The sequence below is a fragment of the Lissotriton helveticus genome, chromosome 6 (assembly GCF_964261635.1).
Source record: "Lissotriton helveticus chromosome 6, aLisHel1.1, whole genome shotgun sequence".
NCBI classification, from domain to species: domain Eukaryota; kingdom Metazoa; phylum Chordata; class Amphibia; order Caudata; family Salamandridae; genus Lissotriton; species Lissotriton helveticus.
Genome location: NC_136067.1, coordinates 1,769,470,931 through 1,769,543,019, shown reverse-complemented (window position 1 = coordinate 1,769,543,019; position 72,089 = coordinate 1,769,470,931).

The following is a 72,089-nucleotide window of genomic DNA, read 5'->3' as shown; positions in this document are numbered from 1 at the left end:
GATATACTTAAAAGGGCTTTCGGCCACCTCCCTTTGGAATCGGTCTGTGGTTGAGTCATTCACGTAATGCTTAAGCCCTCTACTGTATAACACAAGCATTTACAATGCAACGGTCTCGCCTTTTCAAAAGTTAGAGCTATTGGCATTGTAAATGACAACATTTTAATTTATGTGTTGGTTTTGAAAACAGATAAATAAATGGCATTGTCATTTACAATGCCAATAGCTTAATCTCTCGCAAATGCGAGACCTATTGCATTTGCAATGCAATATTCATTAACTTGCATTGGAGTGAAACAAGTTTCAAGAGGGGAAAAGGTAAAATCACACCATTTTCTAAACACAATTGGGAGCGCTTGCATGTAAAACATACCAAGCTCTATGCTGCAGCCTACATGCAATCAGTGCAGACAGCCCATCCGATAGCCAGAGCAATGGAGCTCATGTGGAGAGCACCGTGGAGCTCTTAGTAGGGGGTACCACAGAGATCACTCACGTAAGCAAGTGCCCAGGAGCACCTTATATTGACACAGTGCCTTGAGACCATCTGTTTTGGGTCTGAAGCTGTCAGAGCTCAGTGCCACTGTACACCACACTCTTTCCGTCAGCTTCCTGCTCAATCTCACGCTCACCAGCACTGTGCCCCCCACCAAGCCCCACTCACTGGAGCTCTTGGGCGTCCCTCGACGACTGGAAATGCGGGGCTCGCACCGCGGCGGTGGGAGCCCTGCCTCTGGGATTCCTGAAAGCTTCGTACGCGCTGTGGCTGCCTGCGGGACTCCCTCCTATGGAGCCTCCAATGCTCCAAGTAATAGACGCACGCGGGCACGAGCAGGCAGTCCGGGGCTCTCTTGAGCATCCCTGATCTGCCTTTGCCCTTTGGGGTTCCTTCCAAGGCAGAACACACAAAACTAACTAGCTGTTGGTTTCAATCAATTTTCTGGTCCTTATTTGGAGTACGGTGTTGGTGGTCTGGTGTTTTGGGCCTTGCCTGCTGCCGGATTTCATGGTGATATGACATTTCAACAGCTTATGTGTATTGTTGCTTAATTAATTCTGTTTATTCTTCTCCGGGGTAAATTAAACATCTGCGATTCCCTCCAGCATGCACACAGCTAATCAGATGATATATCAACAAGAAAAAGTTTGCAGTTTGCAAATAAAATAAATGGGGCTCTTGTGATAGGTTCTGATCCGGGTAAAAATCTAGATCCCTTATTACAGTAAAAAGGAGCCATGCGTTTCTGTTAGTTGAATAGCTACAGAGCCTGATGACGAACTATCTGTTTTGCTCCTGCCCAGATTGCTGCGGTGTTATTAAAGGGCGTGTGTCTGTCTGGCACACTCAGTCAGCCCTGTAATACTCAGGGCCCTACTTGTAATGGGAAACAAATCTCAGGTTATTGCCTGTCAGGCATGAATAGAGTATCCATGTCTGCTTTGCACATTGCATTATGGGAGTTGTAGTGCTGCGTGCATAATAAAAAGCGAAAACGACTTCTTATAGAAGGCCCGCATTAAAGCCTGGACCGGAAATCTAACTGCATGTTAAAAGTGGGAGAACATTGCAATTGTGTTCATATAGTAGTTACTACCCCTGACGAGGCGTTGAAGTGCTTTGCACTGGGCTGAAGGATGAGAATTATGTCTTGCTCAAACAGGTTTCAGAAAATACCAGGTACACATCATGGGGTCAAGCGACACATACATTGTCTCATCAAGCCCCGGCCACTTTATCGTGTCAAGCAGGGGCATATGTGAATGTCTAGTGGCTGATGACAGAAGAAGACTCGATAATTGAACAAATCCAACAGTACAGAGAATATTGCAGGGTCTTGTGCAACCATCACATTTTTCTAAACTATGACTTGTGAGTAATTTCTCAAATTACAAATGTACATGAAAAAAAATCAGAATGTAACTCTCACTGGCATTGTGCAACAATAACACTACATGTGCCAGGAGAACAGAGGAAGCGATCGCAGGCGCTTGGAGCGAGTGCAGCCTTCAGGGAAATGGTCAACGTAAACTGATTCTGCAATCACTACGATGTTTACAATCCACTGAAGTGTAGTGCAGGGTTGGGGGGAAAAACACACTTCACTGGTCTTTGAGCATTTTTGCTGCGCTTTCCGTACAGTAAGGATAAAGAAAGTTTTTTTTTTAACACTAGATCTGCCTGAGGCGGAACTACCAATCTTTCCTTCCACCTTGATAGTAATACGCTAATTGCCAGTGTTCTCTGCTTTTTTGAACGCTGGAATTTTACGGTAACTGGTATCTTTCCTGGTGCTCGATTCTGTGTCCTTCTGAGTAGAAAGCTGTCTACACATGGGGTGAACAACTCAGTTCAGCCCAATTCAACCAACACAAAAGTGCTGAATCAGCAGATACCACTCACTTCATGATGTCCTCCTGGTGTCTGCTGTATCGTGCTGTGCTGAGGCAGTGGAGGCGGGATGCAAATGAGTATACCGGTAGGAGACCCTGGATTTGGAGCCGCCATCATGACTCCTGCATATGGCTCCTGCTGACCACCCTTTGGCAGGCAGCTCCCTCTGTGCTCGGTGTGGGCGACACCGGGCGGTCCGCAAGCTGCACCCGGTCCTAGCCGGGCCCATGGATCACTGAGTTGTGCACTCAGCAGGAGCTGAGTACGGCTTCTGCACTCGCAGCACTTGAGTCGCCAAGTGTTCAGGGGAAGCTCCTTAGGGAGACTTTGGCGGGTGTAGTAACGGACCCCTTCGCCGCCGTCCGCAGCGTGGCACCGCTTCACCCGATGCGGAAAAAATGGAAGGTCCTTGCCTCGACCGCATCTCCCACAGAAATTACCCGTTGCCGTGTGCCACACCAACAGCCAAGGCCGTCAAACGTAAAATAATGGGAAGGGGAACAGAGGGCAAGCTCATTTTGGTTCGGTACTGGAAGGCCCCCGGCTGGGTCTGTGCCCCCGTGGTGGGATTTTGAGCAGATGAGCGACGGGCTCTCGGACAGCAGGCAGCTAGCAGCGTCGGCGTAACCCTGAAGTAACAAGCGAGCTCCGCCATGACACCACCACGTTTCTCCGAGGCGAAGCAAGAATGCCTCGGAGAAACGCAGCGTCATTTTGGGATTCGGGGGCGTGTTTTCTTTCTTTCCTCTTCCTATTGGCTGGAATGTAAAATTCCAGCCAATGGGAAGAGGAGAGAAAGAAAGTAGCCTCCCCCCTCCCCCCCACCCCCCCACCCCGAATCCGGGCTTGAACAGAGTGACACTCTTCTACTCCAATGGCTGGCCTCCGTTTAGGAAGCCAGCCAATGGAGAAGAGGGGCGGGTTCAAGCCCCCACACTCTAATCATAAGATCTCCCCTGCGAGACTGCGCAAGCGCAGCCTACGCAGGTCTCCACCTAAAAATGGGCCTGACTAATCAGTAAGGCTGAGTCCACTAAACCAAAAAACAACCAAAATGCCAGTACTGATGGAAATTTCAACCAATTAAATGAATGGTTCAGGGATATCCAAACCAAGCAACCATAAGCTCGTTAGTAGCCTTGATTTAAGAAACACATACAGGGAACATGTTCATACATATAATACAAAAAACATCTAGTAAATTCATTCTACACACTACTGTTTGTAATCACTATCACCACTGTTACAGACGCGCTGTTACATTCATTCCATCTTCATTCAAACAATCAACACACAAAAAGAGAGGCCCTAACACCCACCAAACAAAGCACTAATAGGTTCTAATTTTGTAGTGCACATAATTGCATACATAGCAAAGTGACATCTAATAATCACAAGAAAATTTCTAGGTTACTGAAGATCTCGAATTATCTTCAGGGTGCACCAAAAACCTTAATCACAAAATAAACACAATTGTTTAGTAGTGGAAACAAAGAGGTCTACGCGTTTCAAACCCCAATGGATATGGGGGTTCTCATCAGGACCAAGAGAGACAATTTAAAACTTGAAGCGTAAAACTTTGCCGACTGATGTCTAAATCCGCCAACGAACGTTTGTTGCCGGATTTAGACATCAGTCGGCAAAGTTTTACGCTGACGGGAGTTTTGTAAAATATCACGGCGAGGGAAGTACGGACTTACACGCGACGTTGTGCGGAAGCGCTTCAATGAGAAGGTGCCCGCGCATTGGCACATAGGGAGGCGTTTGAATACGTGGCACGAAAAATCCTCCACTGGGCATTTTTGTATAAAAATCACACAGCGATTTAAAACGAAGGAAGTCCACGGCTGTTGCGTGTCTTTAAATTGTGTCTCTTGGTCCTGATGAGAACCCCCATATCCATTGGGGTGTAGAATGAATTTACTAGATTTTTTTGTATTATATGTATGAACATGTTCCCTTTATGTGTTTCTTAAATGAAGAAATCTTTGAATATTGAAAATAAAGGCTACTAATGAGGTTATGGTTGCTTGGTTTGGATATCCCTGCACCATTCATTTAATTGGTTGAAATTTCCATCAGTACTGGCATAAGCCCACTACAGCATGAGGCAATAGGTCACCCTCCTTAAGCCACTGGCTAACTTTGAGTGACTGCATTTTGCTTTATCACAATCCCCTCGTCTGCACATCAGGAAGTTCTTGTCAGTGTTTTTGTTTTTACTTTAGTCTTTCCTGTGTTTAGAGCCTGAGGTGAAAGCAGGATGATTTATACCAGTTGTGAGCACAGTCCACATTCCTTTTTTTTTTTTTTTTTTTTTTTTTTTAAGTGTTTTTTATTTGCATCAAAGGGTCACATAAACAATAATAGACAATTCATTTTCCAACAAAAGAAAACAGAAGCAAAAATTAGAAGATAGCAATATTCCATAATTACCTTTAGATAAAGATAAACGTAGCATTACTTGTACAGTGCAAGGCATACAATAAAGGATCAGAAAACTTGTATTTTTTTTTTTTTTGACAGACACCTACTAAGACATAAATAGGCCCCATATTCTGTCAATTTTTCGCCTGGCCTGCACTCCTCTAGAATCTGCAATAGCGGCTTCCATACTATAAGTTTCAGTTACTAACCTCCACCATTCTAGAACTGTTGGTGGGTTCTTTTCAATCCAAGCTCTAGCAACAATTAGCCTTCCACAAGTAATTAAAACATTCAGCAGATCTTTAAACCTATCCCCCCCACTAATGCCTACGCAAACGTCTGTATTTGAGAGTAAAAAAGGTTGCTCCAGCCTCTCAGTAATAACCTTAGTTATTCCTTCCCAATATTCCTTAAGATAAGGGCAAGTAAGGAACATGTGAACAATATCAGCCCCCCTCAAATCACATTTAGGGCATTTCGTTTTGTCTGAGTAAGTATTATTTGTTGACCATTTAAGTATCCTGTCAGGCGTATAATATAATTGACATATTGTTTTAAACATCTGCAGTTTTAAGCTGGATGATAGCACTGTTCTGTTTAGGCTTATAAATGTTTTAGTAATCAAATCTGTAGGGATATTTATGGCCAGTTTCCTATTCCATTTCTCGGTTAAAATGGTAATATCACTGGTCTTGAGATCAGAAAAGAGCTTGTAGCCCAAACTTATGATAGATTTATCATCATCCCTATAAATGCAGTCCCATATCTCAGATTCTGGGATTATGGTAAGTTCTATTTTTTTCAACCTACCAGAAATAGCTAGGTTTAAGTATTATCAGATCAGAGCACAGTCCACATTCCATGCTTATCAATTCCTGCCTCCTGCACTCAATTCCTCTTTAAATGTCCTTTGTTTTTCTGCGGATATTTCACAACATAACAGATTATGTCTGTTTGAAACTTTTCTGTATTAAATTATCCTCTTTTTACTATTCATACACTATACCAATGGAAACTTCAATATTACACATTTTAATTTATAAGTGGGATATTCTTTAGAACACTTTTTTTCTGGCGTCAATTTCACCAAAGGTTCTTTAAAGCCCATGACCCTTGGTCATTACACCGCTCCCCTTTGCCGCTGATGGCTCCACGAGTCTGAAAACTGCTCCCAGTCACTGCTGCCATCCGATGATCCCGTTGCTCATAGGTACGTTTGAGATTGATCCCGTTGCTCATAGGTACATTTGGTATAAGTTTAGTTTTAATTTATTGGCTTATTTTGTAAGTTTTATTTCTTTAGTTAAATTAATTTTGTTTGGTGTTTTGTTTGTCTTATTTTGGGTTTTGTGCCCTATGTTGTTATTGGCCAAGCCTTCCAGCGCTTTTCCCCCCGCTCCCGACGCAGCTCCTGCTCCTCGCCTTTCCGACAGCGCCTCACGTCCCAGGAATACTTATGGAGCCCACTGCGTGGCTCCAGTGCGTAGCCATTGCACCGCTCTCCTGCTGCCACTGATAGCTCCATAAGTCTGGGACTACTCTCCCAGTCACCGCTGCCCCCAGATTTATCCTGCTGCTCACAGGCCCGCTTGATTTAAGTTTAGTGTTTATTCATTGGCTTTTTTTCCAGTTTTATTTCTTTTGGTTTAACTAAATTTAATTTGGTATTTTGTTTGGCTTATTTAAGGGTTTTGTGCCCTCCGTTGGTGTTGTCCAGCCCATTCCGGCAATTTTTTCCTGCTCCTGCCAGCCTCTCTCACCTCTCTGAACTACTTATAGTGGCCGCTGCGTGGCCACACCGAAGGCTCGCTAAAGGCAAGCCTTTCTGTGCCCAGCGCCATGGTCCCTGGTCCCCCCCACCATCCGCTGCTACACCACCAAGGAGCTCCTGGACCTGAACACAGCAACAATTACTTCACTTCCTCCCCGCGATCAACCAACGGATCCTTCTCCTGCCGACCCTGCTCCACAGGACCAGCTGCCCGCACCGCACTGCACCCTGCACCGCCTCTACACAGAGAACTATGAACAACCCGGAGCCATTCCAGTGCATCCTGCACAACACCTGCTCCCTTTGCAAACCTGACATAGAAATCTGGACACCACCATAATTTCCCTGATGTCGCCTTCATCACCAAAATATGGCTCAACCCCTCCTCGAACCCTGACACCGCCACGCCACTCCTGACGGCTACATGATGATACACCAAGAATGCACTAACAAACACGGCAAGGGACTCGCCATCTCCTTCAAGGAAATTGGTGCACCGTCCCCAAGAATGACCCAGCTCCTTTCATGGAACACCTATGCTTTTGACTACAGACCGACACTAAGACCACGATAAAAGGTACCCTAGCTTTCAGCCCCCAGGACCCAAACAGCTGTTTGCGAAGCCATCTCCAACCTCATTGCCCCCCCCAGCCATCGACTCCCACCACTACCTCCTACTGGGCGATCTCAATTTCCACGTCGTCAATGCTAAATCCAACACCCTCCTGGAGATCCTGAGCAACATTACCCTCACCACACTTGCCACCAAATCCATGCACAAAGCCGGACGCACACTCAACACCATTTTTACCTCCAGCAACATAATCAAATTCATCCACGTCACGGAACTCACCTAGACCGACCACGCCATTGTCCACTTCACCATCTCCAGCACTCAGCACAACATTGCCAAGCACCACAACTCTCGCAGACAAACATTAAGACCTACTAAGAGACAAAAGGATAGTGGCAAATCCAATACTAAGGAGGTTGCATTCATTACGGAATACAATTCATATAGTAACCGCATTTATAATGTGTTAAGCAAAAATTGGCATTTGCTAGGATCTAATTCTATCCCACAAGGAACTGTCTCAAAGAAACCTAAGGTGGTTTATAGAAGAGGGCCTACACTTAGAGACACACTGTGTCCCAGTTATGTCAAATCTAATCGCTCTAAAAAAACATGGTTACTAGAAAAGCCAAACAGTGTCTTCATATGTGGCGGCCGCTGCATATGCAAATATGGGAAAAATAAGATCACCAAGTTTTCCTATAACAATTCGAAGGAATTCAGGATTGTCCATTTCATCTATTGTAATACGACTTTTGTTGTATATGTCATCGTATGTTTTTGTGGCAGAATGTATGTTGTCAGTAGTATTCACAGTTTGAAACGCCCATACAAGAGCACATAAGAGCAATAAGAAATACAGATGTGAAATACCCAATGGCCAATCACATCTGTACTGAACATCCATGCAATAAGGAGATTGAATATCATGCTATTGATCATGTAAAAACCAATGAGAGGGGTGGAAATAGAGAGTTAGCTTTAAGCGAACTTGAAGCTAAATGGATAGGTTGCCTTCGGAGCGTGAGATTTGGACTCAACTATAACAATGAATTTCACTATTTTCTATAATGAGGGATGCCCCTGTTTCCTAGGGCAATGAAATCAGTGACCTGTCTATTTGTTAAGCTTTGCCTTTAAAGAATTTATCTAGTTTTGTCCATTTAAAAATCAGTCTTCATTGGTCTGTGAAGCATTACAGTTTAATGAACTATTGTGTTCAAACGATCAACTGTATTGTCCAGAAATAGGAGATGTGAATTATATTTACTGTAGCAGTTTTTCCAGAAGAATCAATTCATTTCGGAATTATCAAGACAATTACTTGAAATAACGACATGTTAATTGTTCTTGATCTTGTGTTATTTACAAAAGTTCAGTGCCATTTACTAAAGTCGTGACAGTGTTATGATTAAGATTTATAAAAATGAAGCTCTATCTAATGAGTTTATTGGAGCGTAGTTTTACTTTTGTTCTGTTGTACGCTTTTCGAACATGACCATGACTCACAACATTGCAAGTTTGTTGATTGAACAGCATGACAATCGGATAATAGTGTGCTGTTTTACCTTGTTTATATTATGAAGAATACGGATAATTTGGTTTTGACAGTGTTTTTTTATCAAATTTCTATACGCTCCCTCCAGTTGATGATAAATATTCCATCTTACATTGGTCGTTATAATACGACAAACAAATTTGTCCGTAAATATGTGCCACAATTTTAAAAAGGGACTGTGATATATATGTCCTTTTTGGGTAATGAATAGGTTTATTTGATAATGTTTCACTAATACGTGCATGGATCTCCCAAAAATACCACATTTATAAATGGCCGCCAGAACCTGTCGAGTAAACCCTTTCCAAAATGGCCGCTCAAACCGTGGTAAAAGTTCTGCGGACATGGTGCGTTTTTTATTTTCATGTCTTCAGCAGGAACACAGGTGTATCTGATCTAGCCAGGTACTTTTTGTATAAAATGGCTTTGACTTTAGTGCTCGGTTTAACCTCGACGAACACTGACGTCTGGAACTGCTGCTGGCCACCATGCCTGTTTTTGGTGAGTTGCTGATGCTCGATGTAATATTCGGCATTCTTTGCAATATAGTACACTAGCATTACCGTATTTTAATTAATCGTTGCTCACTGACTAAGACATTATTTTTGTCTTTTTTGTTTCTCTTTTTTCTTAGGCAGTCAATTTGGCACTTTACTCAAGAAGCTAGGTAAAAACTGGCTAACTATACTGTGCTCACAGGGTCTTTCAGCAACCCAAAATGTCAGCAAACCTGTACCAGGCCATCCAGAGCTTCTCCGCCTGAACCACCAAATCAGGCCCTGAGAAATATACTCACCCACTCACTATAGCGAGTCCGACTTTATCAGGTCAAACTATTTTTAGCACCCTCTCGTGTGTTCCGGCGAGTAAATTAAGCTGAAAGGAAGTGGTGTTCTGTTCAGTTAGAAAGTGATTGAGCAATAAAGAAGTCTTTAAGTCTTGTTTTTATCTTAAACGTTTTTCTGGCTGTTCAAGACAGAGGTCTAATGTCAGTTTGTTTTTTAAAAACTAGATTTCCAAACATTATTTTCTATATAGTTTTATCAGTAAAAACACGTCAGTGGGAAATATTGTGGCCATTTCAATGGAATATCTGCTGATTGCTGATTGCGGAGGAGGCGAACCAAGATGGCGGGTTGACGCCGGTACGGAGTAGCAGCGTCTCTCGAAGGCTCCCGGCTCCCTGCCTTGCTGATTTTCTACGGATCTCTTATGGGAGACTAGCTCGGACTTCACACAGAATCTGAAAACGGAGAGGAAAGGAAAAAAGGGTTTCTCCTTTGATTGCTACTCACCTGGGGCACAGGAATACGGTGTGCGAAGTACAAAAGGCCACAGAATGCTCCGTCTCTTCAGTGGCCGGTGGAGGCGGCGTCTGCTCGTATTCGGTCTATCGAGCACAGGCCTGCAGACCTGGGACCATCTGGGCGGGCCTTACACTGCTGACGGCTTCGCTCACACTGAGCGGTGACTCGCGCGGAGTGAAGACACCAGTACAGCCCAACTTGCTCGATGTTGGGCTAACACTACGAATGAGGATGGCCCCAAAGATCGGTACTAGAGCCACTTGAGCGGGGAGAGGTACTAATTTAGAGACACCGATGCCAACGCCATTGCCCGCCCCCTTAAAGGATTTAGCCACTACGGAAAAAACATTGGCTTCTGGGAAGACGGAGCAACTAGCGGGTAAGCAGTTGATCCGCGCTCTGCTCTTTGTTGTGTCAGAAACTAACTCCATAGAGAGGAATGCTGGCGATAATGTATCCATCAATGTAAACCCGAGCAACAATGTGCCAGGTTATTCTGACTTAGGAGTTGCAGCGGCAGTGGTAGGAGCTCGTAAGACCATTGGTGATAAAAAACAAACAAATCAAACACTTCTTACATTACCTAAATTACCTGGTAAAGCTGGTGAAAAAACTAAATTCGCCGAAACCACAGACAAAACGGAAGTGGAAGTATGAGCTGAAGTCGGTATACTCTCTGGAAACGGGGAGAAGGGAGTCAGTGACCCTTTTGAGGATGAGACCGCCCCTGGCAGTAACAATACGAACAACATTAACATAGAAGTACTAAGTAAACTCCCCCTGCAGTCTGGCTCAGTCACAGAGGATCAACTATCTGAAGCTGCGGATTTGCCGGAGCTGTTGGGTTTATATACAGAGGAGATGGAAGAGGGCTTGAGTGCTGACTATGAGAATGAAGACAATGGTTGCAGCGCTGTGTCTGGTACTGCTAAACTCCTTGGGCAGAAAAAAGGAAGGACCAAAGCTAAAAACAAACTCAAGAAAGGGAATATTAATGCTTCTAATCTTGCTATGTCATCTTCCAATGTACGTATAAAACCTATAAGAGATGAGAGTCCTCTCCGAAAATGGATTCAAGCGAAGGGAGGTGTTAAGAACATGGCTTTGCGCCTGTCTGGCGCTAGCCCCATGGAAGATACTACTTTTAAAGATGGAGCTAATTCTATGGATAACATGACGTCCCCACTTCTTGCTCAAGCTGGCACAAAATCAACTTGCATGGTTCAGACAAAATCTCGTTCTGAACATGATCCTGCCAGCAACAGTACTGCAACTGCCTTAAACTCTATTACAACCACAAGCCTGCCTCCCACTGCGGATGCTGCAATCTCTTTTCCAGGTATATCTCATACTAATGAGATACCAGCTCTAAAGGGATCTTTTGATCCAGGACAAGCTACTTCCTCTTTTTACCTCATTCTAAAGACTCTCACGGATCATCGTCAGGAAGCACTGCAACACTTTCTTCAGCTCAGGGAAGATAACAATAAACTGCAGAACTCTTTACAGGAGGTATCTAGCAAATTAGGGGGGCTCACACAAGAGATAGAAGAACTGCAACAAAAAATAGTTGATGTGGAAGAAGTGGCAGGACGCACAGAGACTTTAACTAACCAACATGATTTGCGAATAAACAATCTTCAAATCAAGCTGGAAGATTTGGCAAACCGCCAAAGGAGACAAAATCTCCGACTCTTTGGCATCCCGGAAGGCTCAGAAGGGTCAGATCAAAGAGCATATGTCGTAAAATTGTTTCAGAAGGCCTTTATAGATCTCTCAGACTGGGACTGGGACTCGCAACTTCAGAGAGTTCACAGACTACCTCTTTTCCAAAGAAACAAAGAAAGCAGGTTTCTACGCCCTATTCTGATTCACTTTGGTAACTTTTTACTGCGACAGGCAGTCTCTCTAAAAGCTAGACCCAGTACCCCTGTCACAATAGAAAATTTAACCTTTTTTGTTCGATCTGATTTAAGTAAAAATACAATGGAAGCTCCGACAGATGATAGACCCTTTTAAATCTTTGGGCTGTGATGTATATTTACAAGAACCGGCTCGCCTCAAAGTCATTAAGGATGGTCATACTTTTTTTTTACCGATCTAAAAGAGACAGAGCTGGCTCTCTCTAAGTTTAACACATGAATAGCAACATGGGCTTATCTGCTATTGGCACTCACAGGGTTTGGATCTGCTTAGCTACATTTACAACACAATGCTAGTATAGGAGCAAAAATGGGTTGATCTATTTAACACCTTTGCAGAATATTGTTGACGTTTGTCTCAGGGTTCTCTCTCTTCTTAAGCTGAATAAATGATTATAATCAATATTACCACCAGTGAGATTCTCTCTGTTAATTTTTCTCTTTCTTTTTCTTTCTTTCTCCTTTTCATTTACATTAACTCCTTTTCTCTTCTTCTCCTACAGTTTCCTATTGGCTTTTCTCCTCTCTTTTTTTTTTTTTTCTTCTTTTTGCTCGGCAGGGAATGTCGGATGTTGCCTTCCGGCTGCTACTCTGCAGGGCTGCCTCAACAACGGCAGCAAGGTATAGAGGGGTGCTCTCCCCGAAGGGACTAAGGGGAGGAGGGATGGGGGTGGGTTCAGGGGTTTGGGGATTAAAAATGTTAAAAATTTCAGCGTGAGAATCAGAATCACTAAAAAAGATTATTCTAGATCACTTATATTATTGTATCTAATAATACAGAGGAAGGTATTTTTTTTATTTTTAGGTAATGTATTCTTTTAGGTGCTTAGCCTGGAATGTGGCTGGCCTTAACAATAAGAATAAGAGGAGGCTGGTTCAAGAAGAGCTTAATTTGTATAAACCCCATTTGGTCTTGCTTTCAGAAACTCATGTCAGATTTCAAGACAGGAAATTATTAGGGCAATTGGGCTATGAACTTGTTGTCTGTTCCACTTTAAATGCTTCTATCAGGGGGGTTGCATTATTGCAACAAAAGCAATTAGATATTGAAATTACTCGAACAGCTGCTGATAAGGGGGGTAGATGGGCAATAGCCCAAATAAAAATTGAACACTGTTTATATGTTTTCTGTGTGGTATGTGGGCCTAACATTGATGTACCGTGTATGTATGATCGGCTAAACATTGAATTATTAGGTTGGGAAGGAAAGTTGTTGATTATGGGGGACTTTATTTGTCTAATGGATTATGATTTGGATACTACTAGGCGGGGTGCTTTCCAGCAAATGCGCAAAGTTCGAGCTGCTATATTAGAACTAAGCCACTTGCATAATTTAAAAGATGTCTGGCGCACAATACATCCTATTCTGGCAGGATTTACTTACTACTCTGCGCCACATAAATTATGTTCTTGAATAGATATGGCTTGGGCAACAGATAAAATTATAGATTTTAGCACTATACATTTGTGCCCAAGAGTTACATCCGATCATAACCCTATTCTTTTAGAATTTAACATTGCTACTAAGAAACAATGTCCTCGGCAATTTACGTTTCCCAGATACCTTTTTTCTGACGCAGCTTTTATTACTCAACTTAAAGGACACATTGCTGAATTCATTGAGATTCATTTAAACTCTGCCGCAGTAATATCTGTGTGGGATGCATGTAAGGCCAGTATAAGGGGTTTTGGCCAGCAATATGTTCTCAGAAAGAACTCTGAACGTCAGGAAGAGACTAAGATTATGACTTCTAACATTTTGTCTTTGGAAACTCAGTTGGCAGAAGCCCTTTTATCAGGAAGGTCTAATATAGATGATTTAAGAATGGAATTAGTGAACCTTCAGTCAGCTACTAAAAAGACGCTCAGGGAGCAATATAGTGTGAAATTACATAAGTTTCATTTATCACAGTACGAGAGCGGTGATCGAATCGGCAAAATCTTAGCTTATAAAGTTGCTGACAAGAAAGCTAGAACATTAGTTAAGGCTATTAAAGGAAGGAACACTATAATTTACAAACAACCTGAACAGATATTAGATCAATTTGTCAATTATTACAGTAGCTTATATACTCCTGAAAAATCTCCCACTAATCATCATATATTATCATACATTAACACCAATCTGAATGATCAACGAAATCGAGAAGGAGCTCGTCAACTTGATGGAAATATTACCCACACAGAGATAAGGTCAGCAATTGCTTCCCTCCCCTCCGGTAAGGCAGCATGGGAAGACCTGCTTCCTATTGAACTTTATAAGACATGTATTCAGGAGCTGCTCCCTCTCTTTAGTTTAGTTTAGTTATTGACTCAATTGGGGAAACAGGGAAAGCTCCTACCTCTTGGAATACTGCAAAAAATGTATTTTTTCTTAAAAAACATAAACCTGCAGACGAATGTGGGTCATACAGACCTATCTCGCTAATGTTCGCGAACATTTTGGCTACTCAACTTGCCCCCCTCATTCCGGAACTAGTGAACATACAGCAGCACGGATTTGTCATGGGGAGACATACCACCGCCCATGCAGACATGGCAATAACTGCTTTTGATGTTGCATCAAGTAACTCCACCCCACTCGGTATGGTCTTGTTAGATGCTGAGAAAGCTTTTGACCGAGTGGGGTGGGATTAATTATGGGCTGTGCTGAAGACATTTGAATTTCAGGGTCAATATCTATCTGCCAAAATAAGTTATGCAGGTATGACCTCATCTAACTTTTCAATAGCTAGGGGCACCTGGCAAGGGTGTCCTTTGTCTCCCTTGCTGTTTGCCCTTTCCATGGAACCTTTTCTAAACGCACTTCAGACCCAAACAGATATTATCCCTTTTCAACATGGTATAAATACTTTAAAAATAACCGCGTACGCGGATGATATCGCAATTTTTACTACGGACGTGGTTAAAGCTCTCCCGGGGATAACTAAAGAAGCAGACAGCTTCGGGGATATTTCTGGATACAAATTGAATTTAAATAAAACGCAGGTCTGAGTTAACTATAAACCATTGGCACCGGTCCAAGGTATATGTAAAACTGCTATATATTTGGGAGTGAAAATCTCTGCAAATATTAATGAATTAATCATGCTCAATTATGACTCTTTATTAAAGGAGGTAGCACTCTCATTAAAAAAATGGCATAAGATCCCACTTAGTTTAGTTGGACGGATTAACTTAATTAAAATCAAAGTATTACCAAAATTTCTTTATTTATTCAGATCAATCCCCCTTCGCCTTAATAATCTTTTTTTTTTAAACTGTATGGGATATGCAGTAGCTATATCTGGGGATACAAAAAAGCTTGTAGATCTATGCAGTTACTGAAACTCCCAATTGAAAAAAGAGGGTTAAACTTCCTGGATTTTAAACTTTATTTTAAAATCCTGCTCTTGGATTGTTATGTTAGGACAGAAGGGGTGTCAATCTCCCAGTGTCCATATGAATGAATCAAGTCAAAAGAAATCTCTTTAAGTGCGGCATGCAGCTCCAAATGAAAAGCTGCATGCCGCACTTAAAGAGATTTCTTTCACTACTCCTTTATCCCGTCCTTTCTCTTACACTCATGAGCACTACCAATAATTTCCTTATTACCAATGCTTTGAATATTAATTGCATATAGTGCTTTGAACTACTGAGTAAATTCTCATTCAGATAATTTTTTGGTGATCATTTTTCCTGTTTGTGTTTCAATTTGTATAAATGCTTTGAGAATGTGTAGCTACTCCGACCGAATAGTATAACGTACTGCTCTACTGACCCAGGCCGGGTAGTTTTTACTAGGGCAAACCCCGTAAAAACTCAATACACTAATTAAAGTGGGCACCCTGTACGAGTCCAAACAACCCATATGGTGATTTAAGAGGTCAAAGATAACTTTATAAAGCTATCCAAGTGGTAGCTATGGAGCGCAGCCTTAAGGCTTAGTCTTGAAGAAATGTTAAGCTGCTTGTTTTACCAGAATGCTGCCTTATGGTATTGGTTAAATGAAAGGAGAACCACACAGTAGTTGTAAAAATTTATATTTATTGATATAACACTCTTTCAGTATCACGAAGATACTCACAAAGCACACACTGCAGGATCGACCTGCTTCCAGGGGCGGTAGTCCCAAGAGGAAGAATCTACGCCCTCACGATACCAGAGAACGAGATCCTGCATGCCTATTTGGACAAATACCTCGCTGCTGGGTACATACAACCTTCAGGATCCCCTGCAGCGTCCCCTCTGTTCTTTATCCAAAGGCCAATGGCAAGAAACGCTGCTGCATCGACTACAGGGCACTCAATACCATCACGGTGAAGAACCAATACCCGCTGCCGTTAATTCCTGTGCTATTGGAACAAGTCCGAGCTGCCAAAATATACACGAAGCTTGATCTAAGGGGCGCCTACCACCTTGTGCGAATAAGACAAGGTGACGAATGGAAAACGGCCTTCAAGACGCGGTATGGCTTTTTGAGTACCTAGTGATGCCCTTTGGGCTCTGCAATGCCCCGGCAGCGTTCCAATTGTTCTTGAATGAAGTATTGAGGGAACATCTGGACATCTACGTTGTGATCTACATTGACGACATTTTGATATATTCAACCACAACGGAAGAACACGTGGTACATGTGAGCCGAGTCTTACAAGCATTGCAGGACAACCACCTTTACTGTAAGATCACCAAGTGTGAGTTCCACGTCACTACGGTGGAATTTCTGGTTGTGATGCTCACACCGTCTGGTCAGGTGATGGCTGAAAGAAAGGTCAAGGCAATGAAAGAGTGGCCTAGACCTTACAACGTCAAAGACATCCAAAGCCTGTTGGGTTTCACCAACTTTTACAGGCGTTTCATCCAGGGATTCTCTGCCATGGTAACACCTTTAACCTGACTCACACAAAAGAACACCCCTTTTGTGTGGGACAAAACCGCACAAGCAGCGTTCGAACGATTGAAAGCTGCGTTTTCTACGGCTCCGGTTCTCACACACGCCAACCCTGATATCCCATTCATAGTGGAAGCCGATGCGTCTGAGGTTGCTTTGGGAGCCGTCCTGTCCCAAAGACACGAACAAACAGGACACCTACACCCGATTGCCTTCATGTCGAGGAAACTGAGTACAGCTGAGGCTAACTACACCATAGCTGAAAAGGAGCTTTTGGCTATCAGGGACGCATTCCTGGAATGGAGACATTGGCTCTTGGGAGCTAAACACCTGGAGACGGTCTATACAGACCAGTGCAACTTGCAGTTCATGCGAGCAGCCCGTCATCTCACCCCGCGGCAGCTGCGTTGGCTGCTGTTTTTTGAGGAATTCCGTTTCATCGTTACCTACCGACCGCGTGTAGACAATAAGAAAGCAGACGCATTAACACGACTGGAGAACCCCGTTATGCACACGATAACGCCAAACAGAGCTATCATCGAGCCTGCCAAGGTTTTGTGTGTCACCTGAACCGGGAACTTCTTGATGGGAGTGAGAACAGGAACTCAAACGTGTGTATGGAGGACCTGGCTTCGGCATTATAAGGAATGGAAAATGAAGCAAGGAATACCGATGAAAGGGCCTTAGGTGTTGGTACCTAATAAAACTCTACACAAAAACGTCTTTTCTTGGTGTCATGACTCACCTTGTGCTGGTCACATGGGGTATGCGAAAACGTTGGAGAAAGCGTTAAGACAATTCTGGTGGCCCTCCATTCGACCTGACATTAACCGATGGGTAAAAGAGTGTGCCACATGTGCACGGATGAAATCCGATCGACAGCAACCTCAAGGGCTGTTACGACCCAAGCCTACCCCTGAAAACCCGTGGTAAAGGTCCTCCGTTGACTTCATAGTCGGTCTCACCAAAGATCAAGGGAAAACAGCTATAGTAGTGGTGGTAGACTACCTTACCAAAATGGGTTACTTTGTTGCATGTAGTCAGGTCCCCACGGCAGGGCAGTTAGCACACTTGTTATTGGTAAACGTAGTGCGGTTACATGGCCTTCCAAGGGTGATAGTCTTGGACAGGGGTGCTCAGTTCACAGCTTGTTTTGGAAGACCTGGTGCTCTGAGCTGAAAATAGCCTCTTCCCTCTCCACTACTTTTCACCCCCAAACAGACGGGCAAACAGAGAGGCTAAATCAGACGCTGAAGCAGTTCCTGCGTTGCTACGTTCAGGACAACTCTGAGGCGTGGGTGGACTGGCTGTGGGTGGCTGAGATCGCATATAACAGCACGCAACACTCTTCCACACTCCACTCTCCCTTTTTCTGTTCCTACGGGCATCATACTAGATTTAACCCGCTTCTACTCCCCAGTTCCAACGTCAGGTTGCCGGACGTCAAGGAGAGGTTGTTACGTGTCCGCAAGATCCTCCTTGCCACACGAAGGAACCATGTGCGAGCCAAGGATAGATACAAGAAACAGGCTGACAAACACCGAAGGCCTTGTCCTGTGTACAAAAAGGGTGATCGTGTGTGGGTGTCCACAAAGTACATAAAGTTCAAGAAATACAGCGTATTTAACCCTAGGTTCATTGGTCCGTACCGTGTTATAAAACACGTCAACCCGGTGGCTGTGAAGTTGCGCCTGCCAGCGCACTTCAGGATTCACCCGGTGTTTCATGTATCCCTCCTGAAACCCTCTCATTGCCCGGTACGGCGTGCTCCTCTGCCTATCTGGGTTTAACAGGACCGGGAGTATGAGGTTCGTGGGGTGTTAGATTCTAGGTTTGTGAGGGGGCGGTTGCAATACCTGCTTTCCTGGAAGGGCTATGGCCCTGAGGAGAACTCTTGAGAACCGGCTGGAGCGGTGCATGCTCCTCGTTTGGTGTCCAGGTTCCATCGTCTGCATCCAGACCGGCCTGCTGCTGGTCAGCACCCCTCGTGAGGGGGTATGTAGTGTTATGATCTGGTCACCGGTAAAGCGCTGCCCTTTCTTGCACTGTTGCGGAGACCCGCACCAATGAAGACCACAACTCCCGGCATTCATTGCAGGAAAACTACCACTCCCAGCATGCTCGAGCAGCACGTTGCATCTGCAACGTGAGACACGCTTCACCGGAACTAAAACCCATGCCGGAGAAGCCATCGCTGCCGATTATTCTTCCCTGGTGGTTACGAGTGGTTGGTATCACGGAAAGCCGGTAAGAACCTTCGTTTATCTTACCTTGAGCTCAATGCACCCCATTCTGGATTCGGGTGCAGGTTTCGGCTGTAGTGCCGTTCGGAACTCTCAGCGAGAGTAAACGGCACGCTTCCTGGTTTTGGGTTAAAGGGCTCTTTAGTAGCTCATTTGAGTCCGCTTTCCCCGTTGGCCGAGTCGCGCATTCGGCCGTCTCGATGCGGGGAGAGAAACGGGCGTGAGTAGTCCCTCACATTTGGAGAGCATTTCATGTCCAGGTGATTGGCGAGACCTTGGTGGTCTTGCGGTTCACCACGAGGAGCGGTTTTGGGCTCAAATCTCTAGTTGGATTACCCCCGGATTGCTTGGCGTCTTAGTCAGCATATTGGCAGCTGAACATTATTGTCTCCTGTTAACCTGTGGAACAGACGTCGTTAAGGAGCATTAACCCCGTCTGTTGTTCTTGTATGATTTTCCCCACAACCTTTTGTCTCTTGTTTATATAGGAGAGAGAATCTAGGGGTGAACTGTTAAGGGGTTTTGGCTATTTTATAGAAGAAGCACAATCAATGCTAGGTATGTTATGTAGAGAATCCACATGATTGCACAGCAGACACATAAGTTGAAGCTACAATGTATTCTCTTGTTTTCCCATTACGGTTAACCAAATCCCTGGTTTCACCCTAATCTCTCCATATATCAAGGCATCAGTATTTTCCTTTACAGGTAGGAGTGTGGGTACGCTGTACGGTGTGTAGGAAGGAGGGGCAAAGAAAGTGCTATGATCTGTGAATCCTGTGGGTGTGTTCTAAGCTTCTTCTATTGTCATTTCACGTCTCCCTCCCTGCTGTCCCCTTCCTTTCCTTCCCTCACTGGACTATCCCGGTAGTCTGTGTATTTACACTTCAGACTCCGGGGCCGTCGAGAGGTGGAACACCAATAGAATCTGCACAAACCTGAAGATATCGGAAGGAGGGGACAGACAGATGGTGTGATCTGTCTAGATAATTCAGGTAACAAAAGAGACTCTTCTATGCTGCGGTTGTTGTCCTAAGATTGAGCAATATCAGGTCTGTGATGCCCTTAAATGTCCAGCCCTGCATATGCGCAACACTGATTGGATCAGTGTGTATCTACCCTTTGCCGACAAATGTGGGTAATTTGCTGAACCCCATTCATAATGAGGATTGGGCATTGCAATTACTGCTGTCTTTACCCCCTGTACTTAACAATAACGAGGAAATGATCTACATTAGTGAAAGCATTGAATTTGTGGCTTCATCAGTTGCAAGAATACCAGACACACTAACATTGGAAAAACTGTCAGATGTTTGCTGTCACTGACAAAACCAATTAAAAGAAAAGTGACTTAACCAAGAAAATCACCTTTTGGAAATATACCAATACAAAATCCAATTATGATCTTTGTGGAGACATAATGGGAACCTTTAAAAAACGTAAGCATGTCACCAACAAACTTATAGGATTTTACCTAAAGACTTATTGCTTGAGAGGCAAGATGGTGTCCGCGAGTGTGAGCAGCTCCTGATAGCTCACCTTTCCCGTCGATTTAAAAGTGGCGATAGCATAGCACAGTTGTGAAAATGAGTTGATTCTGGTCTTCTAACCTCTGTGCAGCTGCTCGTGAAATTGTTGAGGATTGTGGATTGCAGCTAAACCCGGCTGGGAGAGCCAAGTCGGGCACACTGGTGGCAAGCGGTAGTGAGCAGCAGAAAGCAGCAGTTGATTCGTGGCTTACCGGCGCTGGATCTGCAGCGGCGGCATTCGCGCTACAAAGCTCGCTGCAGGGACTGGATATACACGTTGAGAAGAACTGCACCCTGTGGTCGGTGGGGAGGCGAATGCCGACGAACTGGCTGCTTTTCAATTTGTTCTCCTCTTTGTTCATGATCAACTATGCCGGCATTGAAAATACTTTAAAAACAACGAATGCAGGATAAGACTCCGGTGAATGCGGTGGGGCAGGCAAATTGGAAGCTGGGATACTAAGATGGTCACACTGCTCACGGCAAGGGGTACTATATGTTTAAAGACTGTCCCAGGAGCGGACAACCATATTGATACTGGAATACTTGAAAAATAACGAAGACAGGATAAGACTCCAGAGAGGGCAGTGGGGCAGGCAAAGTTGAAGTGGAAACTTGGACCCCAGGGACACTGGGACACTTATGCTATTCACGGCAAGGGGTACTATATGTTTAAAGACTGTCCCTAGAGCTAAAAATAGTTAAAAAGAGCGGGAGCAGGAGGAGATTCCGTACTCATTCACCTTGAAAAACTGAGACCTATTTAGATTTGTGGTTCCGTGTGATACCATCTTGGTGTGGAGGAACGACATATATTATTGGTAGTTGTGGGGTAAAAAGTAACTAATCATGCCACCAAAAACTGCTCGTGGTGGAAAGACAAGGGGCTGTGCGGAGGCACCAGTTGGAACCTGAGGAGACACTCACGGTCCCTCTGAATTATTCAAGTGGCCGTTGGCAAGAAACTGGCAGTATCATCGTTAGCTCCCCTTAAAGCGCTCTTAGCTTCTGCAGGTCGAAGTGGCGGCGCTGGCGAAGGTGAGCTGACCTCTATGACTCCTGGAGAAATCACTGGTTTGTGGGCAGCCACTGAGCAGGTCCAGATCAATGCTACAGTCTTTAGCGAACCTGCTTTAGCAGAGAGAGGCGGTGAAATAAGTGATGAGCTTTCCGACGAGGCAGCTGGGGGCTTGCCGGAGGGAATACAAGGTCAAATATAATTGGAAGTAATCTATAAATGTATATCTGATCACAGGAAGAAAACACAAGCAGAGAATTCTAAAACGCACACCGCTTGTAGAAGCTACAAAACACTGTGAGAAGACTGGCAAAAAACGTGCAATGACTTCACTGAGCAAATGGCTGAAGCAGAGACCCGTATTTCATCGTTAGAAGATCAGATGGTAGTACATAAGGATTTACTCGCAGACATAAAGGCCAACAAAGAGGATGTGCACAATAAACTTGTTGACATGGAAAATCGGCTGCGTCGCAATAATCTTCGTATATTGGGTGTACAGGAAGGACTGGAGGGGCAAGATGTCCGGCAATTTGTAATTGAAATGTTTGAGGAAGCGCTCCCTGAACTTAAAGAATGGAAATAGACCCAGGAAATCCAACGAGCGCTCAGATTTCCCTTTCGGCAATGGACGGCAAGAAGTGGACAGTCGGCACAGCAACTACGGGCGATTCTGATTTCTTTAAACAAATTCTTGGCTAGACAGGCAATATATGACTTGGCACGACCTTATAAGAAGAGAGCTGGGAAGGGGATACAATTCCTTGTTAGACCTGATTATTGCCACACTAAAGTGGAAAAAAGATGGAAGATGAGTCAATTGATAAACCCATACCAAGCAAAAGGAATACAAGTGTTCCTATTACAGCCAGCTACTCTAAAGATTGTCAATAAGGGTCAGACACTTTTTTTTTACTTCTGAGGTTACTGCCAAAGAATCTTTACAATCTTTAGGATGACTAGGAATGATGTTTAGAAAATATCTGTTTGACATTATTGTAGGTGTAAAAATGGGATTGAAGATACCATAGTGCGACAATGTGATAATTAATCTACATATATTACGATATTTCGGGAGAGGTGAGCACCATGTGGGCTATTCGCCGAGCATCACAAGGGCAATTGGCCCTAACGTCTATAATGGGGGAGGGTCACGGGCGGTTGGGAGTCTCTTGGGGTAGGTGGTGGGGAAGTGTAGGGGGGTCACTTGGGAGTAAGGTGATGGGTGGGTGGCAGGTAAAATGGGAAAACTCAGTTCAAAGCATGTGTTGTTGGTATGATGCTGTTTATGCAGACATATTCATTGCAGCGAGATATGACTACATTAATGGCAGTTAAGGGGAGTGATAGGAGGTTGTGAATATGCACATTTAATGTATGTTGTTTAAACAATGCTCTTAAAAGCAAGCGTGTTGCTGATGATCTAAGGCTAATAAATCCAGATATTCTATGTTTGCAAGAGACACACGTCCCCTGGACTAACTGGAAGAAATTGTCTGAGTTGGGCTATACAGTAATTACAACATCCAGACAGTCTGTTATGAACAGTGGAGTGGCGAATTTAGCGCGACGTGGAATCTCTGGCACAGGGAGGGAGAAGGTTGATAATTTGGGGAGATGGGCCATCACTGGGTGTGTAATAGGGGACACTAGGATAGTTCTTTGTACAGTATACAGCTCAAATCTAGATGAGGCTGAGACCCTGGAATTCCTGAATGTTGAATTAGCGCTACGGTGAACCCTGTTGATATTGTCTGGGGACTTTAATATACATGGGGAAGGTCAGATGTGGGACCCTAAACACATGAAGCATACTGGGCGTAAACCAAATGTATATAGGGCCCTACAACAACTTTTGCAGAATCATGGGTTAGTAGATGGATGGGCTGTTGCGAATCAGGGGGATCCAGGGTTTACTTTTTATTCATACCCATATAATGAATTAGTTCGGCTCAACTATGTGTTTTTGCCCCGGCCACTCACGGTCGGTGCAAGGATGCAGGTGTGGACACGAATTTCGTTGGATCATAGACCTGTGGCAGCAGATCTTTTTGGCCTCAGTCTTGCAAGGACACATAGACCTTTCACTTTTAACAAGAAGTTATTATGTGATGGGGATTATATCAGTCAAAATAAAAACTGGGCAACATTTTTTCTTGAGAACAATAGAGGCTCGGCCACCCAACCAATGGTCTGGCATGCACTGAAAGCTGGGTTGAGGGGTGAAACATTTAACTATGGGTAGGCTAAGCAAAGGCAACAGAAGGAGCAAATGTTGGGCTTACTAGAAGAATTAAAGGTAGCAGAGCGGGAACTCATACAAGTGGTTAGAGACAATGCAGACCCCATGGAAGCGCAAACCAAGACTGCATGTTGTAAGACTAGGATTAATGGGATATGGTGTCAGGAATTAGCAGCCCAATTTAAAACGTATAAAGAGGATAGGTAGGAATATGGGGAGGCAACTGGTTGTTGCTTGGCTCAAAGGTTGCGGGGCAGACAAGCTGCCCAGAGAATTGAAATATTAGAAGATGGGAATGGGGGGTAGCTGAGATTATGGAAGATATATTGGAGGTGTTGCACTCTTATTATAAAGAGCTATATACACAAGACATAGTTGAGCAGGCTAACATTGAGCAGTTTTTGCAGACATTAGAATTGATTGGGCTGGGGCAAGAAAAACGAGATGAACTGGAAACCCCAATAACAATGTTAGAGTTAGAGTAAGCATTGGGCTCACTATCTTTGGGGAAAGCGGCAGGGCCAGACAAACTCCCTCTGGAGATATATCAGACGCTTTTTTCCATTATAAAAGAAGTTATGTTGGCTACATTTCTAAAGGCTCAGGTGGGGAATCCACCACCCTCTTGTGATGACGCCAATATTGTGGTTTTCAAAAAGAAAGATAAATATGCGAGGTTCCCGGGGTCGTATAGACCCATATCTTTAATAAATGCAGATGGTAAGCTGTATTAAAAAATCCTCGCATCTAGAATGGCCCAAGTTATTTCCCCGCTAGTTTCTAGGTATCAACATGGTTTCATACCAGGTCAGAGCACGGTTAATCATATACATAGGATGATCGCAATGATAGGTTATGCCAGTATACAGCAAAAGCCTATTGGCATCATTTTATTAGACGCTGAAAAAGCGTTTGATCGCGTATCATGGTCGTTCCTCTGGGCCATTATGCTAAAGATGGGGTTTGGACCCCGCTATATAACAGCTATAGAAACTATGTACAAAAGACCATGTGCTAAAATATGCACCATGGGCAGAGAGTCATCTTTTGTATATATCACTAGGGGGAAAAGGCAGGGGTGTCTGTGCTCGCCCCTCCTTTTCGCTATTTATATTAACCCGCTGGTATTACTGCTGGAAATAACTAATGAAATACAGTTAATGACATTTGGGCAACATCAAGTACGTGTCCTTGCTTATGCTGATGATATAGCGGTAGCGACATCTGACCCAGAGCAAGCGGTAAGAGAGATTGAGAACTTGACTCAGAGATATGGGGAAATTGCAGGGTATAAATTGAACGTATCTAAAACCCAGATTGTCTGCACTGAAGGACTTTGTCCTGGAGAAGCACGTGTCAAGCAAGAAGCTTGGTATCTGGGCAAAAAAATTAGGATGTCACTTCAGGATGTCACTTCAAGAGGTTGTGGAAGTAAATTGGGCAGATATAGTGTCTTCGGCACGGCGATTACTGGAACGGGTGGCGTGCCTACATTTGTCAATGGTAGGGAGGCGTAATGTACTCAAAATGTGCGTACTTCCTAAGGCAATGTATTACTTTAGGACTGTTCCACTCGAGCTAACATGCTTTCAATTGTTACAGCTGCAATCCCTCGCGGATAGGTTTATTTGGGGACAAAAGAAGCCTCGTCGGGCTTCGAAGTAAATGACGTTACCATTAGAGCGTGGAGGATGGGATGTACCGAACTTTACATTTTATTATTTAGTGTGTCTCCTGTAAAATATGCAGTACCTTGTGACCAGAGCGGAAGTACAACATGCAGAAGCGCCAAATGTATACCAAATGTTGATGGGGACTCAGGTCAGTGAGGCCTTATTTAAGTTTTTTGAACCAAGCTATTTTAAGAGAACGTGTTTTAAAATCTTTATTGCAGCATATAAAGCTTGGAAGACAATACGTACATTGGTATCAATCGGTCGTATAAATCACTATACACCGTTAAACTCTATAGAATAATTTCCCGCTATATTTTCGGATGCAAAGATGAGCAGTTGGCGTGATAAGGGGATTCGACATTTGGGAGATATGTATATTGGCGGGATAATGGCTTCTTTCACAGAATTAGTTGAACAGTATAATTTGCCTAAACACAACTTCTTCAAATTTTTACAAATTCGCGATTACTTAGCCAAACATTGCAGATATCTAGTAGTAATGCCCAACGCCTTAATAGTGGCAGTGAAAAAAAGAGCTAAGATCAGGACATTGTATGGTATATTGATAGAGACTGTAAGCGATGATATAGAGAGTCAGGGTGTGAAGTGGAGTGAAAGATTTGGGATTACAGGTATATATGTGCAACAATCAATTGATATGGCAGCCAAAGTTATGTTGACAGCTAATTTGCGCACCCAGCACTACAAAACTGTGTTTAATTTATATCATACCCCTGTCAAAATGAAAAAGTGGGGGGGGGGGGCATGATGGGAAATGCTATAGATGTCAAATTGAGAATGCTGATATTGTACATATTTTTTTGGATTGTACAGGGTTAAATCAGTTTCGAGAGGATATATCGCAGTTTTTGACTCTGATTACAGGGGTCAATGTGTGTATCTCTAGAAAGGTAATGTTAGTGGGACTGGGGGAAGGCATTCAGCCTACTCAGGCATGTTATCCATTTAGGTATCTTATGTTTATGGCTGCTGCAGTTGCTCGATTATGTGTTGCTTCTGTGTGGCTCTACCCTGAAGCACCATAGTTCGAAATGTGGCAGGCAAAGTTTTATAATGTATTTAATTTGGAATATCGGCTGTACAATATTAAATCGCTGAAGAAAAAAAAGTTGGGGGTTCAAATTTGAGGGCCTATGCTACAACATATGGAGCTATGGCTGTGAATAGTAACAACCTCCTATATATCTTATGTTTTCTTTTTGTGTAAACTTTGTCTGCAGCATGATTTAAACTATTGATTTGTAAGTACTAAATGCAATGAACTGAACAATAAAGAATAAAAAAAAGACTTATTGCTTGAAATATGACCACAAAACCAAGTTTAATAGCATTGCATTTCACTAAGCCATGTGCAAAGGTAGAAAACAGAAATGAGAGCTACAATTCCTATGTGGAATTTGTGATTTGAGACTCGCAACCAAAATTAGAGCATCAGAGCACTAAATGGGGCTTGGCTCTCAACTCTAACAAGCAGCAAACCTTCAAAACTGTGGTCAAAAGACGAAATACTGCTTCCAATTGAATTGGAAAAAGTGTATGAAAACAAACGGATTACAAATGTACTCATGGTTCCGCAGTTCTATAATAAAAACAACAAGCAAATTACAGAGAAAAGTCAGGAAATATGAGAAAAATAATAAAACTTAAAAAAACGAAAGGTATCAAGCACCAATATTACTGAAAGCGACACTAGCAATAAACCAGCAATATCAGTGGGAACAATGAAAGAAAGACAGAACAACTTAATAAACAGACAACTAATGATCTGAATGACCGAATATCTGAAGGGAAACAATATTCCAAAAATCTGCAACATCACACAGCTGGTATGGTCTTGATGGAAGAAACTGTGATGTAAATTTCAGAAAATACCAGCGATATCCATCCTAAACAAGCAAATCAAATTTTGTCTGAAACCCCAAATAATAATGATTCTGAATCTATGCGCACTGTTCAAGATGAGAACATAACTTTCCTAATCCAAATAACATACCCAAGAAAGCCAAGAAAAAGGGAAAGCTCGATACAAATCATAACAAAGGATGTGCAAAATCCAAGTGCAACTTTAAAGAATATGAGGCAATGTTCAAGAAAGATTAAAAATTGTCAGAATAATTACTAATGGGGCAGAAGATCCCACCTGCCAAATTGATGCTGGTGTTATTTATCAATATTATAAAGACCTCATTGAAAATTAAAATTAAAAAAACCCAAACTTTATCCCAAATAATGGGACTTTGAGCATCTGTGTGAAGACATCAAAGTTGTAGAAATAACAGATGCATTTGAGGTAGCCAACTAAACAAATTATTGGGGCCTAACGAAGTTGGCTTAAATGATCTTTACAATGTTCATAAGAAAGAACCAAGTCTGTTGACCAGAATGCTATCAACTTGGTTAGAAATGAGAGAAGTCCCAGAATGTATCAAAAAGAACCAATCGCTGTTTATTCCTGAGAGCATATCCATGAACAAGCTGAATAAATAAGCACATGGAGACCAAGTCCAATTTGTACAGTATGCATACAGTTACTAGCAAAAATTCTGACCAAAGACTTACTATTTTCGTATGATTTGACCAAAAGGCAGAAAGGCTTTGTGAAAGTGAGAGGATGTCTTGAAAACCTGACAGTCCTTCAAAATATCATAAAAGGGCATGTAGGAATAACATAAACATTCACTTGTGGTACTGCTCATAGCAGTACTTAATTTGTAAAAAAAAGAAGTGCAGGTGCTGAAAATTTTGCCAAGGAGGCCACCACTCACGTCTTCCTCTGGTGAGCCCCATTTTCAACACTCTCACTGCCTCAGTCTCTATCTTCTTACCTTGATCTGTTGCCTGTCCCCTAAGTCTTTGCTCTAAGAGTCTATCCTCTCACCTCTCTAATTGTTTTCTATCATCTTTGTCACACCCTGTATTTCTGATTTGCCCTCTATTCGTTTTAGCCCTGCCCTTTTTTTTCTCTTGACTTGTATCCATGCTCTGCTCTCTCCCCCCTCGATCGTGGCTCTTTACATTCACTCTCTAGCAGTGATTAGCTGTCTCTCCATTTTATCATTTGTCTACTTTTTTCCTCTGTCCTGTCCTCCACATCCTTTCATTCTAACTTCACTCTTTTTAATGCTAATTAAATCATTTAATCCTAACGAAGTTGGCTTAAATGATCTTTACAATGTTCATAAGAAAGAACCAAGTCTGTTGACCAGAATGCTATCAACTTGGTTATATTATATATATATATATATATTCACTGAAAAAACCATAGGTTATAGACCATATATAGTTAGGAATTAGCATTTACAAAACCTTGAAAATTCACTGAAAAAACCATAGGTTATAGACCATATATAGTTAGGAATTAGCATTTAGAAAACCTTATTTTACTCACACAAAACCATTGAAATTCCATATATAGTTAGTTGCACTAACTATATATCGCGCACCCGCAATCCACTGCTGATGATGTCACATATTACATCATTCATGACATGGTCAGTGACATCACTGATGACATCACTGATGACATCTCAAATGACATCACTGATGACATCATCTAGTGTCTGTGTGTTTTTGTAAAGTTTAAATACGTTTTACATATTGAAGAATGACTGGATGTATGGAAGACTGAGTGTGTGTGTGGCTGGCTGGGAGGTGTGTGACTCTGTGCATATCAATGTGTACTTGTATCAGTGATTGTATAAGAGAGTAAGTATGTGTTAGTATATGTGTGAAAAGTATGGTGTTCTGTGTTTAACTATAGATGAGGAAATCGAAGTGTGATTGATTCTTCACAGGACTGACTAGGTGTATGAGTGCATATGATAGTGTTCTAATAATAACTGACTGTATGTATGAGTAATTGTATGGGTGAATGAGTGAATGTGTGTGTAGACGTACGAATCAGTGAGTGCGTATGTAGTAACTGGTATTGGTGTGTCATGATGTCATCAGTGATGTCATTTGAGATGTCATCAGTGATGTCATTTCAGATGTCATTAGTGATGTCATCAGTGATGTCACTGAAGTATGGTGTTCTGTGTTTAACTGTATAGATGAAGAAATGGAAGTGTGATTGATTCTTTACAGGACTGACTTGGTGTGTGAGTAACTCCATGGATGAGTGGCAGTGTGTGACTGTCTGCATAGGTGTATGAGTGCATATGATAGTGTTGTAATAATAAGTGACTGTATGTATGAGTTATTGTATGGGTGAATGAGTGAATGTGTGTGTAGACGTAGGAATCAGTGAGTGCGTATGTAGTAACTGGTATTGGTGTGTCATGATGTCATCAGTGATGTCATTTGAGATGTCATCAGTGATGTCATTTGAGATGTCATCAGTGATGTCATCAGTGATGTCACTGACCATGTCATGAATGATGTAATATGTGACATCATCAGCAGTGGATTGCGGGTGCGCGATATATAGTTAGTGCAACTAACTATATATGGAATTTCAATGGTTTTGTGTGAGTAAAATAAGGTTTTCTAAATGCTAATTCCTAACTATATATGGTCTATAACCTATGGTTTTTTCAGTGAATTTTCAAGGTTTTGTAAATGCTAATTCCTAACTATATATGGTCTATAACCTATGGTTTTTTCAGTGAATTTCATTGGTTTTTTAACAGCTAATATCTGTAGCTGTAAAATGTATTCTTCTTTAAATCCAAAAATATATTTTATATGTTTATGAATAATTTTTTTTTTAAATATTTTTTTTTCTTCGTTCCCGCTTCGCGAATCGGGAAGCTTCCCGTTAGCTGACCTTGATGCCGCGAAATAGACCGCGAGCCGGTAAACGTTTCTTTACCGCAAGTGCCGCGTTAGAAAACAACATCGTGACGCCTCCCGTCCGCATGACGTTTCACGTTGTCGCGTGATACGTCATATGACGTGCTACGTTAGCGAACTGGTACGCGAAGCGAGTCGCAAAGCGCAGGTTTCTGGAAGCAAACCGGGAGGCCCTGCAAAGCGCTTAACGTAAACACAGCAAGTCATGTGACTTGGTAATAACACTTTTCATTGGTTCATTTCACTTTTGGTTTCCTAATGATGTAAGACTAGGTCATATAATCTAAAATGAACACTTTTGATTGGTTGAGAACTCTTGTTTTTCCCAAATGATGAAAATCCCTCCTTCTTTCCTCACTCTGACTTTCATCATTGTGAGAGAAAGACCCTTTGTGATCACTGAGCAATGGCTTCTTTAGTAGCTTCAGCTGGTGCTTCCCCACCACCTCCACCACATCCAAGGAAGAGTGGACCACCTGCTCAAGTTATAATTCAGCAAGAAGAGGAAGAAGAGGAAGACGAGGAAGAGCAGGAAGAGAGGCAGTTTTTGCCTGAGGAACCCAGGACGTCTCACCGGAAAGAAAACTTCATTTGGCAATTTTTTTAAATTCCCAAAGGTCAGAAAAAAGTAAATGCAAGATACGTAACTTGCCTTATATGTCAAGATAGACTGTCCAGAGGAACCGAGAAAAAATACAGTTTCGGAAACTACACAATGCATCGCCATATGACTAGGTGGCATCCTAACAACTACAGTGCTGCACAGTTTCGGAACGACCTAGATAATCTCCCTATTATGGCCAGAAGATCTGTTGTACCGGAAGTAACGGGACCAGAGGGCAGGGAGATGGTGCCAAATATACAAATGAGATTTGGTGAAGTAAAACACATCTGCGTATTTTGCGATAGATTCATTTGCTACGGAGAAAGAAGCATCACTCTGATCAACAGAGCTATTGACTATCATATGCAAGTTTGTACGAAACGCCCAAAATAATAAATACTTTTTTTTTGTTTTGTTGCTCCTGTTGAGCCCTTTACAATGAATCGTTTTCATTGCCCCCTCCAAGAAAAACCCCAAAAAATATAAAACTGTTCAGAAAAATTCAAAAAAAGTAAAAAAATGTTCTGAAAAATAATAAAAAAAATATAAAACAACAAAAACAATAAAAAAAAGTTCTTTTCAGAACTACCTCCCCGTTATTAAAAAATTGGTACAATATTTGGAACTGTGCCAACCTCTATTTCTCTTAGTTCGCTTCCCAGTTCGCTCGCCGGTACGCGAACCGGAAGCGAACCAAAAACAGTAAGTATAAGGGAAGGAAACAGACACTTATGTTAAAAGAAAGACAGCTATAGGGGAGTAAACTAGAGATACTATTACCCGTAATCCACTGCTGATGATGTCACATATTACATCATTCATGACATGCTCAGTGACATCATCAGCAGAGGATTGCGGGTTTTTTGGCAACGTGCCTTATCCACGGTTTAATAACGCTGCCTTTTGCTTTATATAAGTTTTCAAATTGTATGAAATATATACCAATAGGTCGTTATGAACCTTTAGGTAGTGCTTTTCTTCATGAGGTCTGGTCGCTTCCATACACATACAGATGTTTCAAAGATGATCAAGAAGTTTATCTGAATGGAGAGGAATGCACTGAGACGCCAGATCATTCACTAATGTGTAGGCACATACAGTTACACGGTTCATGCAACAAACACCGACCAAATATGGCTTGCGTGTTGCAAGGCACGCCAGTTCCTGCTATCATCCCCACGTTCAAGTTGTTGGAAAATGGTAGTTATTTGATGCTCAATAATGAAGATTGTTCTGAGTTAATTAAAAGTATTCCTTTTATCGTAACAGTAAGTGAACGGGTTATTTGCTGCAGAAATGTTCTATTTTCTCCCACACATGAACATAGGGAGTTTTCAATCTGGCCACAAATACCAACCTTGGGAGAGATTTCAACGGCATGGCAAGAATAAGAGCTCTTTTGTCTCAGAGAGAGGTGGCCTTGAGTTCGGCCCGTGAAACTTTCGTGCTTCACATAGCGAACACCCGTACAGAGGTGCAGACCCTTTTCAATTCAGATTTGCCTTTCAATTTCAGCAAGATGGTTCGGACTATCTTTAACGCATCCTCCACAAAGGCCCTGGCGCACTTTTTTAAAGTTGTTACCAGTGGTCTCGTGACTTCATTTGAGAAAATCTTTGGAGTCATCCCTGCTTTCTTTCATTCTATTTTCTCCACTCTGCTTCGTGGATTGGCATTTTTACTTGCATTACCAGCGGACGCTCTTGTGCTTTTTTACATTTTTAAATATGGATGTCCCTCCTATGCAACCTCCCACCCTGCAGCTGCTGACACTGTTCCGCAATCGCATGCTAGAATATTATGGCACAATGCCGTTGGCGATATTAAGCACGGCATATGGATTATCTTTTCGATTCTCCTACTTCACCTGTGTCCAGCCTGTATTTCACTGCCTGACCTGTGATTTCGATTGGGCCATTGATTTGTGTCTCTGCGGACCGGTTTCTCCTGACGTCGACTTTAATCAGCTGATGACTCCTATCATTACTCACGAGTTGGTTTGTCCTGGCGAAAGGATTATGGCTGTGGCATTGATGCATGGACTAATTGGTCCCTGGAATTTATTGGCGGCAGCACAGTCTTTCTTGGAACAGAGCTTTCTTGAAAACCCACCGAGCTGTCCTCTGATGGTGATAGAGGATCCGGTGCTGGGAGAGCACGTATGTTCTTTTCCGCTTTTAAATTGGATGGCTGAACTGTTTTCGGATGAAGACGGTGACTTCCTATTGGAGGCTGTTGCAGCTTATTTTGCATACACAGTTATGTCATAGACCTTTTTCATGTTTGATATGCTGAGTACTAGCATTTCATTGACAATTCATTGACTTATTTGTCAAGTTTTTATTATTTACCTTGCCTATTGGCTTAAGACTCGATAAAGTACTTGGCTGTTTTATTTTTCTTTAGCATTAAATTTTCCTAGTTTTTAATGCTTTACCTTGCGGACCGTCCACATATAAACTTGCAATCTGCTCTCATGAGATGGCACTTCTATTATCTTATTCAGTTCGTTTCCGGATCATGGGGAGGTGTCATCTAGGTCCTGGATATCTTTACACCGTGTTAAGTTAGCATGGGCTCATTACCGGTTTAAACGCCATTTTTCCTTTTTTGCAACTTCTGCACACGACACTTAGTTGTTGCTTTAGCTTTCCACCTAGTAGTTCATCGTGGTTTACATGAGAATAATATGTTATTGCTCTACTATCTGCTTTGCTTGTTAAACTATATCTGTACAGCGAGTGCTAAAGTTTCAAGAACAACACGATACAGAATTGTTATGAGGTCTGATCTCCACAACTTCATACTCATAACATAAGTGCAACTTCTGCCAATTCTGGGCATGAGGCGGGTTTTATATTGCTTTGCCGAACACACATACACAACAGTTGATGCGGTTCACATGAAGAGAGAGCTGGTGTATGCTGATGTGATTCCTTCAAATCTAAGACACTAAAGTATGGGCACGCCCTAAACCAACACAAAGAGACCTTCTTAGCAAATAATATAATATGTGTATTAGGGAGGGTGAGATATAAGCAGCCGCGGGCCGTGGAGGGAGTTACGGTGAGGCAGGGAGGCGGGGAGGGGGAGAAGCAGGGTGGAGCCCTCTCTACCCTGCCCCTCCCCCTCCCCGCCTCCCTGCCCCACCGTAACTCCCTCCACGGCCCGCGGCTGCTTATAAGTGTTGCTAACTCTTATTCATTTACAGCATGTTAACATACTGTCACCATTCGCTTTTTATGTACTAGTAACTATGCTGGTAATTTTGCTACTGATAATATGTGTACTTGTATTATCTAAGATACTACGCCTGAGAAGACGGCATTAGTAAATAAACATTTCAAATACACATGTGTTCTTCTTAACTCCATGTTCTGGTTTCTAAGAAATATATAACGACCGACTGTTCATGAGTTCCACGTATCCTGAGGTACTATAAGTTCATATTCTGGATTGTCTAAACATTGAGAGTTTGTTATATCCAATGTGACACTGTACCTAGCTTGCTAAGGAGTTTTTGATTACTAACGTGAGTTTTGGGACACCCTAATTCGCCGAGGTTCCAATCCTCTGTCCACAGTTCTGTGTGAGAACAGAAACCCTGCGACAGGGGCACCCCCGACCCTTGCTGGAGCTTCATCACACTTGCGATACAACTCCAGCAATGCGCCACCTTTACGGCACAGATACATCACGCATCTGTGCTGTTTTTGCCCCATGATGCGCCGCATTGTAAATGCAGCACACCATAGGTGACGGAACAGCGGCACAGAATGACTAACACATCCCTGGTGATGCGCCAGTCATCATAAATGTATCCCTATGCTTCTTATCTTGTTAGAGATGAACCGCCATATGTATCATCAAAGTTTTTTGCATTTCCTAAATAGCGAACTTTAAGGAATAAATAGCGATTCTTTACCATTCCTAGTTTGCGATTAGCTATTTGCTAATTACAAATTACCCATTCATTTCCTTCATTTCCATAGGGCGGTTGGACTCACTTTTAGCTCGAACGGCTGAATGGATTTCCACGAAACTTGGCAAAATTGTAGGGACTGGTAGCCCGATGTGCCTTTGCTATGTCTCAAGATATATGCTCCAGTGGTTTTTACGAAAATTAACTTTGAAAAATATATATTGGGCTACATTGGCCTATATATATGTTGGAGCCCAAATGTAGCCCAATGTAGCCCAATGAAGCCCAATGTAGCCCAATGTAGCCCAAAGATGGCCGCCAGACACACAAAAAAACAAATGTAGCCCAAATATCAGCCAGATGTAGCCCAACTATAGCCCAGTGACAGAATGACCAATCAGCTTCGCAAACCTCCGTTACGCGAAGCGGAGCGCTGTTACAGATATATATCTTTTTTTGAACGTTAATTTCTCAAAATCCACTGGAGCACATATATTGAGACCTAGCAAAGGCACATCGGGCTACCAGTCCCTAATATTTTGCCAAGTTTCGTGCAAATCCATTCAGCCGTTCGATTATTATTATTATTATTTTTTTTGCCCCGCGGGGCCCTTTTAAAACCTCCACATCAAACCTAGGGGGTCAGCGAGGATCTACTATGCCCCCTTATGGTTATTTCCCCCTTTGTTTTGGCCTCCTCTTGTCTCTCGATCCTACCGAGAGACAAGATGGCGGCCGCTACGGACTTTTTGGAATGTTGACAGACGCCAGAGAACCAATCAGCTTCGCTTCACAAAGCTCCGTTGCGCGAAAAGTACGCGTCCTGGGACGCTGCCTGGTCCGCTGTTACAGATATATATCTTTTTTTAAACGTTAATTTCTCAAAATCCACTGGAGCACATATATTGAGACCTACGAAAGGCACATCGGGCTACCAGTCCCTACAATTTTGCCAAGTTTCGTGCAAATCCATTCAGCCGTTCGGGCTAAAAGTGAGGCCAACCGCCCTATGGAAAACTCAATGTTAAAAACACGTTTTGAGACCCCCCTTTTTTCTCGGCCCCCCCTTGACGAACCCCCCCCAAATTTTCAAGGGCTGCTCAGAAACAAAATGTGCCATTTTCCTGAAAATTTCAGCCAATTCCGTCCACAAACGCCAAAGTTATTAGACATAGAATTTTCAAAAATCCCATAGAGAAAAAATCCTAACTATATATACCTACTGGCGACCGCCAGTAGGTAATATATATATATATATATATATATATATATATATATATATATATCCAGCTCCTTTACACCAGTAACACGAGTCACTCACACAGCGGGTGCTTAAAACGCGGCGGTGTCCCGCGATATAAATGATAGCTCCAAAGTCCTTCGAGAAATACCCAGCCGGGCCAAACGAAGAAAAATAGCACTCACGGGATTCAAACAGCTTAACAGCACGGATTATTTATTAAACAAACGCGTTTCAGGAAAGCAAGTTCCCTTCGTCAGTGTCAACCTCAGAACGCTCCTTCGCGGCAATATTTTATAATTGCATGCTGGGTAGTCAGAAATAAAAATAGGACCAAAGGGCTGTACAATTACGCGCCATTTTGAAATGTGCAATGTGAATACATATAACATATGAAATTCATTTAAACATTAAGCCATAAATCGGCAAAAGCGGATATTTTAACCCACATCTTTGTGTTAACACAGTTTTAATGCCGTGAATCGGCCTTCCATGCACATAAGCCCTCTATCGATCACCATTGATACATTCTACTGTGAACAGTTGTGCCTTGATCCATGTATACTTGCATAGACCTGTGTTGGAACGAAGATCGTTCTTATTTAATGTTATCTTAATCTCTTAATCTTGCCGTGTATCGGCAATTGCGGCCCAATTGGCCGCCTAAACAGGCAACAACTGTCCAATTTCAGAGAAATTACAATATATTCTAGACACCCAAAAATTATACAAAAATCTAATGCTATTTACAAAAATATATTACACCAAATATTCAATACTCATTTACCAAACTTTTCACAGACATTTCATGATCTCCCCAGAGTCCGATATTATACAGAAATTTTTGCAACCGAGCATTGTAATGTATCACAGCTATGTACATTAAGTTAAATGTGAGGCAAGTTCTTCCCCCATATTTAATCCTCCAGGTGCTTTCGTTTCTAGGTCTATAATGTACCTGGATTCAAGTTTCCTCAGGGTCTGTAATCTGTTCCCACCTCGTGGATTTTCTGGGACATGATCTAAACAGAAAAACCTGAGAAGATCCCTGTTGCTGTGATGCTTGATGGCAAAATGTCGGGCAACCGGATAGGAAAAATCCTTATTAGCGATTGCCCGCATATGTTCCAACACCCTCAACTTGACGGGATTAATTGTACTGCCTACATATCTCTGTTGACATGGGCACATCAGACAGTACACTGCATGATCCGTCTGACAGGACATAAATTTATTTATTTTTCTTCCTGTCTTGCAACCTCGTACTCCATAAGTTAAAGTTCGTTTACTGTTTATGCAGGCCTTGCATCTCCCACATGGGAAAAAGCCTTTGGCCTCCTTCAGCGTGCCTTTCGTTCTCACTATTGGCTGCAAATGGCTCTGAACTATATGATCTCTTAATGATCTCGCCTTCCTAAATGTTATAAGGGGCCTGGCAGGAATGTCGGGACCAACAATCTGATCTGTTTTCAGAATCTGCCAATGTTTAGTCAAAATTGACCTTAACTTTGAAGAGTCTGAGGAATATGTCGTGATCATACGAAACTTTCCATTCTTATCTGGACGTATTTTCTTTTCAAAAAGAGTCTTACGGGGCAATTTCTTAACTTTCTTCAATGTCTCATAGAGGAGACCATCTTTGTAGCCCCTCTCAGAGAATCTGGCTATGCTTTCATTCGCCACTCTTTCAAATTCCTCATCCTGGGTACAGTTGTGTCTCAATCTTAATAGTTCCCCATAGGGGATGCTATTGATTAATTTTTTGGGGTGGCTGCTTGAGGCGTGTAAAACACTATTCCCCGCTGTGGGTTTTCGGTAAAGTGATGTACAGATTTTACCATCTAGTACTTTCACCTCTAGGTCCAAATAATTAACCTTTTCTTGGCTTATCTCCCCTGTGAATTTTAAATTACAGTTGTTCCTGTTTAGCAACTCTATGTACTCTTTGGCCTCTGACACCGGCCCATCCCAGACCAGGAACAGGTCATCAATGTACCTGCTCCAGGCTATCAGTTTGTTACTCCATGTGGAATTTTCCGGGGCCCAGGCTACCTGCTCCTCCCACCAGCCCACGAAGAGATTCGCGTAGCTGGGGGCGAAGCAGGAACCCATCGCCGTACCCGTTAGCTGTCTATATATCTCCTCCTGAAATAAAAACAGATTGTTATGCAAACAGTAGTCGATTAGTTCTATTAGCATTCTGTTATGCATTGCATTTTTTAGCGGTTTTTTATTCAGGAAATATTCCACTGCCTTTATACCCTGCTCATGATCTATACACGTATAAAGGCTTGTTATATCTAGGGTCAGGAGTACATAAGTGGATTGCCAGTTCAATTCTTCCACTTTTTGGATGAAGTCCGATGTGTCTCTGATGTATGATTTCAAAGAAAGAACAAATTCGAAAAGATAATGGTCCAGATATTTACAAAGGTTCTCTGTCAAACCTCCTATTGAGGAGATTATGGGTCTTCCTGGTGGATTGTCCGGATTTTTATGAATTTTAGGTAAATGATAAAAAGTAGGTAGAATTGGATTAACAGTTTTTAGGAAAAGATACTCGTCTAATTCCATCATCTGTTTGTCATGCCACTTTTTCAGTAACTCGTGCAATGTATTTACACTTGCCAGATATTCTTTCTTTGTGGTCTTAGCATAGCAAGATGCGTCATCCAGTTGTCGCTTTGCTTCAGTTACGTACAGTTCCCTTGACATGATAACGATATTGCCCCCTTTATCAGATGGTTTGCAGATGATGGAATTGTCTTCAGATAGATTCTTTATTGCTCGTTGTTGCTCCTTAGTTGTATTGAACGTCTTCTTTGTAGAGATCTGTTTGTTTCTCATCTTCATTAGATCTTTCGTGACGGCATCTGAGAAGATGTCAATCGCATCTATCGCTGTTTGTGGGACAAACTTAGATGGTGGTTTGAACCCACTTGCCGGGGCTTCTTGCTCAATTTCCACCCTGATCAGTCTCTGTGTTAGAGTATTTCCTGCTCCATCTTGCTCATTGTGGTCCTCCACCCGAAGGTTATGTAAGACTTCACATGCAGTCAGATCATTCACGTTCAGGAGATCAGTATCCTTTTTGTTGTGCCTTAACTGTTTCATCTCTTTCACTGTAGGTTTCACTTTGAAAAATTTATGAAGTTTGATCTTTCGAATAAATTTGTACAAATCTATCCTGGTCTGAGTATATTCAAGATTTGTTGTTGGACAAAATGTTAGTCCCAATAAGAGAACAGATTCTTCCGCAGATGTTAGCGGTCTTTGTGACAAATTGACGATGGTATGATACTCAGACTTCATTACCATCTCCCTCTCCTTTGGCTTCTCGTTTTCTTGGAGGCCACATTGTTTTGATTGCCACTTCTTCCCCTTCCAGCCACCGCGCCTTGTTTGTCTGCCTCTTCCGGGGGTTTGTTTTTCCCTCCCCTCAGCCAACTTGCCTTGATTAAATCGAATTCCTGGTGAAAAGGAGTTTTGGTAGACATTTTCGATGGACCTCCCATTTCATCACCTGATAATTCATTTGCAGTTAGATCTGAATCAGAGGTTTCCACTCTATTTTCCACTTGTGCTTCTGGCATAGAGTTCTTTTTGGCTAAATCTTTCCGTGGCTGGTCGTATTTTTTACCAAAAGTCAAGACCCGCCCCATTGCATAGTCTCGCTCGTCGCGGTCGAATTTCTCTTGTTTTCTTGTTTTGATTTTTACTTCATATTTAAGCAACCTTTTCTTCATTGCAGCCCTTAGTGATTCCAATTCCTCTTTGTTTGGATTTTTTTGAAGTTCCTCCTCCATCTCTTCAATTTCCTTTACCACTTTCTCTCTATCACTCCATGCAAATTGGACAAGAATTTCAAGCATCCCCTTGCATGAATTGGCTATGTGCTTGGCCCAAGTTTCTAGTAGTAGGGGGTCCGGGTTCTCATAAGCAGGGACAGTAAAAATGCGCAATCCTCGTGGTACTCTTTGTACCTCAATATATCCTTGCAAGGATGTTCCCTCCCACCATTTTCTCAGTTCTCGCTCATACAATTTTTCAAGCTTGTGAAATTGGGTTATTAACGAATTGGTTGTTTCCACGTTAATTCTTGGTGGCGGTTGTGAGATGTCAGGATTTTTATTTTTGAAAATATCGACAGCCGCGTCTCTTCGTTCTGACACATTAAACATCTTTTACAATCTTTGAAAAGTGGGGCCCCGATCCCGGGACGCCACGCTCTGTACGTGCTGTTTTGCTGTTTATCCCCTCGCTGTACCGCAATGTTTTAACAGTTCAAGAACATATAGGAAGGGTTAGACATCAGAAAGCAGGCTTACCGCGTTTTTCACTCGCTTGTATTTGCCCGTACTTCCTTCCTGTTCGATCTGTTGTGGTCTCAAAGTAAACTTCGATTGCTCCGTTTGTTTCCTCTGTTCCACAAAAGCGGCGGTGCACTCGTTCACAAATATCCAGCTCCTTTACACCAGTAACACGAGTCACTCACACAGCGGGTGCTTAAAACGCGGCGGTGTCCCGCGATATAAATGATAGCTCCAAAGTCCTTCGAGAAATACCCAGCCGGGCCAAACGAAGAAAAATAGCACTCACGGGATTCAAACAGCTTAACAGCACGGATTATTTATTAAACAAACGCGTTTCAGGAAAGCAAGTTCCCTTCGTCAGTGTCAACCTCAGAACGCTCCTTCGCGGCAATATTTTATAATTGCATGCTGGGTAGTCAGAAATAAAAATAGGACCAAAGGGCTGTACAATTACGCGCCATTTTGAAATGTGCAATGTGAATACATATAACATATGAAATTCATTTAAACATTAAGCCATAAATCGGCAAAAGCGGATATTTTAACCCACATCTTTGTGTTAACACAGTTTTAATGCCGTGAATCGGCCTTCCATGCACATAAGCCCTCTATCGATCACCATTGATACATTCTACTGTGAACAGTTGTGCCTTGATCCATGTATACTTGCATAGACCTGTGTTGGAACGAAGATCGTTCTTATTTAATGTTACTGATGACATTAAATAAGAACGATCTTCGTTCCAACACAGGTCTATGCAAGTATACATGGATCAAGGCACAACTGTTCACAGTAGAATGTATCAATGGTGATCGATAGAGGGCTTATGTGCATGGAAGGCCGATTCACGGCATTAAAACTGTGTTAACACAAAGATGTGGGTTAAAATATCCGCTTTTGCCGATTTATGGCTTAATGTTTAAATGAATTTCATATGTTATATGTATTCACATTGCACATTTCAAAATGGCGCGTAATTGTACAGCCCTTTGGTCCTATTTTTATTTCTGACTACCCAGCATGCAATTATAAAATAATGCCGCGAAGGAGCGTTCTGAGGTTGACACTGACGAAGGGAACTTGCTTTCCTGAAACGCGTTTGTTTAATAAATAATCCGTGCTGTTAAGCTGTTTGAATCCCGTGAGTGCTATTTTTCTTCGTTTGGCCCGGCTGGGTATTTCTCGAAGGACTTTGGAGCTATCATTTATATCGCGGGACACCGCCGCGTTTTAAGCACCCGCTGTGTGAGTAACTCGTGTTACTGGTGTAAAGGAGCTGGATATTTGTGAACGAGTGCACCGCCGCTTTTGTGGAACAGAGGAAACAAACGGAGCAATCGAAGTTTACTTTGAGACCACAACAGATCGAACAGGAAGGAAGTACGGGCAAATACAAGCGAGTGAAAAACGTGGTAAGCCTGCTTTCTGATGTCTAACCCTTCCTATATGTTCTTGAACTGTTAAAACATTGCGGTACAGCGAGGGGATAAACAGCAAAACAGCACGTACAGAGCGTGGCGTCCCGGGATCGGGGCCCCACTTTTCAAAGATTGTAAAAGATGTTTAATGTGTCAGAACGAAGAGACGCGGCTGTCGATATTTTCAAAAATAAAAATCCTGACATCTCACAACCGCCACCAAGAATTAACGTGGAAACAACCAATTCGTTAATAACCCAATTTCACAAGCTTGAAAAATTGTATGAGCGAGAACTGAGAAAATGGTGGGAGGGAACATCCTTGCAAGGATATATTGAGGTACAAAGAGTACCACGAGGATTGCACATTTTTACTGTCCCTGCTTATGAGAACCCGGACCCCCTACTACTAGAAACTTGGGCCAAGCACATAGCCAATTCATGCAAGGGGATGCTTGAAATTCTTGTCCAATTTGCATGGAGTGATAGAGAGAAAGTGGTAAAGGAAATTGAAGAGATGGAGGAGGAACTTCAAAAAAATCCAAACAAAGAGGAATTGGAATCACTAAGGGCTGCAATGAAGAAAAGGTTGCTTAAATATGAAGTAAAAATCAAAACAAGAAAACAAGAGAAATTCGACCGCGACGAGCGAGACTATGCAATGGGGCGGGTCTTGACTTTTGGTAAAAAATACGACCAGCCACGGAAAGATTTAGCCAAAAAGAACTCTATGCCAGAAGCACAAGTGGAAAATAGAGTGGAAACCTCTGATTCAGATCTAACTGCAAATGAATTATCAGGTGATGAAATGGGAGGTCCATCGAAAATGTCTACCAAAAAACTCCTTTTCACCAGGAATTCGATTTAATCAAGGCAAGTTGGCTGAGGGGAGGGAAAAACAAACCCCCGGAAGAGGCAGACAAACAAGGCGCGGTGGCTGGAAGGGGAAGAAGTGGCAATCAAAACAATGTGGCCTCCAAGAAAACGAGAAGCCAAAGGAGAGGGAGATGGTAATGAAGTCTGAGTATCATACCATCGTCAATTTGTCACAAAGACCGCTAACATCTGCGGAAGAATCTGTTCTCTTATTGGGACTAACATTTTGTCCAACAACAAATCTTGAATATACTCAGACCAGGATAGATTTGTACAAATTTATTCGAAAGATCAAACTTCATAAATTTTTCAAAGTGAAACCTACAGTGAAAGAGATGAAACAGTTAAGGCACAACAAAAAGGATACTGATCTCCTGAACGTGAATGATCTGACTGCATGTGAAGTCTTACATAACCTTCGGGTGGAGGACCACAATGAGCAAGATGGAGCAGGAAATACTCTAACACAGAGACTGATCAGGGTGGAAATTGAGCAAGAAGCCCCGGCAAGTGGGTTCAAACCACCATCTAAGTTTGTCCCACAAACAGCGATAGATGCGATTGACATCTTCTCAGATGCCGTCACGAAAGATCTAATGAAGATGAGAAACAAACAGATCTCTACAAAGAAGACGTTCAATACAACTAAGGAGCAACAACGAGCAATAAAGAATCTATCTGAAGACAATTCCATCATCTGCAAACCATCTGATAAAGGGGGCAATATCGTTATCATGTCAAGGGAACTGTACGTAACTGAAGCAAAGCGACAACTGGATGACGCATCTTGCTATGCTAAGACCACAAAGAAAGAATATCTGGCAAGTGTAAATACATTGCACGAGTTACTGAAAAAGTGGCATGACAAACAGATGATGGAATTAGACGAGTATCTTTTCCTAAAAACTGTTAATCCAATTCTACCTACTTTTTATCATTTACCTAAAATTCATAAAAATCCGGACAATCCACCAGGAAGACCCATAATCTCCTCAATAGGAGGTTTGACAGAGAACCTTTGTAAATATCTGGACCATTATCTTTTCGAATTTGTTCTTTCTTTGAAATCATACATCAGAGACACATCGGACTTCATCCAAAAAGTGGAAGAATTGAACTGGCAATCCACTTATGTACTCCTGACCCTAGATATAACAAGCCTTTATACGTGTATAGATCATGAGCAGGGTATAAAGGCAGTGGAATATTTCCTGAATAAAAAACCGCTAAAAAATGCAATGCATAACAGAATGCTAATAGAACTAATCGACTACTGTTTGCATAACAATCTGTTTTTATTTCAGGAGGAGATATATAGACAGCTAACGGGTACGGCGATGGGTTCCTGCTTCGCCCCCAGCTACGCGAATCTCTTCGTGGGCTGGTGGGAGGAGCAGGTAGCCTGGGCCCCGGAAAATTCCACATCGAGTAACAAACTGATAGCCTGGAGCAGGTACATTGATGACCTGTTCCTGGTCTGGGATGGGCCGGTGTCAGAGGCCAAAGAGTACATAGAGTTGCTAAACAGGAACAACTGTAATTTAAAATTCACAGGGGAGATAAGCCAAGAAAAGGTTAATTATTTGGACCTAGAGGTGAAAGTACTAGATGGTAAAATCTGTACATCACTTTACCGAAAACCCACAGCGGGGAATAGTGTTTTACACGCCTCAAGCAGCCACCCCAAAAAATTAATCAATAGCATCCCCTATGGGGAACTATTAAGATTGAGACGCAACTGTACCCAGGATGAGGAATTTGAAAGAGTGGCGAATGAAAGCATAGCCAGATTCTCTGAGAGGGGCTACAAAGATGGTCTCCTCTATGAGACATTGAAGAAAGTTAAGAAATTGCCCCGTAAGACTCTTTTTGAAAAGAAAATACGTCCAGATAAGAATGGAAAGTTTCGTATGATCACGACATATTCCTCAGACTCTTCAAAGTTAAGGTCAATTTTGACTAAACATTGGCAGATTCTGAAAACAGATCAGATTGTTGGTCCCGACATTCCTGCCAGGCCCCTTATAACATTTAGGAAGGCGAGATCATTAAGAGATCATATAGTTCAGAGCCATTTGCAGCCAATAGTGAGAACGAAAGGCACGCTGAAGGAGGCCAAAGGCTTTTTCCCATGTGGGAGATGCAAGGCCTGCATAAACAGTAAACGAACTTTAACTTATGGAGTACGAGGTTGCAAGACAGGAAGAAAAATAAATAAATTTATGTCCTGTCAGACGGATCATGCAGTGTACTGTCTGATGTGCCCATGTCAACAGAGATATGTAGGCAGTACAATTAATCCTGTCAAGTTGAGGGTGTTGGAACATATGCGGGCAATCGCTAATAAGGATTTTTCCTATCCGGTTGCCCGACATTTTGCCATCAAGCATCACAGCAACAGGGATCTTCTCAGGTTTTTCTGTTTAGATCATGTCCCAGAAAATCCACGAGGTGGGAACAGATTACAGACCCTGAGGAAACTTGAATCCAGGTACATTATAGACCTAGAAACGAAAGCACCTGGAGGATTCAATATGGGGGAAGAACTTGCCTCACATTTAACTTAATGTACATAGCTGTGATACATTACAATGCTCGGTTGCAAAAATTTCTGTATAATATCGGACTCTGGGGAGATCATGAAATGTCTGTGAAAAGTTTGGTAAATGAGTATTGAATATTTGGTGTAATATATTTTTGTAAATAGCATTAGATTTTTGTATCATTTTTGGGTGTCTAGAATATATTGTAATTTCTCTGAAATTGGACAGTTGTTGCCTGTTTAGGCGGCCAATTGGGCCGCAATTGCCGATACACGGCAAGATTAAGAGATTAAGATAACATTAAATAAGAACGATCTTCGTTCCAACACAGGTCTATGCAAGTATACATGGATCAAGGCACAACTGTTCACAGTAGAATGTATCAATGGTGATCGATAGAGGGCTTATGTGCATGGAAGGCCGATTCACGGCATTAAAACTGTGTTAACACAAAGATGTGGGTTAAAATATCCGCTTTTGCCGATTTATGGCTTAATGTTTAAATGAATTTCATATGTTATATGTATTCACATTGCACATTTCAAAATGGCGCGTAATTGTACAGCCCTTTGGTCCTATTTTTATTTCTGACTACCCAGCATGCAATTATAAAATATTGCCGCGAAGGAGCGTTCTGAGGTTGACACTGACGAAGGGAACTTGCTTTCCTGAAACGCGTTTGTTTAATAAATAATCCGTGCTGTTAAGCTGTTTGAATCCCGTGAGTGCTATTTTTCTTCGTTTGGCCCGGCTGGGTATTTCTCGAAGGACTTTGGAGCTATCATATATATATATATATATATATAACTCTTCACATCGTGGCTGCTTTCTCTTTGTATCTGATTTGCTCTTCTCCTTTTCTTCTACTATGCTCCGTTATATCTCTCTCCTCTCTTGTTGTCTCTTCTCCTCTTTACTCTTGCTGTCTCACATCTCTAACAATGCTGCTGCATGTGACCCCTGTTGTCAGCCTGTACATGTCCCTGCTATTTTGAACTCTGCGTTTTCCTGTTGTCATTCCTAAAGAAGTGGAAGATGACGTGTTTTACTTTCTTACCTACACCAAGTGCAAAAACAAAATGTACACCATATGAAAATGCCTTTTTGCATATATTAATCAGTGTAGTATGACTGGGTTTATTGCGGAACAGGCGGCTGCTTGAGCACAGCCGGTCATGTCACTGCTAGTGCTGCCTGTAATTAGTAGGTCCAAGGATGGCGACGACATCGACATCCACTGCTCAGCTTGCTGTGACTCTGCCTGCTACAACACAGGCATTGTCCCCAGCAGTAATGCTGCCAATGCCGGTAAGTATGGCTGTGGTGCCTACTGGACTCACTCACACTCAGCAATTACCATGCTGGGGTGCAGCGCACAGATTCTACAGGTGACGCCATGGCGCACAAAAGTTGTGTTGGGCCACAGCCGCATCGAGCACATTGAGGTTAGAAGCAATGCAGGGCTGCCGGATATGCTACTCTGGCTACGCAACAAGTGGAAAATCCACACTTACTTTTCATTTATTCTTCCTCAAGAGCCCTCACTCGCAAGTTCCAAATGCGCTCTTGCAGCTTCCTTGCCTCAACTCCGTCATGAGCCAGCCCCAGCTACACTTATCCAATGGAAGTTTTAGGCTCAGGCAGTGGCAGGGTGCAGCAGACTAGGGGAATAGAATGCAACCCATAGTTTGTTGATGACTTCTTGGATTTGTGATCAGCGTGATGACATCATCACTAAAGTGGTGATACACAATCATGCCTGCCTGGACAGGCGTATGCCGGCCTGCCTATGAACATTTACCAGCTAGTCACCATGCAATGTATGTTATTTGTATTATTTTGAATTTGAACAATTACTATTGAGACCACCACCTGCAGGTTCAGAAATTGTAGCCCCGGCCCTGTGAAAGAAGTGCAGGTGCTGAGCACCTTAAAGCACCTGCTCAAATTAAGCACTGGCTCATAGACATTTCAAATGCATTTAACTCTCAGCCACAATCACATCATACTTAGTCTCGAAAGACAAAGAGTCCTGTCATGTTTTCAAGATCTAATAAGAACTTATACACAGACAGAAATAAAGTGAGTCTACACCATAAATAAAAATGAAGTCTGGGGTCAGACAAAGTCACTAACTATCCCCACTGCTGTTTACTATTGCCACGGACCCTTTTTATATATAAGCTTCAGAATGAGGCAAGGGCTTTTGCCTTTACATTTGGCTTAAATGGACTTATTGAACAAATCACTGCTTTGGGTGCTTTGCTGACAACAGAGCTTGAACATCATGGTACAATTCAGCAGGTCTAAAACATAATGTCATAAAGAAACATGATTTCTTCATAAGTCACCACAAAGACAGCATTCTGGTGAATGTTTGCAAACCATGGTAATTTGCAAAATAAAACATTAATAACATACACCCAGTTCACAGTGAGAGATACCTCAAACTGGCCATATTAAACAAAACAAAAAGAAATACTAACAGAATGGGCTAACAAACTGGACAGTCTACCACTCAAGCCCACGCTAAACTGTGTAAATAGTTGGTTGCACAGAATCGAAGACTCTCATTGAACTAGACCAGACATTAAAGAAACATGTCAAGAAATATCTCGATCTACAAGCAAATGTATGCAATGGTCTGTTGCACTCAAAAAGATAAAATACTGGTTTTGGTATATCAAAATTTTGCACAAACTATAGCAATCAACAAAGTTAACAATCTATTAAATCTCAGAGAAACTCAAGAAAGTGTGCTTTACTTGCTTTCATATGTATGCAGGAGATAAAATAAATGATAACATTTATCACAATATCAAACTCACAATCTAAAACGTTCAGACTGCAGATTCCCAGACTATTCTTTGAAATCAGCGGGGCTCCGGAGCGGGAGTGAACTCCGGAGCTCCATCCGGAGTATCCCCCATCGCTACTAATCCTCAACCCTGGACACAAATATTGGGCATAATTCAGTGCGTCGGAATGCCTGGTAAGTGTACTGATCCTGGGGATAACCTCAGCAGACACCGCATGACGAAGCTTCTTGGCGAAACTCACCCCAGCTTGGAGACCCACAGGCAGACTGTCGGCCCGGTGCCAAGATGGCAGCTGGATGCCTCTAAAGTACGGCGAGAGGCGTGAGGATCAGCCGTCCTGCTGGAGAGCGGGTGCACGCCCAGCTGAACCGGTGAGTCATCAAGCTGCAGCGAGGGTGCGGGCGAGAGAATCGTCCCAGTGGGAGAGCGACCATCTGCCTACTGCTGCCTCCTCCCTGCCCCCTCTTCCTTTCCCGAGAAGTAGCTGACTGTGGGCCCTCCTGGGCCCATTTTGATGCTCCAAGTCGGGCCACAAAGACTATCAATGTCAAGGCTGCAAGCAAACTAAGGGCACCGGATGCTGGCAGACTCCATTGACAGCAATCTCGGAGAGCGTCTGAATCTGCCTGACTTCAAGATGGTGGATGGGCGATTCTGCTCAGGGCATAGCAGCTCGAAGGATCAATGACTTGAGCAGCGTGGGAGCTCTGCAACAGCGGATGACGCCTTAGCTGCGGCGAGGCAACAAGCTCAACGGCGTTTGGAATAGCGACCAAATGGGCACCGCAGTTTCCTTCCATCTCACCCATCAGAGCAGTGAGGGGGCCCATCCGGAGGCCAAGATGTGGCGATCAGGCCAAGGTAACAGGGCAGAATAAACAGAGGCCCCTGGTGATCCCAACCACCTAAGTGATAACAGGCCTTAGAATTGACTGAAACACCATCCACAAGAGAGAGGGTGCCGTGATGGCCCCTTCTGGGACACTCTCTCCCCCATACATGAATGGCCACCAATAAGATGCCCTTATTTCACCACCTGAGATTACCCAACGCAGTGATTTAATTTGCACTGGACTTAGGAACTTGGGGCCAGATGTAGGTAGCCCAATACCGGTCGGTAACTGCCGAAAATACCGATTTTCGGCCGTTTCCGACCGGTATCGAGCATTTGAGATGTAGGAGAGTGAAAATCGTCAGATTCGGTAAATTTACCGAATCGGTAAAGTTACCGAATCGGTAAAGTTACCGAATCGGAAAATATTCCGAATCGGTAAAAATACCGCTTCGCAACGGTTTGCGATTCGGTAAATTTACAGAATCTGTAAATTTACCGAATCGGTAAAATACAGAATCGGTAATTAAGAAGTGGTAAAATTGAAGTTTGAGATGTAGGGAAGCTCTTAAATACCGAATTTGCTTGAAATTCGGTATTTAAGAGTCGGTATTTACCATGGATTGAAATCAGGTGGTAACAAGGTACAGCCTATAAAAAAGGACCCAAAATGCATTTTTTTTTTCACAATGGCGGCATTCTATGTCATTGCAAGACGGCTACGGCTACAGGAGGAAGGAGAGAGGGAATGGGAGAGACAGGAGCAGGTCTACAGACAGAGGATCACCTTGTTCATGCTCACAGAGGCAGAGATACTCCAGAGGTACAGGTTGGACCCAGACACCATCTTGGACCTCATCAGGGACCTCCAACCACTGTTGGAGCACACTACCCCAAGGGCACACGCCATTCCACCCCACGTGCAGGTGCTGTGCAGCCTACACCTGCTTGCGTCTGGGAGCTACCAGAGTGTGGTTGCTGCGGTAGGTGGGGTGACCCAGAGCAGCCTGTCACGCTTTTTTCACAAATTCATAGATGCCATGTTACAGAGGATGGACCATTAGATATCATTCCCTGCAACCCATGCTGAACTGCTCCAAACAAAATCAGACTTTTATCAGATGGCGCGCTTCCCCAACATCATTGGCTGCATTGATGGCACACACATTCGCATTTGTCCCCCTGCTGCCACAGAATACATATATAGAAATAGAAAGTCCACCCACACCATCAATGTGCAGGTGATTTGCAATGCCAAGTGCACCATCACTGACCTTGTGGCAAAATTTCCTGGGAGTACCCACGACTCCTACATATTTCAAAACAGCGGTATATATGCACGGCTGACAGCAGGGGAATTTGGTGAAGGATACCTGCTAGGTAAGACACAGTGTACGACCCCATTAACACCTATTGCAGAAAGATGTACATGTATGCATGTGAGTAATGTACTCCCATTTCCTTTTAGGAGACAGTGCATATGCCCTCCGCTCCTTCATACTCACCCCCTACCTCAAACCCTCAACACCCAGTCAAAGGAGATATAACAGGGCCCACAAGAGCACAAGAAATATTGTGGAGCGTACCTTTGGTATATGGAAGAGCAGGTTCAGGTGCCTGCATAAGAGTGGAGGTGCCCGGCAGTATACCCCCATCACCTGCTGTAAAATCATTGCTGCCTGTGCCATGTTGCATAACCTTGCTGTGAAGAAGGGCACAGAGGGGGAGTTGTCAGACTTTGAGGATCATGACGACGAGGTTGCTGTGCCTGAAACACAACCTGCTGGAGTGTCAACACCAAGTGATGGCAGATACAGACGTGAGGATATTACATGCAACTATTTCTGAGTAAGTAATGAGACTGAGACCTATGTTGAAAGCACGAAAATGTGTTTAATTTTGTATATATCTAGGTATGTTAAAGAACAAAAGTGCACCAGTAAGCATTTCACTGCAATGCTCACAGTGGGTAAACACACACAGACAGGTGTTGATTGCACCCACCGTAGTTGTATATTGTCACTACGCAGGTTTCAAAGGCACAAATGTGCAACACAAACTTTAAAATTTCTAAATTGTATGCCCAATGGCAGTAGCCCATACTATTAACTGTTCATTTGCGGCCACGCTTCGCACTGCCAGATGTATGTGGCTCACTCTGTTCACTGGGCGTTTGGCCTGTAGCCTCACCTTGTCGCCTGCTGCTCCTCCTTGTCCCTATAACAAGGGGGCTTGCCATGCTGCTCCTACTGGTGCTACCTTCACTCTCAGGCACGTCAATAGCAGCAGTTTGTGCAGTTTGAGCATTAATTAGAGCCTCTAGCGCACCGGTCATTCCGGCTATGCCCCTTGTCAGGTGATTGCTGTTTTGAGTCAAGACCCCCTGACTGTTCATGCTACGCCTGCATAGCAGGGATGTGGCTGTGGCCAGGCGGTGAATTGCTTTGTTAGTTCTCTGTGCACGCTGCTTCTCCCTGCGCCTTGATGTTATTTCTGAGTCCAGTTTTGTGCACAGTTGCTGCATGGATTGGGTCATGTCATGTATCCCTGTAGCCATGTTCTTGTTTACTTCCACCAGTTCCCTGATGCCCTTACCAATTTCCTTCATGTTTATATTGAGGCTGCGCATTTGTCGTTGACAGGACATGATGCCCTTACCCTGCATCCTCTGAATCTTGACCATGGATCCCTCCAGGCCTTGGAAGACACTGGACCCCTCCCCACGTGCACCTACACTCCTTCCTTATACTGTGCGGCGTCTAGTGGTACTAGGGACAGGCTCTGCGCTGGGCTGCTGTGTGGCAGAGATGTCATCTCCAGGCAAGTTGTGTGAGTCTTCACCCACCATTTCACCAGCAGCTGTCTCCATTTCCATCAGTGGGGGAACGACATGCCTCCTGCTAGGTTGTGCTGCAGGTGTTTCAATATCCAGTGATGCTGGCATTTCTGGTGATGATAATAATAGTGGGGACTGTGAAGGTCTTGGGGATGCCTGCATTTCTTCAGTGATATCAGGTTCTTGGGAAGGTGGCTGCCCACTCGGTACACCTGTGTCCTGTGATGCACTGGTACCTGGCTCATGACTTTCATCCCTCTCGGGTGCCGTGCCTTCTGCCTCCTGTGACTGCCTTCTGGATGTGTGACCTGTGGACATATGAGCGCATATCAGCTAGGTGCAAATGTCTCACAGCCACTACAATTAAAACTTTGGAAATTGCACTTATTAGATGCTGCCTGCCCTTCATTATGTCTGCAATCATTTGCCTAACTTGGTGGTTACTGTGCTGTATGACATGGTCTTTCATTAACTGACTACATGTACCATGATGCATTGCTACTGTTTGGCGCAGATACACTGGGACTGGGGTAACTTAGCTTCAAGGGGTGAGGGAAGGATGAGGGTGTGAGGGGGATTGCTGTGCATGCATCTTACCTTTTCTACTTGCAGCTTTGGCCGAGCTGTCCACTTCTTCCAGTCCGCAGACGCTTTCAGGCTCCAAGGTTGTGGCCACCATCTCCTCCAGGTCAGTGAGGGGGGGTGCTGTGTCCTTTCGTCCACCTGTTTGCGAGGCCTGTTTGTGGTGGTCTGCTAATTTTTTTCTTTTGGGAGGCTCCTCAGGTCATAAAACCTCTTTTTTAAATCTTCTGTGACTCTGGTGGTCACTCCCACTGCATTGACTTTGTCAAGGATATCATGCCAAATCTTCCTTTTTGCAGATTCAGGCACAGAGAGGGACTGCCTTCCAAAATGTTTGTGGTGCACCTTTACCACCTCCTCCACAAGGACCTGAAGCTCCATGCTGCTGAATTTGAGCTTTCTTTTTCTTTCTGTCTGCTCTGTGTCCTTGCTGCTTGCCATGTTTAAGGTTTTAAACTGCACAAACTCTGTCTGCTGCTGCTCCCAGTCTCTCTGCTCCAACTGCCTCTCCAGAACCTTCTAATTAGTTGCAGCTGCCTGTGTAGCCACTTCCTGGTAGGGAGGGGGAGGGTGGTTGCACCTGATTGGCTGTTGTCTTAAGTTTCACTTTTGCTTGCTTTCCGATTCGGTATTTACCGAATCAGTTTTTACCGATTCGGTATTTACCGAATCGGTATTTCTCATTCATTCCTATGGGCCTATTGGCCCATAGGGATGAATGGGAAATACCGATTCGGTAACTACCGATTCGGTAAATACCGATTCGGTAATTTCCGAAAGTCCGATACCAAATTTTACCGAATCGGTTAAAAATACCGATTTTTTTCCCTACATCTCATTTACCGATTTTTGAATACCGAATCGGTAAAATTCTGTATTTAAGAATTGGTAAATGACATTTACCTACGAATTTCGGCCGTTACCGACCGGTATTGGGTATTTGGGATGTAGGTGGCCTAAATTGCAAATTCGGTAATTTACCGATTCAGTATTTTAAGGGATCGGTAAATTACTGATTCCTTAAAATACAGAATCAGTAAATTACCGAATTTGCAATGTAGGGAGCACTCATTTAATACCGAATCGGTAAATTACCGAATTTGCAATGTAGGGAGCACTCAAATGAGTGCTTTTCCCATTTTAGGATTCATTATTTACCACGAACTATAAGTTGGTGGTTAATAAGGAATACTTTTACCCTGCTTTCCACCTGGAGAAATATCAAACAGGCCGCGGTGGCTACCTCGAGGCTCTTTACGGCAAACATTCCCGCTCCCATTATATAGGCCCGATGTCCCACACACTGTCGATTTGGCACCGCGCAAACAAACGACTCGGATGGGCTGACACCCTTACGCTGTCCACTCCACTATGGACCTCATACAAACTGGGCACCCTCTGTCACTATCAAGGCTTTGATAAATGGGACACAATCGGCATATCCACGATCAGCGACATGCTTCGCAAGGGCAGAATATTGACATTCGCCGAGCTACAAAAAACGTATGACCTGGCGCAATCCGAAACCTTCCGCTACCTCCAAATTAAACACGCCTTACTCACCAATGTCCCAAACCTCTCTTCCCTCCCACAGTCCTCGCCCCTTGAAGACAGACTCCTGTCGGAACCTCTCCAGGCCAAAGCGATATCCTGTACCTATCGCAAACTATGCAACAACATACCAAACACCTTCCACCTCCTCCGAGATAAATGGCAGAATGACGTCGGGACCCTTGATGATACAGAGTGGCAGTCGGCACTGATGTCTCCATGCGAGTCGGCCATCAGTCACAGATTTAGATTAATACAGCTCAAAATACTACACAGAACGTACATGTCCGGTCCTCTCCTTGCTAAACTTGGCCGACGCCCCTCTGATCTCTGCCTCCGCACCTGTGGTCGTGCGGGGACCTTCTACCACACTCTTTGGGATTGCCCCGCGATCCAAAACCTCTGGACCCGAGCCATTCAGAAAATGACCGATGCACTGGGTAAGCCAGTCCCCCTTACTCCCAAGTGTGCTCTTCTCAATGTATGGGACCCCACAGACTTAACTGCAATAGAAATACGATGGGCGGCTCTCGGCTTCCTCTTATTGAAGCGTGAGATTGCCATGAAGTGGGGCTCACCACAAACCCCGCTCCTGATTAGGTGGGTGGCCGCTATGGACATGTGCATGCTGTCTGAAAAAACGGTCTACAAGATCAGAGGATGCCCTGGGGTCTGGGATAAGAAGTGGGGTCGATGGAACGCCTACAGAGGCGAATTGTGTACTTCTCCATCAGCAGATATGGAAATGGCCAGGCCTGCCATCCCTCCGTGAGTGTGATTGTGGTTATTGCTGTACAGTACGTGCTCCATGACGACATTGTTGCTGAGATTGTTTTGGTAAATATTTCTCTGCCCTTGTTCAGTTACTTATGTTAACACAAAAGGAAAAACCATAGACCGTTAAGTTTTCAGAAATACACATCTCAATGATCTTCATACACCCTACCCTTGCACGCCGCCGGGCCCCAGGGATATCGGCAGAAAGGCTGTGTTACTCAAACACTGATGCAAAGGTACCTCAACAGAACGCTGCCGGCCCGTGGGGTTGTAGGCACTATGCTGTGTCATTGTGTAAACTATGCAATAAAGGTCTTTGGCAAAAAAAATTACAAAAAATAAGGAATACTTTTGAAAATGCAAATCAGTGCATTTTCAACTGTGCCATGTGACAGACATACATGCCCTTAGGGCATGTATGTGCGCCACATCTGCACACAAGCATGATTCAGGGGTGCAACAGGGTGTCAAAGTGACACCCTGGCACCCTTGAATGTGTCCCCCATTTTACCAAATCGGTATTTACCGATTCGGTAATTGCCATTCATTCCTATGTGCCTACAGGCCCATAGGAATGAATTTACCGATTCGGTAAATACCGAATCTGTAAGTAATTTTTACCGAGTTTTTTGCTACATAGCATTTACCGATTCTAAAATACCGAATCGGTAAAATTCGATATTTTAGAATCGGTAAATACTATTTACCTACATCTGGCCAAATGTGTCTCCTGCAAAGCACATCATGGTACAAGCAGATGAAAGGTTTTATTTTATTTAGATAGGTGTTAGACCTGGCATCTTTGGCGTGGTTTCCCCCTATCTTTTTGCCTCTACCTCCTGTATTTTTGATGCTGTGCTGGATTTCGTTTTTGCTGGTTTAGATGCTTTGGACACTCTGCCACTGCTGATCAGTGCCAGAGTGTAAGTGCTCCCTATGTAAATTGTTATTCTGATTGGATATACATGTTTGGCATATTTGTATCACCATGAAGTCCCTAGTAAAGTGCACTGGGTGTGCCAGGGCTGGTGATAACAAATGCTACTAGTGGGCCTGCAGCACGGGTTGTGCCACCCACAGGAGTAGCCCTAAAATGATGTCTCAGGCCTGACACTGCAGTGCCTGTGTGCAGTTTAGACACTGACCAGGCCTAACCCTTCCCTTTTTGTGCGCATCAGTCACCCAAATGGAAGGCCCAAGGTACCCCCCTGGGCAGGGTGCAGTGTATGTAAAAGGTAGAGCATGTACTAGTGCAGGTGACATGCTCTGGTAGTGAATGGCAGTCATTTTCGTTTTTCACTGTTGTAAGGCTATCTTGCTCCATAGATTAACATGGGGGATGCTGGCTACAGTGATTAACAACATTTCTTCCTATAGGAACAAGATAGGCCATAAGTATCTAGTATCCCTGAACTCAGAATTTAATAACACATCTTTTAGGAAAGGTTGTTTTTACATCCTGTGTTTGAGAACAGCACTTTTAGAAAGTTGCTGTTCTCTTGTCTGACCCTTCTGTGTGCCTTGGTCTGCTTGTGTATTGACTGTCTGGTTTGAGAGTGACAGGGGCTGGGGATTCCCCAGGAGGCTGGCTGAGTCAGCCCTAGGCTGAATGACTGCATTTGGAACTGGAGTGGTCGGAGGAGTTAGCACCTGGGCCTGAATTGGGCTGTGCCTGCCTTCCACAATGCTGGCTCCACCTCCTGCTGGGCGGCTGACGACCCTGCCCCTCACTCTGAAAGGAAAGAAGAAGCCAGCAAAACAAAGTACTCAGGAAACACCCAGAACTGGTTCAGACCGGGCTCAGGGCCCACATGCACAGAGAGAACAAAGACTTTAGGGGTATAAGTACAGGACCCCTGACAACAGAAAATTAGATCATCCTGGAATCAAGAAGGAACCTCTGTCAAGGAGAAAGCTGACTCTGAAGAAGGAAGACTGTCCTGCTGTTGCTCTGCTGGACTGACCTGCTGTTGCTTTGCTGTCAAGGAGAGGGGAAGGACTTTGCTAGTGTGCTGTGTCCCCTGTCTTGAAGGAATCTCCAAGGGCCTGAGAAGAGCTGGCTCCCTGTTCTGAAGTCCCAGGAACAAAAGGATTTCACCCCCAGCTTCTCTGAACTCTGCTGAGAGAGTTCTGTCCTTCCTAGAGTGCTTGATCCAGTTGTGGGGCCTCTGGAAGTTGTACCTGTGCTGGCAAGCTTGAATCTAAGCTCGAGAGACTTTTGAAACTGAAAAGTAACGCATCGCTCGCTTGCGGAGCGCATCCCCGACAGTGCGAGAAGTTTCCCGCCGCTACGGAGGTCGAGATCGTCGCAGCGCCTGACGCCGCTGCCAGAGACGTCGCATCCTTCATTTGCGGGACGCACCAGACCGGTGCGGGAAAGTCGAACATCGGTGCGAGTGTCGTTGCAGAGCCTGTCGTCGCTGGGTGAAATCGCCGCACCGCATGCTTGCGGACACCATCACGTCGCTGCGAGCATCGTCGCAGAACCATCGCATCGAGGAGCTGCGAGAGAGAGGATCACCGCTGGACCGCGCATCGTCGCCCCGGAGATCGTCGCAGCCCCTACGAGATCGTCGCATCGTGCCTTTGCGAGAACAAACTTCCTACGGAACCTACGCACCGGAATCCATACAAGTGGCCTTCCTCCCCATACAGACCGGATTCATCGCAACACGCCCGCTGCTGCAGCGGGGCTGTCGCATCACCTCCCCAAGGTCTCAGGAGCAACGCATCGCTTGTTTTCCACTGCACCAGCTTCTGCTTTTGGGACTTTGTTGCAACTCAAAGGTACTGTGAGTAAACGTGACACAACTGTGAACTTTTCACGCATCAGTAGAGAATTCTAACGCAACGTAGAGAATTCTATTGCAACCTAAAGAACTTTAACGCAACCTTAAGAACTCTTTTGAAACCATATTCTTGAACTGTGTATGTTGGATTTTTGTTGTTTTGGTCTTGTGTAGTTTAGATTAAAAATACTTTATTTTTCTAAACTGTTGTGGAGTCAGTTTGTGGTGTTTTCACTGTGTTACTGTGAGTGTTGGTACAAATACTTTACGCATTGCCTCTGGTTAGCCTAGACTGCTCGTGCCAAGCTACCTAGAGGGTGAGCAGGGGTTATCTCAGAGGGTTATCTCCTTACCCTGACTAGAAGCAAGGGTCCCTATTTGGACAGTGGTACCTACCCCTGCCAACTAGAGACCCCCAGTTCTAACAATAGGTAAGTGGGTTTAACACTCAGATTCTTTTGTTACTTGTAGCTCATAATTTGCAATCCTTCTAATCTAGCACAGGGAGCTCTGAACCAGCTTTAAGGACCTGCATGCAACCTGCAAGGTATTGGTTTAGACCAAGGACACTGGAGTTTTGTAATTCTGCTGCATTTTCCGCATAGTGGATGAATTTGATGCACTTTCTACATAATTCTTTATCTGCTGCATAATCTGCAGATTTTAACAAAAAAGTTGCTTCTAGTTCAAATGGATCAAAGGTTTTTTTGGTTTTGAAAACCTTTATTAAGGGTATAAAAGCATAAATCACAGCATACTGCCTACATCCTCATTAAGTCCGGCATTGCGATTCATCAAGTATAAAAGGGATATACGTTCGAGGTGGGGGAGTACACAGCAAGCCGCCTACAACCACATCAGGCCGGCCAGGTTAGGTAGAGCAATACATTTTAGGGGCCGTTGAATATCTATAATCGTATAATGCCTAAAGTGAACTGTGGAGAAAGAAGTAGATTAACAGTTCCATTAGTACATCACATGCAAGGAGTATATATCTGAGGTGGTGATGCACTCTGCTCCTTGGGGTAGAGGGTAGTGTCTCCTGGTGTCCCGTGATCTTCGGTGAATAAAGTGTGTGGGCGTGGGTGGGGGTTCCCTTTGTAGAAAGTCATGTTTCCACTAGGGTAACATTGATTCTGTGTCAGTGGTGTGCTCCATCAGATAGGTCTTTAAGGGGCCTCAAATGTCCCTTGGTCGGGAGGAAGGGGGTTAGAGATCAGCGTAAGTATGTAGTTGCTCTTGGCAGTAGATAAGGTCCTCAAGCCAATACTTACATTTTGGTGCCCTCCCCCTTCCCCACCTACAAGCAATCCGTCTCTTAGCAAGAAGGAGCGCAAGGGAGGTGTATTTTCGCATTTTGGGAGCAATGGGTTCAGTGTACCCCAACAACGCAGTCAGGGGATCATCAGGGAGTGTAGTCCCGTCATGTGGTCCAGCGCAGTTAGTATCTCCGACCAGAGCGCTGGATGGACAGACAGTCCCAGGCTATGTGTTTGAAATCTGCTCCCTCCCATCCGCAGCGGTCGCATTTATCGTTATCTCGAAGTTGCAGGCAGTGTAGCCCTGCTGGGGTGTAGTAGAGGCGATATACATATTTATAGTGTATGATTCTCAATCTACTGCTAGCAGATATCTCTCCCGTTTGCTTGCAGCAAAATGTTCCCGGAGGATGGGGTTCAGGTTGATGTCCGAGTGTCGTAAATAGAGGGTGAGGTCATCAGCGTATAGGGAGATGAGTATTTGTCTGCTGGGATAGATAATGGTGTGTTCCTGATAGTGTTGCCGGATCTTGGCGACAAGGTACTCTATGGCCATGGCAAAGAGGAGGGGGGACAGAGGGTATCCCTACCTGCCACCTCTGGCCAGTGGAAAGGTGGAGGATCGCATACCATTCATCATCACGGAAGCCCAGTGTATAATAGTTTTATCCAGGCCAAGAATGGGAGAGGGAAGCCCATGCGTGGGAGTACGAAAGATAAATAATCCCACTCCAGAGAATCAAAGACCTTAGTGGCATCAAAGAAGATAGCAGCCACATCCCTGTCAGGGTCAATATCATGAAGTAGCGCAAAAAGAGTGCGTAGATTATGGGACGTGCTTCTAGTTGGGACAAACCCCGACTGGTCGGGGAGGACCAATACTGGCATAAGAGGGCTAATTCAATTTGCAATTAATTTAGCTAGGATTTTGGCGTCTACATTTATAAGGAATAGGGGCCTGTACGACTCAGCTTTTGTGGTTGGTTTTCCAGGTTTGGGTAGCGAGATAATGAGCTCTTCGCGCATTGTCAGGGGCAGGATGCCTGATTCCCGGGCTTCTTCGAAGGCGTGTCGCAATATTTCCCAACCCCTCCCCCTTCCCCAGCGGTGTGTCCCCAGGTCGTCATGAGGTGTGCCTCCATGAAATTCGACATGAAGACTTTCCCCAATCCCTCCTCCCACATCAGTGACCCAATCTCACCGTGTCCCATCCCTCCCTCTTCCCTATAACATCCCTGTTTCACCGCCCCAACAGGGGGTGATGGGCTCAACAAATTACCCATTTATGGTAGAAAGTTCTGATGGTTTGCCTGTTCGGTGGCTTATAGAAGGCGACCAGTCTCTCTTCGCTCAGGCGAGGGTGCTCGGGTGATCGCATGTAGTTTCATCTCTAAGTTACGTGAAGAATGTCACTTTAGTTATCAGTTGCACCTATTGTAGTGCCACCCTCCCTCACATATTAGCTAATACAGGTACATCGGCTATGGAGTGATTAGAGGGTATGCAACTGGAAAGTTCCATCATTAGACCCGGCCTGTGGCAGGCAAAACTTGGTGGCGGCAAATCGTCTTGCAGGTTGGCGTTATCTATGTCGGTCCGTAGGCCATCCATGCCCTGGCCTTGATTATTTCCTCCTTCGCGCCACCTCAGCTCTGCCTGCTGCACATGAGTTAGGGTTCCTGCATTATTTCATTCTGCATGGTGAGGGCGAGAGGGGTCAATGCAGATCAACATTCTCCTGAGATTTGATGAATTACAGGTGCAAGTTTCGGGATTGGACAGAACATGTTGCTGAACGGAGTGACATCTTCTCTTCCTTTATTCCACATCAGACGTGCTTCCTCCACCCTCAGGGCGGCGGGCAGGGGCCAGCGAGCTTGCAGGGGACCCAGGTACGGATTTGAGGAAGTTCCGGGCATGCTGTGAGTTTGTAAAGAAGTAGTGTTTTCCCAAATGTGTAACCTTGAGGCGGGCCGGGAATTGCATAGTTTAGGGGATGTTCAGGTGTTGCAATTTTATCTTCACCGGCAGGAATTTGCGGCGTTGGTCTTGAACGGCCATGGTGAAGTCGGGATATATTGAGATCTCCATTCCTTCGTGTCGCAGTTTACCTTTTTCGGAGGGCAGTGTATTTGTCCCGATAGTTAAGTAGCTTGGCTAATATGGGCCTGGGGGAGACCCAGGAACAGGCCGGCTCGCCAGCGAGCGGTGCGCCCTCTCTACGATAAGGACCTGCGAAAAGGCCTCCCTTACTAAGAGCGTGATGAGGAGTCGCTCCACATATTCCTCCGTCTTCCCTGTGGCTGTAGATTCAGATATTCCAAGAATTCTTAGGGTATTCCTTCGCAAAAGGGATTCCAAGTCCTCGTTTTTAGCGGCTATCACCTTGAGGTCCTTCTCCATTTCGAGGGTGCGATTTGTAGTGACGGTGGCTGTGTCTTCCAGGTCAGAAATACAGCGTACTGCTTCCACAATGCGATCATCATGTTTCTCCACCCTGTGCGTGAGGCCATCCAATCTGGCATTCATGGAGTCCATTTTTGATTTGATATAGGTTAAGCTCGACTGCATCACCAAGAGTATTTCCTTAAGATCGGCAGTGGAGGTGGATGGGGTCCCTTGTTGATCATCGTCTGTTTCCGTCTGTGAGCGGGTTGAATTGCGAGCATCAAAGGTGAGTTTTGGCTGCTGCCCGTCCAGCTTCCCCATGTCTGCCCCGCGGGGGGGAGGTGATGGAGCAGTCGGCCCACAGAGGAGTGTTGGCTGCGCTGATTGCGTGGGATTGGTGACTGTGAGTATCCGGCAAAGCTGTAACGGCAGGACCCGCGTCGTATGCGCTGAGATCCCAGGTCTGTAGCCCCAGTGTCAGGGAGCCGTAGCCTCTCCCGCAGGGCTATCCCCAGTCTAGGCCGTCCGTTATCTGGGCTCCATCAGCGGGGAGCGTCGGGCGTGCAGAGGAGCTGTACTGCTCAAGGTCGCGTATAGGAATCACAGTGCCAGCGATGTAGGCCCCCCAGCGCAGGATTCCGAGGGGTCGGCAGAGCTACAGCCACGTTGTCCCATCGTGGGGGGGGGTGGCAGGCGCAGTTCGCTTATTCGTTCCGCTTTATGACGTATTCAATACAATGGACTCTTAAAAATCATCCACAGTGTCGCGTTGCGGCGTTTGCCGTTCCATTGGGGGCCGCTAAACACAGACAGGAGATGGAGAGACTCACTTCCGGTTGAAAATCGGGTCCCGGTCCAGTCTTCTGCTGCCCTGCTGACCTGGCATCGCTGGAGCACTTCTGCCAAAGCACCTCCAGGGGAAAACGCATAAACGCTGCGTTTCCCGCCGGCTCAACGGTTTGGATTCCTTCCGAATCCCGCAACCTGGATTGCAGAGCCGGGGACGTATTCCTGACGTCTTCATCGCAGGAGTGCTTGTTCGACTTCCCTTGACTTTGCCGCACCGGAGCACTACTGAGACTACATCAGTAACCCTTGCCGTGCTGAGCGCTGATCTGGGGGTTTTGTGTTCCGCTCAGAAACGCTTGTTATTTTCCCTTCTGTTTTCACCGTGCTGGAGCGCTGTTCTGGGTCACATTTCTCCGCGCTGGAGCGCTAGCTGTTTATTCCTTTTCCTTGGTGGCGCAGGAGCGCTATTCTGGGTTTTGCTTTTTGTTGTCTTCACCCCAACGCGCAGGAGCGCAGCTTTGGGGCTAAATACCACAGCGCAGGAGCGCTATCTTTGTTTTCACATTATGCCACACAGGAACGCCACGTGTTACCAGAGCCTGACACTTTGTTGTGCATCACCACGCAGGAGCGCTTGACTATGGTAATCTCTGCTTCTTGGAGCAGCGCTGTATTCATGTATTCCTGGGTCCAGAGGTCTGCATGAGCACTGGTGAGTTCGGTGGCGAAGAGTCCTTTGCTGTATGTGTTTAGAGGTCTGCATTGGAGGTGGGAGGTGTGGCTTTTCCCTGATTGAGTCTTGTTTTGCCTCCCCAGTTGGCACCAAGACCCTACCCAAGCTCCACACACGCCAAGCCTCTTCGTTCTTTTCTGGCTCCCTTCCCTGCCTCCATCTCATCCCTGCTGGGTACTACAGTCCGCACGGGTCAGGTGGGTACAGGGGCGGTGGCTCTTGTCATCTCTGCGGAATCGCTTCGCAAGCCGAGGTAAGTCTTGTGGGGCACCTGACAGAATCCAAAGCCCACGTAGACTATTCCGCCCAGAGGACATGAGTGACACGGAGATTACCCTGCAAGACATAGCCGTCATGCTGGCGGCCATGCAGGCAGAGAACCTCAGCCTGCGCCAGGACATGACCACCATGCAGGGACAGTTGGCAGCTGGTATCACCAGTCCTTGGGGAACCACCCCAGCCCCAGAGTCAGACAAGAAGGGCTGTTGAGACAGCCTACGTTCACCTTTGGGGGGTCCTCCACTACCACCAACCAGGACACAGCCATACAAGTCGTCACGCCCCATCCTGTACAACTGGCTCCACCCGAACGATTCTACGGTGACAGTACCAAGTACGGCGTGTTCATCCATCAGTGCCACCTGCATTTCATGGCCAGGACATCGGCCTTTCCCGACGATGCATCCAAGGTCGCGTTCATTCTGTCATACATGGGCGGGGACGCCGTTTAGTGGTCTATTTCATTGGTAGAAAACGACGACCCCATGCTTAATGACCTGCCGACGTTCAAGGAGTCCATGCGGTGAATGTTCGCTCGTCACACCTTTGTGCAAGCCGCAGACAACGAGTTGCTCAACCTAAAGCAAGGTAACAACGACTTGCTTCACTACATCACCATGTTCAGCAGGTTCGTCATCGAGGTCCAATGGCCTGAGTCCAAGAAGGTATCAGTGTTCTATCGGGGATTGCGTGATGACCTTAAGGATCTCATCTCACAGTTGCCCAATCCGCCCGACGTTATAGGCCCTTTCATTGACTTGGTGGTCAAAATGAACTTCCGTTTACTGGAAAGAAGGACCGAAAAGGGGAAAGGCAGCAACAACCTCTTCCTGTCCTTTGGGGACAAGGGCGCAGAACGAGGCAAAGAAGAAGCTGCTCCCCAGGGTGATACCCCAGAACCCATGCAGATAGGCGGTGTCAGAGGACCACTAACTAGCCAAGAAAGAGAAAAAAGGAGGAAGCAGAACCAGTGCCTTTATTGTGGAAAGACCGGACACTTCGTCAGGGAGTGTCCGGTGAAACCCACAAGACCACGGAGCAGAAGGCCCTTTGCGCTGCCCATCACCAAGGGAGACAAGTCGGGAAACGATGCAACCCGGTAAACAAAGGGGTCCGTCCTCTGGGTTTTTCTTCCTGCACCTCCGCGATCCCTGCAGTATTCGACGGCAGTCGCCACGTAGGAGTAGAAGTGACCTTGCAGAACCAGGCAGGCAGTACTTGGCTGGTGACCGCGATGTTGGACTCCGGTGCAACCGGCAACTTCATCGATACCACCTATTCACATGCTTTGGGCATGAGCACGGTGCCTAAAGCACAACCAGAAACGGTCAAGGCTGTAGATGGAACGGACCTGACTTCCGGCCTTATTAGACATCGAACCGAAGACACGGCCATGACCTTTGTGAATCACCATGTCGAGTCCATCAGCTTTGACGTCATTGACGCTCCTCAGTTCAAGGTCTACTTGGGTTTGCCATGGCTGGTAAACCACAATCCCCGTATCGATTGGGTAACCAGAATCATATGCCTGGATTCAGACCACTTCTGCCGGACCTGTTATGGGAAGGACGACCTACCGGGTTCGCTACCTGTACTAGGCATGGGGATGGTGTCCCAAGCAGAAGTACCTGAGGCCTATCTGGACCTGGCGGAAGTGTTCGACAAGAAGGGAGCCAACACCCTACCACCACATCGTTCCTTCGATTGCCGAATAGACCTGATACCCGGCTCCACGTTACCTTGCAGCAGGATTTATTCTCTCACAGAGAAGGAGAACATCCATCTACGCTCCTATCTGGATGAGTATTTGGACAACGGGTTCATCCGCCATTCCAGGTCTTCGGTGTCCTCTCCTCTTTTCTTCGTGTCGAAGAAGGAAGGTGATCTGAGGACCTGGATAGACTTCAGATCGATGAACGCCATCACAGTGAAGAACCGGTACCCGCTACCACTGATCTCCAACCTCTTGGATCAGGTGAAGAACGCCTCCCTTTATACGAAACTGGACCTGCGGGGTGCTTACCACCTAGTCAGAGTCCGGAAGGGTGATGAATGGAAGACCGCCTTCCGGACGAAATACGGTCTATTCGAATACCAGGTCATGCCTTTCGGACTCTGTAACGCCCCTGCAGCGTTCCAGTTCTTCATAGACGAGGTGGTACGGGACTACATCGATGTCTTCTGTATCGTCCACATAGACGACATCTTAATATATTCACAAATCATCACAGAACACGTTCAGCACGTGCGTTCCGTCCTCCGACAGCTGGAAAGGCATCGTTTGTACTTGAAGTTGGAGAAGAGCGTTTTTCACGTCACCTCTGTTGAGTTCCTGGGGCACATCATCACTCCAGCTGGCATTCATATGGACAACAAAAAGGTGGAGGCCATCCTCTCGTGGCCCACTCCAGAATCCGTAAAAGGGGTTCAAAGGTTCCTGGGGTTTTCCAACTACTACCGTCGGTTTATCACAGGCTTCTCCGGGATGGTGGCTCCTATCACACGCTTACTGTGCAAGGGGGTGCGCTTTTGTTGGGATCAGAAAGCAGACAACGCATTCCAAGAACTAAAAAGGCGATTCACCACTGCCCCTGTTCTGCTGCATCCAGATACCGAACAGCCCTTTGTAGTGGAAGCAGACGCCTCAAAGGACGTTTTAGGGGGTGTATTGTCACAAAGGGATGCCAGCACAGGACAGCTCCACCAAGTGGCTTTTTATTTCAAGAAGCTCCAACCCGCTGAACGCAACTATACCATGTCCGACCAGGAGCTCCTGGCGATCAAGACGGCGTTCGAGGAATGGCGCCACTACCTAAAAGACGCCAGACACACCGTGACAATCTACACAGACCACAGGAACCTTCAGTTCCTCCGCTCAGCACGTGCCCTCACAGCCCGACAGCTACGATGGACCTTGTTCTTCAACGAGTACAATTTCGTGATCACGTTCCGACCCGGAAAGGAAAACGCCGAAGCGGACACCCTTTCTCGGCTAGACGAAACCGATGAAGATGCTGACACAATCGAGCCTGTTCCCATCATATCGGAACAACACTTCCAGGGCGTTATGGCATCCTCCGAGTTCATGTCCCTGGTGCATAAAGATACCAACCTAACCGATCCTGCTGACCTAGCAGAAGGACAGAAGGGTGTGACTCGTGTGAACGGGTTGCTGTACAAGGGAGACAAGCTGTACCTACCTGGGGTGCCTTGTCAGAAACAAGCTATCCGCATGTGCCACGACCATGTTCTCTCCGGCCACCCTGGCTACCACAAGACGCTCGATCTCGTACAGCGACAGTTCTGGTGGCCTACGATGGTGGCTGACACAAGAAACCACATGTCGAGCTGTGCCGTTTGTCTGCAGGGCAAGAACAGTTCAGAGCCTTCTGTTGGTCTTCTGCGTCCCATTCCTGTACCACCGTATCCGTGGCACACCATCTCCATGGATTTCGTGGTCGAACTACCTCTCACCAAGACTGGTCACACCACGATACTCACTGTAGTGGACCACCTCTCCAAAATGGCTTATTTCGTGCCTCTGGTAAAGCTGCCCACAGCGGCCGAACTGGTTTTGGTCTTCGTGCTCAACGTGGTTCGCCTCCACGGCATTCCATCAGTGGTGATAACGGACCGGGGGTCACAGTTCGTGTCCCGCTTCTGGAAGGAGGTATGCAGGATACTTGAGATGGACGTACGCCTTTCCTCCGTGTACCATCCCCAGACGGATGGGCAGGCTGAAAGAACGAACCACACCATGGAGCAGTAGCTCCGCTGTTTGCTGCTCATGGTTGAGAAGGAATGGTCTGATGTGTTATGGATGGCAGAATACGCGTACAACAACAGCAAGCATACGGCCATCGGCATGTCCCCTTTCTTTTGCCTCCAAGGACGACACCCCCGCACCTCTGCATGGGAGGAACCCCTGGATAGCCAGTTACCGACAGTGCAGGCTTATCATGGTACCCTATGTAGACTCTGGCAACAAGCCCGGTTCAGATTGGCCAAGGCAAAGGAGTCCTACAAGGCGCATGCCGACGCCCATAGACAGAAGGAGCCCGAATATCGTACGGGTGACAGGGTGTGGCTGTCCATTCGGCACCTCAACGTAAACGGCCCCAAAAAACTGCTGCCCCGTTTTGTGGGTCCTTTTGTCATCGAGAAGGTGGTCAACCCCGTGGCTATGAAGCTCTCGCTTCCTCCGCATATGAAGATCCACCCGGTCTTCCATGTCTCCCTTTTGCATGCTGTCCATCCTGGCAGCGGTGTTCCATCTCCTCCTTCCCTGGGGGTGGTGGAGGACCATGTTGAGTACGAGGTCAGGGCCATCTTGGGTTCCCGTCGTACCACGGGGAAGCTCTACTACCTGGTGGACTGGAAGGGGTACGGTCCCGATGAGCGTTCCTGGGAGCCCTTGTCCCATGTGCGCCATGCTCCCGTTCTGGTCCGTGCTTTCCACCTGAGTCATCCGCTTAGCCCTCGCCCTGCCTCCCCTCTCTGAGACCGGGGTGGTTGGGGGGGGTCTGCTTTGGGGGGGGTACTGTCGTGTTGCGGCATTTGCCGTTCCATTGGGGGCCGCTAAACACAGACAGGAGATCGAGAGACTCTCTTCCGGTTGAAAGTCGGGTCCCGGTCCAGTCTTCTGCTGCCCTGCTGACCTGGCATCGCTGGAGCACTTCCGCCAAAGCACTTCCGGGGGAAAACGCATAAACGCTGCGTTTCCCGCCGGCTCAACGCTTTGGATTCCTTCCGAATCCCGCAACCTGGATTGCAGAGCCAGGGACGTATTCCTGATGTCTTCATCGCAGGAGCGCTTGTTCGACTTCCCTTGACTTTGCCGCACCAGAGCACTACTGAGACTACATCAGTAACCCTTGCCGTGCTGAGAGCTGATCTGGGGTTTTTGTGTTCCGCTCAGAAACGGTTGTTATTTTCACTTCTGTTTTCACCGTGCTGGAGCGCTGTTCTGGGTCACATTTCTCTGCGCTGGAGCGCTAGCTGTTTATTCCTTTTCCTTGGTGGCGCAGGAGCGCTATTCTGGGTTTCGCTTTTTGTTGTCTTCACCCCAACACGCAGGAGCGCAGCTTTGGGGCTAAATACCACAGCGCAGGAGCGCTATCTTTGTTTTCACATTTTGCCAAACAGGAACGCCACATGTTACCAGAGCCTGACACTTGGTTGTGCATCACCACGCAGGAGCGCTTGACTTTGGTAATTTCTTCTTCTTGGAGCAGCGCTGTATTCCTGTATTCCTGGGTCCAGAGGTCTGCATGAGCACTGGTGAGTTCGGTGGCGAAGAGTCCTTTGCTGTATGTGTTTAGAGGTCTGCATTGGAGGTGGGAGGTGTGGCCTTTCCCTGATTGAGTCTTGTTTTACCTCCCCAGTTGGCACCAATACCCTACCCAAGCTCCACACACGCCAAGCCTCTTCGTTCCTTTCTGGCTCCCTTCCCTGCCTCCATCTCATCCCTGCTGGGTACTACAGTCCGCACGGGTCAGGTGGGTACAGGGGCGGTGGCTCTTGTTGCCTCTGCGGAATCGCTTCGCAAGCAGAGGTAAGTCTTGTGGGGCACCTGACACACAGGGACAGGAAATGCCCTTGATTTGTTACAAGTGTGAGTGCAGATAGAACACATCTTCCTCCAAAGATTCAAAGAAGTTACATTGCGATTCACCACTGCACCACGAAATAAAGCCTATTTCTGGTAATTTGCTATCAATGGACAAAAGCATTGGCAAAGCCAATAGCACGGCCATTCAGAGTTGAGATCAATGCTTGTTGTATCTTTATAGCTACTGTATGTATGCGGTGCTACCCATTACATGATAACAGTCATACTGGCATGAAGATACGGTCCTAAGGCTATATTCTGGTCTCGGGAACTTTAATGTAAAAGGATTAATTCAAAATATCAGAATGGAACCTAGGCATATGACCAAGATGTTCAGTTTGACTTTGATTGGCTCTGGGATTACCTTTTCATTTCTAACCACGATTTCCACCAAAATACTTCTAGTATTATTTTTATTAGGATGCATTTACAGCTGACAACCTTTCCAGACAAAGCGGTCAGATTGCTCTTGTTTGTCAGCTATCGAGGACGTTTTTCTCAGGGTATTGAATTTGAAGAAATAAATGCAGTCACTGATCAAGTTGCCATTTGGCAGAAATAAGGATTAGGGATGGATGCCAAATCCACCTAACCGAAAGACAAATGAAGACTTTTCCATGGTTTGTTTATATTGAAAAGAAGAAACGGGCACTCCTCTTTCCACCTGCACCCCTTACATTGAGCTAGAGAAACAGTGCAAAGGAGTTGCATGGATTAAATGTTGGTGCACCTGATTGTGTCTTCTTCATTTGACTTCCGTAGGCTGCAGCCAGTATTCTAAAATGCAGTTAAATATTTTATTTCATGCCATGGTTTGTCTACCGTGTAGTAACATTTTTCATAATATGCACAATATATCTTGTATAGTCGCCCGATAGCCAATCCTCGTCATAACAGGCATTGGAGGCTCTCAACATTTTGAAAAGGTGCAGCCACCAAGCTGAAGGTTAGAACAAATCGCACTTGCACACGTCCAAAATCTTTTTAAGATTATAGAGTTCTTGGTCTACAAACAACATGCTCAATTGTCAGGGAAGCTATAGAATCAAGAACAAATAATCCACCCTTAGAGGCCTACTGGCTTAACATATGCTCTTCACAAGAAATAACATTGGCCTACTTCATGTGTTTTAACTTTTCATCAAAACCCCATCATGGTGAAATAACTTTTTCTAATGAACCAATGAAAAAGGCCATAGGCATTCTTGGTTCATTAGAGAAAGTTATTACAGACACCACATGGCAGCCTTAGACATACTATCATAAAATTACAAATACCTACTCAAATTTAACAAAACACTCTACAAGCCCACTTAGGAAGACTTGACAAGGATTATCACAGGATAGTAAACACAGGCTCACAACTAAAAATGTGCACCAGCAATAAACCACGGTTTAGTCAAATACTCACTTTTATGAAAATAGAGAAGTATTTTGTTTCTGCTGCTAACCACCCAAAAGAAAAATGCGACATTCACAAACAATTACTCAATCCTCCCCTGAAGTCAGGGCTCTCATGTTTCTTCGGCGGTTCCCACTCCCACTCACTCCTTGCACTCGCTATCATGGGTATTTCCCATTCACTATTGATAACATCCAGGGTATGCCCCTCTAAGAGTCCGAGTCTCAAGAGCCCACTTTGACTCGCAGTTAAAGTCCACAGTATTCTAGGGCACATGCGCTACTAGCAGGAAATTCCCCCAGGGCTGATAACCCTGAATCAAGTCTACAGAGTAGCTCAATCACGGTCGCGCTTCTGAAGCATTAATACAGTTTGGCACTCAGGTCAGGGGTGAATGTCTCCTACCATGTGCAGGACTTTTCCATCCACACAGATGCCCCTCCGGGATCAGAACACCCCGAACCAACTCTTAACCTGGAGAGTTTAGGTGGGCAGATTGGTAGAACCGGCAGCAAAGTCCATCATTATTCACATGGCTTACTCTGGTTTGGGGTTCCACTACAAAGTCTTACCCTTGCAAAGAAATAGGCCATGTCAACAACTTGGGCCGTTTCACATTGAACACCCTCTTGGATTCCCTTGCGACAACTGTGTCTACCGAGTTTACCTCAGAATCCTTCTGAACAGCCTTCTATGGCCCACACCATATATCCTCCAAAGCCCTGGGACTAATAGGCTCAAGCACCGACACCTCCTGGCCTTCCTGATACCCACTGACAGTATCTTTCTGGTCATACCATTCCTTACTCACCATTTGGCTGTCCTGATGCTTTTCCTTTGCCTTGATCGTGTATTGTGCCAACAACATCCTGAGGCCAATCACAAAGTTCACCACATCCTCCGTGGAGACTCTGAGTTTCCTTCCCACCCATATCTGGCTTAGATGAGTTGGCCCTGCATCAGGAGTCCATATAGAAGCTCAAAGGGACTGAACTCTACCCCCTTTTGCTCTTTGCTCTCTCTTGGTAGGCATATGAGATATGGCAAGAGAAGATCCCAATTCCACCCGAGGTTATTTGGCAGAGTCCCTATGAGGCTCTTCAGTATCTTGTTAAATAGCTCCCCCAAACCATTAGTGTGTGGGAGGTGTGCTGTGGAGAAGTGGTCACATCAGCTTTCTCCCACATCTCTCTCATGTAAGAAGAAATGTAATTGGTTCGACGGTCAGAAATTACTTTCCTTGGAAGTCCAAACCTAGAGAAAATCCTCAGGAGAGCTCAAACTACTACCCGTGCAGTCATGCTCCTCAGAGGAACAGCTTCAGGGTACTTGGTGGCATGATCTACCACAACCAAGATATACTTATTGCCTGATTATAAGGGGGTTCGAATAGACCAACGGTGCCTATTCCCATCCACTTAAGTGGCTCACCTACAACTAGCTGAGGCACTAATGGTGCCTTAGACCTCCGTCCTGTCTTACCAATCATCTGGCATGCAGGACAGGCTCTACTGAACAACTCTGTGCCTCTGCATATCCCTGGCCAGTAGAAAGAGGGTCTAACATATCATGGGTTTTTCTAATCTCCATTTGTCTTGCTTAGGATACTTAATGGGCCAGTGACAACAGGAAGTTCCTGTGCACTAATGGAACTACTAGCCTCTTGCTCGTCTCTGGCTCAGGATTTACCGGCACTATAAAGTAGGTCATCCTCCCACTCAACATAGTGTTTCGCGACCACTCCTTTGATTACCTGCTCCTGGGTTCCTTCAAAAGTCTCACAGCATAGGGTTCTCCTCTTGTACCTTGGGAAAACTTTCCCTGGTAGGCCCACCCAGCAGCTTGTAAACCCTGCAGATCTGAAAGCGATCCTGACTCCAGCAAATGGTCAGTTTCTGGAGCCTCATCCTTCCCTCCCCCGGAGCAGAAGTGATGCCCTCCATGCCCATTGCCTTTCCTGAGTCTGCCCCTTTCTGGTCTTGGTCCCTGCAAATCAGAAATGATTTCAGTCCCACTCCAAGACTGATGTGTATCCTGTGCTCTGCTCAACACAGCTGATGTTGTCCAAGCCATAAAGGCTTCTGGTCCTTCCACCAAGCAAGGGACAATCAAATCATTGCCCAAGAGTCATCCAGCTCCTTGCTTTTCCCTTACCTCGACATCAATCATGACCACCTTGCGA